At 34.5% G+C, this 72,089-nt stretch overlaps 2 protein-coding genes and 1 long non-coding RNA gene across 3 annotated transcripts; all 3 read right to left on the bottom strand.

The window, feature by feature from the left end:
- Positions 1–39,350: 39,350 nt before the first annotated feature.
- On the bottom strand, positions 39,351–45,873 carry LOC143913828 (uncharacterized). The gene is made up of 2 exons (XM_077433843.1): positions 41,014–45,873; positions 39,351–40,911 (listed from the first exon to the last, which is right to left on the bottom strand). Exons 1-2 carry the CDS (start codon positions 45,871–45,873, stop codon positions 40,612–40,614), a joined length of 5,160 nt encoding a protein of 1,719 aa, XP_077289969.1. The 3' UTR covers positions 39,351–40,611.
- A 9,723-nt stretch (positions 45,874–55,596) lies between these two features.
- On the bottom strand, positions 55,597–58,562 carry LOC143913829 (uncharacterized). Its single transcript, XM_077433844.1, has 2 exons — positions 57,365–58,562; positions 55,597–56,100 (listed from the first exon to the last, which is right to left on the bottom strand). Exons 1-2 carry the CDS (start codon positions 57,713–57,715, stop codon positions 55,741–55,743), a joined length of 711 nt encoding a protein of 236 aa, XP_077289970.1. The 5' UTR covers positions 57,716–58,562; the 3' UTR covers positions 55,597–55,740.
- Positions 58,563–70,229: 11,667 nt separating this feature from the next.
- On the bottom strand, positions 70,230–71,382 carry LOC143913750 (uncharacterized). Its single transcript, XR_013260764.1, has 3 exons — positions 71,306–71,382; positions 70,795–71,118; positions 70,230–70,709 (listed from the first exon to the last, which is right to left on the bottom strand). It is a non-coding gene; the product is annotated as an uncharacterized LOC143913750 (long non-coding RNA).
- Positions 71,383–72,089: the final 707 nt, after the last annotated feature.

Below are 72,089 nucleotides of genomic sequence, written 5' to 3'. Positions count from 1 at the left end.
GTGTATGTTTAGCACTGAGTGATTAGTGGGTTCGATCCGTTATACTGCTGGTTAGATTTGGGCGTATTTGTGACTCCAAATCAATCGTTTCTTATCAGAGTTTGCCCATTTTATCTGATCATTGTTTAAACTGTTCCTCAAAATTTGCAAAAAATCATCTTTCCTGTTGTCACAAATCTTCTGTATTTATTGTGTGTATAATTTGTAAAAATTATGTACAAAATCGAAATCCATAGATGTCTCAATGGATTAATTATTTAATTAATTAATTAATTAATTGTTATTTCGTGTTCTTCAGCTTGTGGAAATACAGTGATTTATGTAATAATAACATGCTGCATTGTTTGTAATTAATTGTCCAGGAAGGCGCATTGGGGTCTTCCTGTCAAACCTTCCTGGTATATATCTATGTAAAAATAAAATTTGCTGTTTCTTTCCAAAATCCTCACCCACATTTTTTTTATTAATTTACATTCACCACTCTGTTTATGGTGTAATACGCACAAAAAATTATATAATATATATGTATGTACATTTGCAAAATAATCTGCTGGGACTATACGATATTTTTTGAGTATTAAAAATCATAGTTTGAGAGGCAATGGCAATATGTTTACTACTGCAGCTAGGTTTCTCACGAACACCTTATGTATTCGGGTGCTCCTTAAGGTTCCAATTTAGGTCCGCCTGCTCTTCGATAAACATATTTGTAAATTATGTTTTTAAGATCAAAAAGCACTCGAAATTCTTATTGTTTGTTCAAATTATTCAAAGCTATTGATGCCCTTTGTGATTCGATTGACCTTCAATCTGATTTGGACCCACCAGTTTTATTTATTAATTTATTTATACAGATACACACCCATTTATTTTTATTTTATCCACGACATCTATGGTCAAACTTTGTACATAAATATTATTCAAGGCCAATTACAGACATCGAATAACAATTATAGAAAAATCTGTCAACAAATTTTCAGCATTAAATAAATCAGAAAATTCGAGATGATGTAATTCCAAATTTCGCGGGAAATATAGGAGAGTGTTGCACAGTTTGTAAGAAGCGTATCAATGAAATCAGATAAATTGGTAAACTCTTATAGGAAACGATCGACTTCCAAGTCACATATCCTAGGTCTGGTCAACTGCACAATGCCAAGGATTTAACCTGTGACTATATAATTGAAAGCGTTATACGCTAACCACTGATCTATGCTGCTATGTGACATTTAAAAAATGAATAAATTGCTTTTGCCTAAAAATTTACTTAATCTCTCCTAATGGACAGAGTGTGGTTGCCCTAATGTACACGCTATTCACGTGGATATCGGATGTATTAGATAAGCCGGAAATAAAATTTGCGGACCGGAAGTTTTAAATATGTTCGCATATCGATATTAATTTAGCTGGGGGGGAGGGTCGAGGGAAGGGATCGTGCGTGGCGCGAATTAACATTAGTTTACGACGTATCGTAAAGGTTTAGCACCTCTGCTTGAAAACTTATTATGAACAGTTGATATGAAGGCTAATAAACTGTTGTAGCCGGAGCGAGTTTAGAATACGTAAACCTTTAATGTTTCGCAGCTTCTGTTTTATTATGAGAAATTAAGATTTTCAGTATACAGTAAAATTCTCTGTCGTAAAAAGTTTTGTTGCTTTTTTGTAGGTTGAATTGATTTTTGAAGTGTAAACTTCTACGATTTCGGAAGCGTTAATTAAATGGGCTCTGATCCCAGCTCGACCCGCACCGCTACCCCCCCACGCAAAACGTTTTAAATATAATATTCTTTTAATACAACAATTCTTTTGTGATAGTAGGAGGTTATTGCGAGCAAATTTTCAATAATGTACATATATTGTTTATATCGGATGACAAAATGCAAGGGAATGTTAAAAGGAATTGCTCAAATTCAATTGAAAAACCCGCTTTTATGAAAAGGCTTCGTTTTAATTTGAGAAAAAATTGAAGAACGAGTTCTACGAATGCTTTTTCACCAATTTATTTTAAAAAAACGTTCATACTTTTGGACAGTAGTATTTTTAGAATGATGTTAATGTTTGACTACTCAAATTATAAAATCCAAATCTTTTGGAGGCCCTAAGCGCAATTTGATTTTGCACCCCCCTCCTAAATAAATAATTCGATTTTTAAGATATTCAAAAACATTAAATAGTTGCTAAATTTATTATATTTTCAGGGGCTTTTTTATCATAGAGGTCACGAGCCGATGTTTACGACACCAAAAATCATAAAATGTCACCTCCTAGTGCATCTCACTCACGCGCTTGCATTTACAACCACTAAAGAAAGAGAGAGAGAGAGAAAGAGAGCTACCTAACAACCGCTTCAAATGTATTTCAAATAAAATGTAGTTGTTCGGGCTTGTATCAGGATTGTGTTTGGGATTCAGTATGATGACATGAAATGCTTGCTCCTCTCTTTGTCTTACATTTATTTGTAATTTAAAAGTACCTACACTTTCCTTTGTTGCTCCATAAGGTGCGTGCCGAGGACTATTGTGTGTATGAGTGAGTCTTGAGAGACTACTTTCACGTGTCAAGGCTTCCAAACTTATCAGTGATGTGAGCAGTTCGCCTAAAAGGAGTGTCTCGGTTGACCACCTCCACGTGTCTGTCTGACTGTGCGTGAGCATTGCACCTTATAGAGCATTACACTGAATGGAGGGGGAAATAGGTCGTAGCAGTCATGAATTCAAGTCTATCCAGTAGTGTTTCAAATTGAAATACAATGTAGTGGCCATTGAAGTGTTAATAAATGGTTCGGTGATTAATTATTGGTCACAAAGGGCTCGCTCAAAAGTCACTAAAATCTCCGGAACATCCGGCAACAGAAAAGTCCATCATATTAACGATAACTTGTATCATACTAACGAGAACTCGAGTGCCAAATATTCCGTATTCGCGATTTTCATGGCAAGAATTGTCTTTTGGGCGATCGCAATGTGACTAATAATCCAATTACCTAATAAATAATACTTTTACAAATGCATGGTATCTACTACTATTTCGATGATCGATACTGTACCCTCAAACGATTCCTTGATTACCTCGCCGCAATGATTTAGAACGTCGGATTGACCGCGAACGTCGACAAAATGTGTGCCAAAGAGACGTTCTAGCGATAACGACCAAAGATAAAAGCTAAAATAGTCACGAACCATTCAATATCGTATGGTAAACTTCCACCTAGCAAAAGTAGAAAATATGTACATATTATAAAATAAAATAAAAACCCATGCAATTAGCGCGAACACGATCGATCAGGTTCTACTATACATACGTGTAGTATGCAGAGACTGTCGATTCATTGTTCGCGATTAAATAACGCGAATAAAAACGAATTAGTTCGCTTTTTTCGGTAAGGCCGAGTGTGTGCGAACGAGTCAAGACAATCGTGATTGTTGTGTTGTAGCAGTTTACTTTCACTGGCGTTTCTGTTTTAGATCGGCGATTTCATGTGTATCGTTCTATATAAACCCGGTTATGTGATCGTGTGTATGAAAAGTATTAGTTGTGTGTGCATTTTCCACATTCGATCCGGTACAGTTTCAGGAAAATCCGCCATCTCAAAGGAAAACTCTCGGAAATGGAATTATCTGAATTGTACACCGGTTCCTGGAATCCGGTATCGGCGTTTCATGTTGTAAATTCCCAGAATTACTGGACGATTTCAGGAATTGTCGATCAATCATATGTATTATACTTACTATACATATAGCCAGCAGTATGGCTTAATGGTAGCGTGTATGTTTAGCACCAAGTGATCAGTGGGTTCGATCCGCCATACTGCTGGTTAGATTTGGGGGTATTTGTGACTCCAAATCGATCGTTTCTTATCAGAGTTTGCCAATTTTATCTGATTATTGTTGAAACAGTTCCTCAAAATTGCCAAAAAATCATCTTTCCTGTTGTCACAAATCTTCTGTATTTATTGTGTGTATAATTTGTAAAAATTATGTACAAAATCTAAATCCATAGATGTCTCAATGGATTTATTCTGTAATTAATTAATTAATTAATTGTTGTTTCGTGTCCTTCAGCTTGTGGAAATACAGTGATTAATGTAATAATAAAATGCTGCATTGCATTAATTGTCCAGGAAGGCACATTGGGGTCTTCCTGTCAAGCCTTCCTGTATATCTATGTAAAAATAAATAAATATCAGGATGATCTAATTATACATATTATATTTCAGTATCAAAATGATTTGTGCCAAATGAGATGTGAAATGTATTATCTTTGCTGTACTTTTATAAAAACAAGCGATTTCAATTTAAATTTTGATATATAAAAATAAATAATGCCATATTTGGTAATAATCTATATTCTCTGGGTGCGACTGAAGATTTAAAAAATTAGCATAACCACATTTCACGTGCTTTGTACTTTAAAAGGTCTATTCATACTGGCACATCACAGACTGGCAACTGCTCCTAAACAGAAGTAAGAAAAGTTTTCTTCGGTACATTCTGTGTGGACACATTCGGTTCTTGGACATTTCATCGCACGACCATTCCATCGTGGTGACAACCCGCCGTCAGATATCATACGGCAATAAAATTATACTATACGAAAATTAAAGTTTAATATTGTGGATAAAAAATATTTGCATCAAATCTGTCAGTGAATTGTGCTGGCGATAAAGGGCCACCGCGATAAAATGGCCATGCGATGAAATGTCCGGAACATAATTCATATGCTCCGTAATGTGTACGAGGCAAAGACGTAACATGTGCCGACGTAACGGTTTTCTTTGAACAACCGATTTTCTTTGGAAACATTCACGCATGACATATGTCATATTAAAGTGGGTAAACGGATTATTCCGCAAATTGCAAATTCCTTAAAAATCGCGAATACTTACGGAGTTCTCGTTAGTATAATATTTCGCGTGATGGAGGTTTTGGGTGCCAGATGTTCCGTGATCGAGATTATAGTGACGTGTGCGAAATCGCTCTTTGCGGAATAATCACCGAACCAGTAAAGTGCGCATGCGTATATGATTATTTTCGGAAACATTGAATATTGTGTCGTATTGTGATAACTATAGAGTGGACCCAGAGCGCGCTGTTCATTGTTCACATGTTGTAAATGCATTGTTAAAGATTTGCCGAACCTTTTATAGACGGCGCGCTTCCGGTCCTACCTCTAGTGATAACATTGAATCGACGATACGGCGCAAGCAATATTGCGTCGTATCGTCGCGCTCTGTCTTGTAGATGTAAGCCGATTTTGCTTTTCACTCGGATAAAACCTGTCTGGACGTGCGCTTCTGTATATTATGAATAAAGGTAGTCTTTTCCGTGCACCGGGCTGTTGCCTTGCAGTGCTGGATAGTATGAATTTTCCTTAAAACGTACCTTTAATTATGTCCAGAAAGAAGAAGCTATCTTATGTAGCTGCAATCAGAACTTGCCACATCTGAAGTTCCAACCTATCTATCATTCCTTCTGAAGTTTCTCATTAAGTTAATAGTAGTTTTCAGACTATTGAAGAGCAAATTTGTGACTATTGACTTTACTAATGAGTCATGTGTTCACAAATCAGCTAGAAGACTACTGATTATAAGTTGCTATTCTTTTTAAATGAAACTTGAAACTGGTTTACACTGTGAGTCATTAGATGAATAGAACTACATTATAGCATATACGCATTTTAATTTAACTTAGTACAATTCCTTTCAAATAATTTATATATAATATATGTACATACATATGTTTCAAAGGCAATTACATATATTTTACAGTAGCTTCAAATGGAACGAAAGAAGAGTGAATCCATTTCCAATCTTGATCATTTTGTATCTATTATACGCGTGTCTTCACCAGTCGTATTCCTAACCCAAGCCTTCTTCTTTCGACACCTTTCATCTATTCCAAACATCCATTATAGGAAAAACCCTTCTCATGGCTACATTATCATTGACTTACCCTCACACTTGTGCCACTTTTGCTCTCAAATGTGTACATATATCCAAACGTTTTCACCTTGGCTTTTGAGCCGTTTCCAACACCCAAACACCGACGATATTCAAACAGTGTCATAATAGACGATGATGAACCTTTTTTTGTTCCTTGGGAATTTGATATAAACTACGTGCATTTCGACACATCGGCAGGGTCGCATTATTACACGAACAATTGAGTTACACTTTCGAACGTAATTTGTGTGAGCCGCTGACCCAGAATTAGGTATTCTACTACGAACGAACGGACAAAACCAACTAGAGAGAAGGAGAGAGACGTACAACGTATATCTTGCGAAACTCAGCATGATGAGCAGCTCAGAGAACTTGGCCGCTTTGTGAATGGGGAAAAAATATCGAAAAACGATGATATTTGTATGTACCTTAACAATCATTTAAATAGCATATCTTCACGAATATCTGGCGAGGTTCCAAAATTTGCTCGTCGTACTTACGATCAAACATTCATTCTCTCAGCTGTGCTTTGGCAGCACGCGCTAGATCACACCGTGCTCCCGGTATGAAACTCGAGCATCTCTATTACGTGTTTTTTGCTCCCGTCCCAGTAGGTGTCCCTTCCAGTTCGCAATTTCGCAATTACAGGGGATTTTGCGCCTCGGATCGCTTCCTGAACGTTGAAAGGATTGTTTTTTTGTTTTGATTCGACGTGGTTGTTTGTCGGTGTGTGCGTTTTAGTTGCAAGTAGCGATCGTCCTCAGTTATGTGGGCCCAAGGCCTGGCACGCGGAAGCGAGGTCGCGTTGCACCATCATCACCTCAGGTGTTCCAAATCGGATACACTTCAACGCTGGTAACCGACGACTGCTTCTACTGCTTCTTTTTCTGTTCCAATTTCACCATAAACCACAACCGACATTTGACAGAGCGAAGATCCACCGATCAAGTGGGACGGCGCTCTACATTTCAACATGAAACTTTACTCGGAGTCACAAATATTCAAATCTGACCAGCAGAAAGAACTGAAATGGAAGAAATTATACAAAATAACCAGCAGTATGGCTCCGTGGTTGGAATTTTGCTTAGCGCGGAGAGGACGCCGGTTGAGTATTTTCTGTAATGCTGCTGGTCAAACCTGGATATTTGTGACTCCAGGTTAGAGGTAGGACTGGAAGCGCGCCGTCTATTGTTCCATTATTGTAAATGCTCTGTAAAAAAGGTTCGGCAAACCTTTAACAATGCATTTACAACATGTGAACAATGAACAGCGCGCTCTGGGTCCGCTCTTTACTTCTGGTCGATCGTTTCCTATCAGAGTTTGCCAATTTTTCTGTTTTAATTGTTGAAACGGTTCCTGATTAAATTGGCTAAAAACCTTCCTACCTAATATGTCACCACGATATGATTAATGTACAATAAAAATGTTCGTTCAAATTCATAGATGTCTTGTTAATTTCGAGTTTTCAGTGTCTCGTAATTCAACGACGTATGTAATAAAAATGCTGCATTGTTTGTAATTGACCAGGAAGGCGCATTGGGGTTTACCTGTTAGGCTTTCCTGGTATATTTGTATATGCAAAATACGTATGTAAAAAATAAAAAATAAAATAAATGATTCTTTTCAATCGAGTTTATAATCAGGGATCGAACCCGAGACCTCTCAGTCTCTAGAAACTACTACTGTTTTTATTGGTTCTTAAAGTAGCTAGTGAATTTGTATAAATCAAATACTAAATAAGGCACATTCAACAATACTGTTGTAAAACTGTGTATCTTACATTATATATAATTGCTTTATAATCTACACTATTTTCTTAAATGAACGTGTTTATTAATATCAAATGACATTCGTTTATAACTGTGGTTGGAATTGTGTCACAAAATGGATACTAAAAATAATTTCAATTAATTTGAAAATACTAACTGCGATTCACTTTTGAATTTTTCACTGTTTTGAGCGACTTTTATTTTACAACCTAATTTCACCCCCCCCCCCCCTCATATTCTTTTCCTCGCACTTTTTTACATTCTCTAGTATACCATTCAGGCACTTCCTTTGTCTTCTGTCCATTCTTCTACTTACGTGACTCACTCTTTGTAATCTATAAATAAAACTATATACATACATATATGACCCAGAAGTTTCACCCATTATCATGGTTTTAAATGCAATTAGATAAAATTAGTTTCAGAAATACTTTCCATATTCTGTAAGAAAATTATTGAATTACAAATACGACCTTCTATTGTTAAACATGTATGATGTATGTAAAGATAAATGTTTGTTTGCCAGCTATACAAGTCTAACATTTTAATATAAAACCACAACATTTTTTATACTATCTCATAGTACTCTGGTACATAACTTACATAACATGAATGTTCGGCTTAAGTTCTATTTTTGAAGCAAAGCTTATTTGCGAACGGTATAGTGAATTTCTTTGATGTAACGAAAATTTGCAACGCTGAAACATTACACGAAACAAAAGTGGGACGATGAAGAAGGCACAATATTCTTCTTACCTCACCTTCCCCTCTTATTGAGAATTACGTCATAAATCTGACCCGTTTCTTATATATTTTTCTATATCTTTCTTATAGCCAAAGGTATAGCTCGGTGGTTGCGTTAATGCTACCCATCGAGAGGTTCTCGGGTTCAAGCCCTGGCTTGACTTCGATAAAAGGTAATTTATTCGGAAATTTTCTGCAGTGGTCAGACTTAGGGCCGGGCCGCACCGTGCGACTTGCAAGCGACTTGGTTGAGGGCGACCAGACCAATGCATGCAGGTTGATGGGACATGCCACACCCGTCAACTTGTTTGTCGCCGACTAGTTGCGCGACACGTAAAATGTATGGAAATGTGTGCGACAAAAAAGTTGACGGGTGTAGCATGTCCTATCTACCTGCATGCATTGGTCTGGTAGCCCTCAACCAAGTCGCTCGCAAGTCGCACGGTGCGGCGCGGCCTTTAGATATGTTTTCGATTCCGGTCTGGATTTGAACCCACAACCTCTATACTGGTATATATATATATATACGAGTATATATATAATAGCTAAACCAGCTGAATTCAATTGAAAAAGCCGTCGTATTGCAAAAATTAATAAAGCAAATATTTTCATACAATCGAATGTGTTTACCCATCAATCAAACCGGCCAGTTCAATGTTCAAGCTTGAATAATTTTTGACAAATCGGAAACACACACACGTACATAATACGACATGACATAATTCGAAGGGGTCAATGTGGGGTTTGCGGACCCCGACACGAGAACACCTGCCACTATTCCGAGTTGAGACATTATTATTAGCCGGACAAGTTAGTCGCGAGATATGACGCGGTGTGTTTGTGTATGCCAGATTACGCGTCACGCCCATCACGGCCAGTTGAGAACAAAGCCAACGCCGTGACACCACACTATAACCAGCCTATACTTCGCATATTATGAAAAACTATTCAAATTTGCACGTGGTCCGTTCAAAATTTTCCAATTTGCGGGCTCGAATTTCGACGCATCCAGCTCGGTCACACTATGGTGTCACTGTCGACATGTTGACGGCTATGACGGCAACATTGTTGCCACTGTGTGAAAATCAGGAAGGAAGGCCATGTCAACAAAATAATATGTTTTTGAAAAATTTTCACTTGTTGCTTTCGTCAGTGTGGTTTTTTAATTGAATCGAAACAGAATGGGGATATTTGTATGGGAGCTCTTTGACTCCAGAGTAGAGATTGGACCGGAAGCGTGCCGTTCATTGTTAATTGTTGTTGTGCTTTGTAAATAGACCCAAAACGCCCTGATTCCTGGAAAAAGCACGCTTCCTATCCGCCCTTTACTCCAGAGTTCTGGCCCGTTCCAAAAACTTTCTATGATATAAATTGAAATATAATTTTGAAATTTATCTGGTAAGCTCATCATTATTTTCTTAATTTGAATGTGATGTATGAGTGGAATCTTAATCTACTCTCGTCCATTTGGGACTCACTGTGATTTTTTTTCCTTATCTACATTATGTACTATTTTTCTTTTGTTTTATAGTACTTTTCTGCTTTTACATTTTATATTTTTTTAATCTATGAATTATTAAGATTTTTATTTTTCTCTCTTATTTTCTTATGGAGGCCATTGTGGCGCATTTGATTCTTACTGTAATACCACAATGGTGCAAAATAATTTTTAAATAAATATTATACTCTCTTTATATTCAATGTGAAACTAAGAATAGGATGTGAAGATTTTATTTATTCTTTTATTTGATTTTTTTCACCTTATCTTCATTTTTATATGCATTATTTTTTTTGTTTACTATCTTTTTATCATATTTTTCTGCTTTTGCTTTTGCTTTTTTTTATGCATGTTATTGTATTTTATCTTTATGTTCTTCTCTTTTTCAAATGTAGGCCATTAGTAAATCCAAAACTAAAAATGAATAAACGAATAATGGAATTGAATAATCCCCTTAAATTAAAACATATCAATAATTCAATTACAATATGTACATTCAAATCGTTGTCCATATTGACATTGTTCATTTGGATTAGCTAAGTACAGAAATCGGTATCCAGAACCCTACCTGAAGATGTGGTAGTGGTTTGTTATGATTAGACTACGGATTCAGACCGTGCTTTTTCCAGGAATCGGGGCGGTTTGGCTCTATTTACAAAGATAAAACCTTTAACAAAGCATTTACAACAATTGAACAATAAACGGCGCGCTATGGGTCCGGCCACTAGTTAGGATATGGTCCGCCGCGTCGTTCACTTGCACGGACTCGTCGCAATAGTGTTCCCTTCGCGGTATTGGCGATTTGTTATGTATAGGCGTAAATAAAACCGAATATAAAACATATTTTGATTTACTCATCTCTTCAAGTATTTATTACTAAGAACATTCTGATTTGTGTATATAAAACATCATTTTGAACTATTTTTTTTATTAGAATAGTACATATTAATAAATAATTTTTGGGTACAAATATGGCAAGAGACTCGGCTAACGAAACGATTCCCTCATTCAGAAGATTAAGTTTTGGAGACAAACGAGACGTTATTAAAAAAAAGTATAGGATATTTCTATATTTCGATATTAGGATATTTCTGCCAACACAAAAATTAAAAATTATACTTCAAAATAGATTATTATAAAGAAACGCTAGCACGCCTGTTTTCAGTGGTAAATTTTCCTTATATTGACATATATACATACATAGGTTTGACAGTGATGGATAACGTTGTTAGCCATATTTGAAGAAATCTAAGAGCAACTTACGAATCAACAATGACAAAAGACACTCCTATTCTCAGCTGGAGTCAACCTTGGCACGCCGTGCCGTACGATTCTGTGTGTATTACAGGGTAAATTTTTCCTTTTTCCAAAATCACACGACTCTGACTCTGACTCTAATTAAGAACACGAATATTGATTTATTAACTGTCCCATAATACGATCTCAATGAGTATTGACAATGATAAAAATCTCAGATACAGGGCTATGGGGTTGGAGTCGTTTCATAATCGAGTGACTCCGACTCCGATTTTGAAAAATTTCAATTTGCGGAAGCTGACTCCGTTTTGTTTTGTTTTGTTACGTGCTGACACTGTTCTGTTACGTAAGATTAAATTGTGTAATATTATAACTTACAAATGCACACATGTGTTTATGTTCAAATGAGACATAATGACATTAGTACGTAAACAAATAAATTATGCAACTACTTTAACAGTTAGCTTTGTGGTTTGCTACTTTTTGACGGGTTTTTTAAGGTCATTTGTGCTCACACAGGTATTGTACTTTGTAAGCTAGATTATCCAACTTAAAATACATAACTGTATTAGGTATATTATGAATGAAAAAATCCAAATTTGAGTCTGTGCGATCATAAATTTCACCTGGAGATTTCGCGACGAAACCCGGAACTCGTTAATGGCATACTAACGGACAGACGGTAAAATGGCGCATTTCTACATTATATTTATTATTCTTTGTATTTTTTTTTTTGTTGTAGGTTTTCATTCTCCGGTTAGCCGCTGAAACTCGTATAATTATAATAAACATTATCGTAAATCATATACATCGTTGGAAATCGTCTGTATGCGGCTCTTTCTTTATCTCACGAGGAATGTTGAGTGCTATATGAGAACTATACGATCTTGTCAATGTTTATAATCAGTGGTCGGTAACCTTTGACACGAGGTTGAAATTTTCGCCGACCTACTGACCAGTGAAAAGTCTGAAATATTATAGCAAAACTTCATTATGAGAAATATTATAATTTCTGCTTCGTTCGTACAATTTGTTGATTTTTTTCTCATATGTACATACATATATTGACCGTGAGCAAATTGTGAACCGGTTCCAGTAAAATATGATACTACGTCATCGTCTCAACAATTGGAACGTTTACTTTAAACGTCAACCGGTTCATATTCAAATTGTGCTTCTCTTCAATATTGAAAACGTTGCAATTTAATTAAAATGGTTTGAAAGACAAATAAACCGACGTGCTGTAATTTGTTTGTGAATATCATGATAACAGGAACCGGTTCAACGATCGTCGATACAATTTGATCAATTTATCATATTAACAGATTAATCATGAAACGGTAACATAACGCTATGACTGAAAAAAATCTACTGCATGTCATTAAATTTGTCTCGTCATTCTTTGGTAATTAATATCATTAACAGTTTGATAGTCTCACGTATACATATGTATATGTTGACATAACTTATGTTGCCGTTGCTTTAAATTTTATATTAGAATTGTTTTTGTGTCTAAAAATTATAGTAATACATCTCACAAAGTATATAATTACGAATCGGTTCCAACGACTGAACGATTATTGAATCCGTTAAATAAATGATATACCAGCAAATTGTGGGCTTTGCACAGTTTCAATGGTACGCTTAGTGTGATTTTATCTTTACAGGTAAATTATCGTGTGGTACTAATACTACAGAATAGAAATAAATGATTTAATACTCATTGTACATATATATGATTTGTGCAAATTGTAAACTTTGGATTTTAAACGACAGTAAAACAATTATGTTGAATGATTTTGTTTGATTATTATCATCGTTGGTTAATAACATTGTAAATTAATTCGCGTCGGTCAACAACGGCAACCGTTCACTCATTTGACCGGTTCAATCAACTAATAAAGTCTCACCTATTGTTGGATGATCATCCTTTTTTATTCTTTGTTCACACCAATGACGTCTGCGAATCGCGTCATTTGCCGCACCCACGCTTTTTTGCGGTCGCGAACTGGAGCATTTTGCACTCGACAAAATCAAGAACTACGACCAGATCATCTGTTGATTTTGATAAAAGTTTGACTTCTCCATTAGCTCGTTACAATTGAACTTACTTTATATACATATAATCTGGATCCCACTGCTGACAACCATGATTTTAAGTCCTAATGAGTTAATGACTATTGATGTATCGGTCAACCTGTAAAGTCATTGGCACAAATAGATACAAAATACAGCATCGTGGTTTAATGGTTCCACGACAAAATGTCTGCGGACAAAACTTCTAGTGACACAAAGTTTTTACGTGACTCAATGCTTACGGACAAAATGATTACACGACATACATATGTTCACGAAGAATTCAAAAGTTCTTTATATTAATTTTGTCGCGTAATCATTTTGTCCCTATTCATTTAGTCACGTAATTATATTGTCCGTAACCATTTAGTCGCGTAAACATTTTGTCCGTAACCATTTATGTCGCGTAATCACTTGTTGTGTCGTTTGAATTTTTGTCCGTAGACGTTTCGTCGTGACACCCGTTCTACTCCTATCATAATTTATAGCCATTAACCATCCACTGCTGGATAAAGGCCTCTCCAACATGCTTCCATTAGTATCAAGCTAGTTTTAAGCAGCGTTAATCCAACTTTTTTCACCATTTCAATCAACATTTTTCGTCGCCTACTCATCCCACTAGTGACCTTTTATATTCTTTTGGGTACCATTCGAGGCCTTGTTTTTTTCAACTTTTCATTTTTCTAGCTATATGAATCTTCTATTACAAATTTAATCTCTTCACTAGCTAATATATGTATATGAATCTAAACTTTACAAACCATTTTTTACATTAGTATGTATGTATGTAAGTCTTCTTATATTGCAATTATCAATCCATACTGGTTACACAATTTGTCTTCTTCCTATGGATGTTCTTCAAAAATCATCAATATTAAAACTTTTTCTACCATTTTAGGTTAGATAAGGCTCTTTTTCTTCTCTAAAAGTTGGTTAAAAATTGCGTCTGTGTCTTATTTGAACCACCTTTTTCAAAGTTTGGATTAAGCCTAACCACCAGATTTTTTTATATTTTTGGTTGACACAAATTTAATTTATTTTGCTTTGGATCCCACCGCTGCCACCAATTTGATTTTAAATTCGATCTTTAACTATCCCAACAATATCAAACAACCCAGCACTTATTATGTACTCTACAGCTTCCAAGCTCGTCTCCAAACCAAAAAAAAGATAATCTAAGTCAATCTTAAGTTCATTCCGGACATCCGAATGGCCGTGACTAAATTGCTAAAGGCGTTATTGATGATTTCTATTATAGATCGAAATAAGCAATACTAACTTTGATATGCTGAATTTTTCAACATCTATTCACGCGTGTACGACACGACGACTGTTTGACTAGTCGATGAAAGTAAGCGGTGTGCATGTGGCACAATGGGAGAGTTATATAAAGAAAGTTATTGAACACCACTCGGTCGATGGCTGGAGAAGTCTCGGTCCGTGTCTGAGAGACAGAAATAGGAGGTCGGTGATGCAATTCATTTGGTCTCATCAGCACACGACATCAATTGGGACATGACGATATATATGTATAATGTATAAAATAAGCATTGGCCGGTTCGTTCGTCGGGACTCGGGCGAGGGAAACCCGGTTCGGGTTTGCCGGCTAATTCCGGTTCGGTGCTCGGATGCACCTGTACCACTGTCGTTCACCTGTTGACGTGCTCAACAGCTACAAAATTACAAAACTGTGTAAGTCTCTCGAAATACTCCTATGTATCACTAGTTGTACTAATGTACTGTTCACTTTGATATAAGATGCTAAAAATTCACTTCAAATTTGCATAGTGATTAAATTGCACTGAAGAGTCTATTTCAATTACCAGTAGGTGTTTACTATACTGTATACATACAACATACATTGGTTCGTATTGTACGATTGAATTTCGCCAGCAGCATAGCTCGGTTGTTAAACTTCTGCTTAACACCGAGAGGTACCGGGTTCGATCCCATGAGCTGACCTCGTGCTGCTGGTCAGACCTGGATATTTGTGACTCCTGGTCGATCGTTTCCTATCAGAGTTTGCCAATTTTCTCTGATTTCATTGTTGAAACGGTTCCCGATTAAAAATTGGCTAAAAATCTTTCCTACCTACTATGTCACCACTATTTGAGTATGATAAATGTGCAATAAAATTTATGTCCAATTTATAGATGTCTCGTTAAATTGCGAGTTTAAGTCAGTGTCTCGTAATTCAGCGACTTGTATAATAAATAAAAATGCTGTATTGTTTGCAATTGGCCAGGAAGGCGCATTGGGGTTCACCTGTAATAAAATGTATAAATAAAATAAAAAAATATATATATGTTGATTAATACATATTAGCCAGCAGTATGGTTCGGTGGTTGCGTTTATGTTTAGCACCGAGAGGTTGCCGGGTTCGATCCCGTGCTAATATTTAATGGTGATGGTCAGACTTGGATATTTGTGACTCCAAGTTGATCGTTGCCAATTTATCTGATTTCATTGTTGAAACGGTTGCTCCATCAGATTGGCAAAAACCATTATACTCGCTATGTGACAAATATCTGAATTTGATTTATGTACAATATGTCTAAAAGTCTAAATCCATAGATGTCTATCGATTAATTAATTGTTTATTCTTCAGTGTCTTGGTATGCAGTGATTTGTGTAATAAAAAATGTTGCAATGTTTGTAATTAATTGTCTAGGAAGATGCATTGGGGTTTACCTGTTAGGCCTTCCTGGTATATATCTATGTAAAAAAAATGTTAAGGAAAGCCCACACAGGTAGAAATTTGTCGACAGACAAGCTAAATCACTGTCTCAGAAATTTATCCCAGTGAGAGACGCTACGACAAATCTCTCGACTTCGATTTTGAAAATTTGTTGTCACAAGCAATCTTGAGATAATATTGACAGACGTATTGCTGTCTTTTTTTTTTCTTACTCTACCTACAACCTATGCACTACTTTTATCAATAACATTCTCATATTTTAGTTTTGTCTTTGATATCTTTCACATTTTCTTAAAGATTCCTCTTCAATTTTGACCTCTTCTAATGTAGTTCCTTCCAGAGAAGTACAGTTTCAATGATTCAACGTCAAAGCTTTAAAACTTTATCTCTTCAAATACACTACAATTTAGCTTTATACATTTCTAATTTAATAAAATCAAACCATATCCATTTATAATTTCCCTCATCATCCTTTTAAATATAAATCAAAACCTGACCCAACTATTACACTTTCACTAAATCCCTTTCATGAATGATATCGCCTTTCAACAAACACCGCGTATTACTATACAAACAGTCTTCATATCCAATTGATTGAGCTAATTGATTCAATAGTTTCCCTTCTTCAAATTTCATAACACTTAAGTAGATAGCACAGACTTATGCCAGCATCGTCACGAGGGTGATTTTTGATGCCAGTTTATCATTCTAGTGTATTTATTGATTCAATCAAGTGTCAAGTACATACATAAACATATGTATGTATATCTTTAGCCACCATGCGATTTGGTACCTGCTATTTATTTATAGCGGATTTCAATGGAATTATTAGGTAGTTAAATGTCGACGTTTTGTTATACGGCCTTTGTTGAGAAGCGAACAAAGACACCGGTACGCTAGGTACTCCTTTACTTCTCTCTGTACTGTTGTTATTATTATTATCGTATGCAGTTTCTTGCACTTACGAGCCTTTTAAACGCTAAGTGCCTGCCAGGCGTTTCTCGTCTCAAATTAGTGTTGTACATCTCAATTTAAGTTCATTATTCCTTTTATAAGGCACACAGGATAATAAAATGATAATGAAACGCTTTTAATAATTAGTTTTTTAAAGTTTATTTACTGTTTATATATTATGTTTACAATACATCTTATATATATTTTAATAGATAGGTACCAATCCAGTCATTATCTACATACTTTACACATTATTTTTCTTGATAGTTTTGATATCATCAGTATTTTCATAATTTGATCTTCTCTCTTCCATTCGGGCCTCGCAGGGATGTTTTGTACTTGCGTAAAATAATTTATTTATTTTTTTAATTATTTCTTATTAAAGAATATAATATTATTACAATATAATTCAATGCAAGATCTGTAGTAATATTACTGTAAGTTTTGCTGTCCATAACATGACGTTGACAATTATTGTTATCGTCTAAAAAATATAAATTTCCATTAATATAAAATTATAGTGATTTTACCTAGCTTCGATCGGTATTTGTAATATAAACTGCTGAAACATGACTAATCTAATAGTAAACATTTTATTTTTTTTCATTTGTTTTTTTTTTTTTTATTAAATTGACTGCCACCAACAAACAAACATATGTACATATATACTAAGTCTCTTTCGAAATTATATGTATACTAGAATCCCGTGCCCCCCCTGGCTCCTTCGCCCTCGGCGCTTTCGCCCCCAGTGCCCTTCGGGACTTCGCCCCCGGGGACTTCACCTCCTGGGCCTTCGCCCCCGGGGCTTTCGAATACTTTGAATAAAAAAAAATTGAATCGGCGTCTATGAATCGAACCAAACCAACCAACCAATGTTACATACATATATGCATATATACAAAGTCTCTTATGCAATTATATATGTATTAGATATACATATTCCATAAATTAATTAATAATATCAAGAACTTGCGTATTTATATTAAAATTTTATTAATGTAAATATTTCAAAATACAAAACACGAACTCAAAACTAACAAAAAATAAAAGTCAAATTATACGCACGAGCAATGTTGTATTTCTTGACCAAAATACAATGCGAAACTGAAACGAAATGTAATTGGCCATCGCGTGTCGGGTGACAGCATGTACATTTTACGTGTGTAAGTTTCATAGTTCGACTATAGTACCCAAAGTATAGTAGTTTTTTTAAGTGAAAACTTCTTCATGCACAGTGGAATAAATTATATTTTTCAATGGACCTCACAAATTTCTCCCACTTTTACACCTGTGCTTTTGATCAAGAGTGAGTTTTATTATTTAAATTATTTTTTGTCCGGCAAAAGATTCTCAATCCCTAGTTTGGAAAGAAATTTTATCGAAGATTTGTTTATGATAGCCAGATATGTAATTCTTCCGTGAACGCCCACCTTTATGTACATATATATAACAGTAGTGACACACTGAGTAATGACTGAGCTATACTGAAATAGATAATACAATCAAGCTATACAGTGAAATTTCATAATATTTATATCAGACCAACAAGCACACGCCTTTTACGACAACTTCCAATAAACACAATTGAAATATTATAAAAACGTCACAATAAAGAGTGCGACCATCCGATATCACACATCTGACATCAGCACATCTCGAAATCAATGTGTCAACGTGAACAATCATATTAATGTTTTCATTGCGTTTGATTGACCGAGCTAGGATCATTTCATTGCTATGCAGTTTATTCAATCGAAATCGTCTACAAATTCTGAGAAATGTTAATACAATCCGGCAGATTTTAATTCAGTAGGTATTATGATTTGACAGGCGATCTCAAACACTCTACGAATTTATTAGCCAATATATATTTATAAATTCAGAGGCGCGTACTGTTCTATAATTGTCGTTACGTACGTGTGGATAATCTTTAATTGATGCGCGCGGTGTGCTTTTATAACGAACATCGGTTTCAATTTACGAAGAACGGTTTCGTCGTTAACAAAGAAGAACCAGAGTTCAATTACCCTCGCGAGTCTGTTGTATACGAACGTATTCAACTCGCATTATATATTTATGTATGTATGTACATACATATGTACATGTATATAGCTGCATTTAATGTACAATAATATATTATTGTGTGCATTTTTCCGCGAATTATTTTTTTCTGATGAAATTTCGATGCATAAGGTAAAATGCCTCAAAGAATTTATATTGAAAATTGTTACACATTTTTAACAAATTTTATGTATTGAAAATGTATTGTATGTACATATTTATTGCAATATAATGCTTAATATGAACATGGGGCTCTATGATGAAACTGCAAACGAAAAGTTCGAATACGAAAGTTCTGTATAGAAAAACGTGATCAAGAAAAAGTCGCGAAAAAAATTGCGCAAATAAGCAGATATACATATAAAATTATTTCCATTTGGTCCTCGCATTTATTTATTTATGTAATTGTTTTTTTCCTTATGCACATTTTATATACTATTTTTCTTTTGTTCAATGTGAAACTATGAATGGGATTTGAGGATTTTATTTATTCTTTTATTTGATTTTTTTACCTGTGTTAATTTTTTATATATTATTTTTCTTTTGTTTTTTTTATCATGTTGTTCTGCTTTTGCTTTTTATTTTATGTATTTTACTTTATTTTATTTTTTGTTTTTCTTCTCTTTTTCAAATGTAGGCCATTGTGGCGCATTAGGCTCTTCCTGTAATGCCACAATGGTCATAAGCTATAAATAAATAAAATACCAATTTTGCCTATAAAGATATATGTGAGATTTACTTTTATAATCTAGAAGAATTAATGTATGGATGATTAGGTTGGCAGCATATGTAATTTTAAGAAAAGTTGAGTTTTTATTTTATACATGTGACCGTTGTGGCGCTCCGCCGAGTAAAAAAATATTTTAAACCGCTGAAAGATTCTCATTTTATTCTACCATTTATGTTTCCCGTCAACTAAATCTTACATATATATTTAATGTAAAATGTATCTTAGACAGAAAATATGCAAAAATAAATCCAATTTTAGAAAAAAATGGTATCAATGAAAAATATTGAAAGGAAAAGTTTCAGCTATCATTCATAAATATTATTCAACAGTGAGTTCTCCGAATAAAATTTCAAAAAACATATTGATATAATCGTGTCTGCAAAGTTTTACTATGTATGTATAGCTATGTATACTATGTCAATTAGCCATAAAAAATTTTGTGTTTTTATAATAAAAACAATTAAAGACGAACTTTGTCATTGTGAAAATGTTATTAATTAACCTAAAGTTGAATGTATTTATTTTTATGGGTCTGGATCACTTCATCGAAAGTCGATAGATTGAAAAGCAAAGATCGAAATTTGAAAGATCGAAAATAATGTATGCATGGAACTACACGCTCTTCATATGTAAACGGACTATTTCACATATCGTCATAAAAATCACGAAAATATTTCGATCATTTGACAGTTTCGATGCAGTAACGATCACCGCTTTTATACATGTTTATAAGCATAGTCGAGCTCGCTCATTGATCGATGAGCTGAGCTCTCTGATTGGTCGATGAGTCGCGCTCCCTGATTGGACAATGAGTGTCGCGCACTGATCGTCCTATCTTTACGCAACAATACTAATAACAATATTTTTTTGTTTGGGAACGCATTAATAAAAATATTTGTCGGTAGACATGTATTTCGAAAGGTCTTTGGCTACATAATGTGTCGTAGTTAGAGACGCTACGTCAGACGTGTCGAGAGAATTGTCTAGGATTGACAAAACAGACATGTCCACGACAGAAAAATCGCTATAATCGTTTCTGGCGATTTGTCAACATAAATAATATCTTCTACAGTGTGATAAAAGATTTTCAAGTGTTTAAAAAGGTATTTTTTTCATAGTTGGGCAGGTATAAATAAAAAAGAGTTGGCCTCAAAAATGAACGTATGTACATATGTATATGTAGGTAGTCCGATAGGTGCAAATGCTATCTCGATATCTCGATAGTAAATACGTCTCAACAAGTTAACGAACATCAATTAAACGGCCAAAGTTTGCGTGCCACTCTGTAGCGCAAACTTTTCAATTATTCATGTACAAATTACGACCCACCCATTGGCGAGCACTGGCGATGAATATCGCGTTCACAAATTTCATATGCGATGTAATCAGATTAAATATTTCGAATTTATTATAATTTTCAACTTATATGTACATATATGTACATGTGTGTTTTTTTACTTTAAGTAGATTTTGTATTAATTAAGAAATATTTACGTATTACGAGTTTGTCGATACGTTTTGATCGAATGTTTGTTCTCACGCAAGTGCTCATTTTTTTTTTGATTTTGAACTTTATTAAAAAACTTTATATATGTATATATGTATCGATTAACAATAACGATTTTCGACTTATAAATTTGAATGATTCATAAATGATCCAAATTTGTGTAACTGCTTCAAAATGACACTTTAGGTCGAACACTGTTGTCATAACTTAATATTTATGTTTGTATTATTGTTGCTGTGAATTTTTCTGAATTTATCTTTATATTATTTCCTAACCAAATTAAGATAAAAAGCACGCGTGTGTGGATGGAGATACAAGGCGCGCACGGAGACACACGGCACGCATAAAGATACAAGAGTAAAAGACGCCATTCGCATTGAGATTTTTATATATTATCATCATCTGTACCAATTTTGAATACCATCATATAATAATATAGCGAGCATATTTATTACACATTGAAAGCTGTAGATTTTTAAAAGCTCAAAAACACAAAAATAAACAAACATTCACCTTTGTATAGTAGACAAGAAGAAGTGCTTGGCATTTCTAGAGTTGGAAAATAGCACCAAGTATTTCATATTACAAACCACAGAAGTGAAACTTTACTATGCAAAATCTATCAAATCAAAATTAATAATAAACAATATTAATAAGCCCTTATTTTAACCAATAAATACAACCCAATTTGTGAAAAAAATTGAATTGTGTTGATTTTGACTTTTAAATAATATCTTTATTAATGATATATTTAACGATCACTATAGTACGGCGAGCGTTATCTCAGATAGACACACAGACAGACAGACACAAAGAATAGCAATATTATATAGATGGTATACTAAACCCGGCATGCCAGAATAAGGCATGCAATTCTCGTTTCAAGTGATGGTTGGAACTCAACAACATCTCTTCAGCGCCGTGTCGTCATAAACCAACTGGTAACGTGGTTACCAACGAACACATTTCCTTGACTACACAATGGCGCTTCAAACTTTCACGTCACTAAACTTGTAATTACTAGAGATAGGACCGGAAGCGTGCCGTTTATTGTTCAACTGTTGTAAATTTCTTTGTAAAAAAGGTTCGGCAAACCTTTAACAATTCATTTACAACATTTTAACAATAAACGGCCCCCTCAGGGTCCGGGCTTTAGTAATTACGAATATTATTATTAAGAGGTTTTTTACCGTTTTTTTTTTCACAGTAAGCTTCCCGGACATGCATACAACAATCCTGAAAGTTCCATCGTAATTGGTTGAGTGGTTTAGGAGCCTATACGAGACAGGTAGACAGACAGACAAACAGACATTCAATTTTATATACATACATATATCTATAAATAGATTATATTTATTTATTTATATAATTTTAGGTATCTAGCTAATTTTAGTTGTCGTACAATTTGTTTGCAGTGTTTTAATTGTGACGTACATACAAATGTCGAATCGAAACGTCTATTATAGTACGGGCCGGGCCGTACCGCTCAACTAGCGAACAACTTGGTTGAGGGCGACCAGACAAATGCATGCAGGTAGATGGAACATGCCGCACCCGTCAACTTGTTTGTCGCACACATTTCCATACATTTTTTCGTGTCGCGCAACAAGTCGGCCGACAAAGTTGCACGGTGCGGCCCGGCCCTACGGCTTGCGTTTTCGCACACAGGCACACAGAATAGCGCTATTATATATATATGGTATGATGATATGATGATCAAAGGGAACATTAAAAGAAAATCGGAAAATTCAAAGCTTTCTACACCTCGTATTCAAGGGTACATTCTCGCAATATACGAACAGCGTCTGACTCTCAGTTTAGTGACCTTTACCTTGTGTTTATAAATTGTTTGTATACATACTACACATTGATAACACGGCGACTGGTGTAATAAAACACGAATGCGACACCGAGTAGCTATCGCTAGCTACAAAATGGGTCACGTGTATTCGACACACGTACACGCGCTGCACACAATCGACATTAACATACAAACTAAAATACAATACGACACTAATACGATTTTTTCATCATTTTTTTTTTGTTTAATCGCCATCACTTAAGTTCTGTGGCGTAAAATGTACCATCATCACATACTTACACACATACATACATAAATACTTTCCCGTTATGATACAATGACCAGGAACGACCGTACTTGGGAGATTTGAACTTCCATCTGAGCGGAACCGTTGCAAATATGTCAAAACTGAGTTTGCAGCGAAAAAAATAAATAAATACATGACAGTGTGGCAATGTAGCAGACGTGACGGATTCGCCATAAAACGAGCCAGATCGTTTGTGGGTAGGTGGAGGAGGAGGACGCGAAAAAAAAGGTTAACAGTTAAAAAAGTCGAGTCGACGCAAAAAGGGGCATCAAAGATTGCCGCTCGTTATATACCTGCGACGTAATTATCATATGGGATGAGCTTCGCCAAATAGTGGACTAAGTAAGCACTCGGTGGGATTTCAAATGGTAACTAAATTTTTTACAAAAAAATTTTGTACTGTTACCATTTTATACGGCCAAAATGTTGTTTCAACTAATGTAATAGGTAGGGATTTCATTACCGGTTTACCGATTTATTGTCAAATCACCAACGGAAATTACCGGTTAATTGGAAAATTTACCGGTAATTATCTCAAATTATTTTATCGCGCATTAAGTACATTTTATTTTTACATAGATATATACCAGGAAGGCTTGACTGGAAGACCCCAATGCGCCTTCCTAGACAATTAACTACAAAAATGCAGAATTTTGGAGAAGCTGAAGAACATGAAATTAACAATTAATTATGGTAAGTAATTATGAATTAGATGAATGGTTTTTTAATATTTTTTTTCTGTTCATATCCAAGGTCTGGCAAGCAGCACCGGGCAGGGATTGAATCCATGACTACTTGATTGAAAGCATTCCTTGCTAACTACTGATCTATGCTGCTGGATGTAATGGATGAGAGTAAGGAGAGGGGTTGCAATTACTTGAAAGAAGTTTATTCAACCGAAATGTATGTACATATATATGTATATACCTGAGTATATTTGAATTAGATGAATGATTTTTTAATATTTTTTTACTGTTCTTGTTTAACTGTAAGACTGGTGTCACGCATTGGGACAAGCTGTCAGGTCACATTGGTCATTAATTTGATATTTTTATTGTTTTTCTTTAATCATTTGTGTATTAATTATAATAATAAAATAAATAATAAGTACACAAAGAGTGTGAAAGAGACGAAGCCGTAGATTTTGGAAAGAAACAGCACATTTTATTTTTACATAGATATATACCAGGAAGGTTTGACAGGAAGACTCCAATGCGCCTTCCTGGACAATTAATTACAAACAATGCAGCATTTTTATTGCAAAAATCACTGTATTTGGAGAAGTTGAAGAACACGAAATAACAATGAATTAATGAATTAATCAAATAATTAATCCATTGAGATATCTATGGATTTAGATTTTTTACATATTTTTTACAAATTGTACATAAATTAAATACAAAAGATTTGTGACAGCGGGTACGATGATTTTTTTGCCAATTTTACAAGATTTGGCTATTAAATTATATTTACGTTGTATATTTTACTATTTATACATAAGTATAAATAGTAAAAAAAAGGGTTTCCATTACAATTTTTTTAATGTTATCGTTGTATAGGATCTATTTTGTATCTCCACACGTGCTTAAAACTGTCAGTTTTCCATTTATTATCTTAATTATTTTTTTCCATCAATATTTTATGATATTTAAGTTTCAATTTTCCGTTTGTTACATACATACATATAGGCTACAAATAATTTGTTTATTTTTTTATCAACGTTATTATCATTTTCTACGACCTTAATATATACTAGGATTGTGTTTTTTTATGTAAAGCAATTTTTCGATTTTGAAATGGGTGCTAATTTTGAAGTAAATAAAGACAAATACCAGTATGCAATTAGTCACTTACAGCTCGCCACTTGTGTGCGAACTTAATTTATATTTTCTCATCGCCAACCAGCAATTAATCGCTCGCCTGTAAATTAGATAGTCAATAAGCAATTTATATTATGATTTTAAATCGTTTGCACGTTATCATTATTCGAACGCAATTCCAACACTTGCGTACGAACGCGTTATACATATAAATATTATAACAAAAACATCACAAGCGACCTGCTATCGAAAATTAAAATCGCCACAGTCGACTTTATAATATAATAATGTTTAAACGTTTGTTGATTTTATTTTACATAAAAAAAATATATACATATATTGGACTTAAACTCAATTACGGTTAAATATATGTATGCTGTATGCATAATGGACATTTCATATACATACATAGAGTCACAAGCTCGAATGAAATTCAATTGATTTTTAACACGAATGCAAGCTATTTTCGGAAGGCATTTTTAAAAATTTATTTTAAGACCTATTGATGATGAATTTCTATAATTAGATTTTAGTTTTAGCGGTTTCCTCCATATTTTTGAGGCACGAAACTTTTCCTCTAATATATACTGCTTTAGAAAATTTGTAAAATTTTAATAAAACCCTTAAAACATTCATCGATTTCTTACGCGGTCTTAAAATAGATGCCTTAAGTAATAACTTCTCATATCCGATATAAATCAATTTGATATTATCTTTAGCAATCTATTTTTTTAAAAGTACCTACACATAATTCGAACAATTTTTATTTATTTTTTTGCCTAAATTCATTTACCGGCATTTAGTACTTTGTCATTATTTTGAATTTTAAATGCTTTCTATTATTTATTTATTTATTGAAAAATCAACAGACAGGATGTACAAAGATATGTATAAAAAAAACAAATAGTAAATAAATAATATATGTAACATCCGAGTCCAATAAAAGATTTTTACAATGAAAAATTAAAAAGAAAAGAATAAAGGCATGACAAAATATGTAGAACATTGCATAATTAAACTATAGTATTAAAATATTGGGAAAAGGTTATAAAATAGAATATAAGAAGAAATTGAAATTTACAAATATAAAACAAATGAAAAAGGTAAATACAAAATAAACAAATGAAAAGGAAAAGAATGAAAGCTATAATATGATTAAATAGCACATTACATAACTAAAATAAAGTATAAAAATATTGGAAATATTGGAAAAATAGAATAGGAGAAGAAATTAATCAATCGGTCAAGATTCTCTTGATGTTAGACCTGAATTGATGTAGGGAAATACCAAATAGATAATTTTTTCAAAGATTATTACGAAATCATGTTCACAATACATCTTATATCTATTTAAAAGCTACGGATCTACTGATCATTTTCTATTTTACAATTTTAATTTAATTTTGTTATTAATCATAGTATTATATTATTCTAATGTTAATGTACAGCTTAGTAGGAAAAAGAGATCAAAAACCTATTTACAATACTTTGTCATTATAATATAATACAGTATTTTGGTCTAACAATGAATTATTTTCTCTTTTGGGTAAATAAACTAATAATATGTTGTTAGACCAATGAGCGAAGTGAAATATAGAAGAGCCTTGTAATATAAACCATGTGTAAAAATAGTCTTCATTATTGTACCCAGTATGTAGTACATACATATATACAGAGCCGTATCAATGATTTTGGCGTCCTTGGCAAATATCAAATAAGCGCCCCTTTATGTCTTTTTTTAATAGCTAAATGACAAAAACGGAATTATAGAAATAATTTTATTACGAAAATTATTTATCGTATTAAAATTACGTTAAAATTAAGCTTTTTTTAAAAAAACAAAAATGTCAAAGACCAATTTATAATAAAACATTATAGTTATTCGTAGTACTAATTTAACTATTCATACTTAAAATTTAAATAAAAAAACGCATCTATAATTTTATTTTTCTCGCTTTTAAATTAGCAATCTCATTAATTAATGAGATTAATTTATATTCTATTGACAAAATGCTTAAATTAAAACAGCGATCTTGACTACTTACATATCTCAAATAATTTTTGATTATTCTTAATTTGATGAAACTTCTTTCAGCCATAGTATTGTCAGAATTTTTTGTATAGCTTGTATAATACTTGAATAAGATTCCTGTAAATCTCACTCGCTCAGTACATTTAAAATATCCATGTGATACATAGTGATCAGGATCTTTATTTTTCAATAAAAAAAATAATGGGAACCCACTAATTAACGGCCTTTTAATAAGCCTCTAATTAGCTTTTTTTTTTACCAACTTCTACTTACTTTAGAAACCGATTTGGTCGTGATCGTTTTCAGACTTTGCAATTTTGCTCGGTTTGGTCATCAATATAATTAAGTCATTGAAATACATTGTTCATATTGTTGCGTACGGGTGAGTGGAGGATCCAAATAAAAGGCGAAAGTCGCTTCACAGCATTTATTTGGGTGATTAAGGAGATCCACGCACTGCCCGTGCTCCGTCCAGAATGTCTTGATATGGCCTAAGTATCTGCCTATAAAGGGCAGGTCGCTCACTGCATCTTCGACGTCCGGTTACTTCCCCATTGTTTAGGCACGTACCCGGATATGCAGTCCCACGGTCCAAGGCACTCAGTCCCACGCTATCGCACTGTCAGTTACTATACTATACCGGGAAGCCGTGCCGCCCACTCAGTTCATTCGGGAGTTTTCATTGCTAGCCGAATGCACTTAAGCCTGGAGATAATCCTCGAAACCAATTATCTCAAACGGTCACACAGTCTCAGGGATGCGCCATCTCACGCTCGTACGGATTCTGGGAAATGGGACTGCTACTTGGCCTAATCCGATTGCACTTAACCGGTGGCGTATGTTACAATATTGTATTTTTCGTCGTAAGAAAGTTATACTTCTCGCTTCGAGCGCCCTTCAGATTTTTTTCAGACTTGGAAAATGTCCCGTTTCCAATGCCTCAGCACGGCTCAGCATACATACATATAAGATTTTAGCGATTACTGGTAGCTAATTCAATTATAATGCATATGTACTTGTTTTCTATACGTTTATAACCTGCCTTAAATACGCTTTCGTGAGATAAAACCAATGTACATACTTTGAAATATTGAAAAAAAAAGACCAGTGTTTTGATTTTGATTTTTAAATGCTTTTTATTATCACGAAATTATGGTCACAATACATCTTATATCTATTTTAATAGCTACTGATCTACTGATCATTTTCTATTTTACAATTTAATTTAATTTGGTTAGTAATCACAGTATTATATTGTTCTAATGTTAATCTAAAGCATAATAGGAAAAAGAGCTCAAAAACCTATTTACAATCCTTATAAATGTTCATAATACATCTAATACATAATATTAATTAAAGACTCTCTAAAGTCGATGACCTAAAGCAGCTTGTGTTTAGGTAATCTGTGTTTATACCTGAAGGGTATAGATATTTTGTTGTAATCACCGAGACTCTTCACAAGTGTGTTAGTATGGTTATTAGTGATTCTGTCATAGAATCTACTGGTTAGTTTGTTAGTAATGTCTGTAACAAACAAAAACAGACCTGTGTAAATTTGTACACAAAAAAGAGATGGTTACGATAAATTACATGTGGTTGACAGATTGGATAGTGAAATTTTAGTAAATTTCCAGTAAACGAATAATATAACGATGGCAAACAATCCAAGCATACCTAAACGATAATTTTTATAAAACAAACAGTAAAATAAAGATTGTGACTAATGTAACGAAACAAACGCCTTTGTCCTGGTTTTTTTGTTCTTATCTCGTCCGGCTAATAACGCGACCAGTCGTTCTGCTCAAAATTCCAACTCTTGTCCTGACTTCTTTATAAATATATTTTAATCTTATCGCACACATTTTTCATTTACTTAACGATATTATTTTAAAATTCACCAAATGCGTCCGCTATCGAATGTAAATTATTCAAATAACACCATGTATGTATGCGTGTACGCGTTTTATCATCTCGATTAGATAAGGAGTGAGTGTTTACCGGATTTGTGATCTACAATACACGAATATGTAATTTCAAATATTGAAAAATGAACTCTGACTTTGCTAAAAGTATATTCGATGCATATGTATAATACATACTTATTAACTTCCATCTGGAACAACTTGGCCAGACGACACACAACCGACCGTTTTACATTACAAACGTAACACTTTCTAGCTTGGTCTCTTGCTTTTTCTTTTCCAATTTTTTCTCTCTCTCATTTTGTTCTTTCAGTGCAAAAACAAAACATTTCAAAGTTTCATAATACATTTGTGTTAATACACTATAATTATTAACATTTGTTTTAAATTAGAATTATACCCAGTAAGTTGTACATATCTATACCCTATATTATAAATATATCACTCACCCTATATTGTAAATAATATATATTATGAAAAGTACAATCTATTTTGTTTAACTTTTAATCTTTATTTTTACATCACTTACAAGTATAATATCTTATTCTGTGTCCGCTATTCGCTTTCGAATACTAAGCGTTTTAGAATTGTATACCGAATCTAGTCTAATTCAATTTTAATATTTGTCATTAGATTCAGAATGTAGAATAAATCTTCACATCACTTTAGTTCGCTATCATATTTATTCTTTAGCGTACTTTTAATATTGTATCAAGTTTAATTTAAGTATATTAAAGAAGATAATGCCGTAAAGCATAAAACTATAGATAAGAATACTTACATAGACACATTTCCCAAATTCTGATTAACCGGTCTCTTCATAAGGATAAAAAAAAAAATTGTTAACATCAACTTGTTAACATAACTTGTAACAAACAGTTAAGTCCAACCATCACTTGAAACGGGAATTGCACGCGTTATTGTGGCATTGCAACGTAAAACATAAAAAATATAGAGTGAAAAAAGATAAAATTAAAGGCTTTTAAACAATTAAAATCTGACATAGCGAGATGGCGGCGAAAGGGGATATAAAGTAAGAAGAGGCTAAAACGAACAAACTGGACGAACAGTCTGAACGATCAATTCGGACGATAGACGTCAAGAAGAAATAATAATAATAACTTTTTATTCCAGGCGATAATCATAACAGTGTGGACAAATGTGACAGTGTGGACGATAGACGTCACTAGAGGTAGGACCGGAATCGTGCTTTTTTCAGGAATCAGGGCGTTTTGGGTCTATTTTCCAGGAAAGAGGGCAAACTACAAAGCTAGAGGGCATAAAAAAAAGGTTCATCATAAAAATGAACAAAGCACGGTGAACAATGAACAATGAACGGCGCAAAGTTGGTTCGCTCTTTAGACGTCACCGTGAAGGAAGATGCAGTATTTTCAAACGTGTCTATTACGATTATTTTTCACCATGGTAATTGCGGACGTCATTTCCACTTATATTGATGACCAAACCAAGCAAAATGGCAAAGTTTGAAAACGATCGGATAAGAACCCAAATTTCGTCAGACGAAAAAATCTAAGAAGAGGTAAGTAATCACTAAACTGTGGATAGAGACCGTGCTTTTTCCAGGAATCGGGGCGGTTTGGCTCTATTTACGAAGCTAGAGTACAAAAAAAATGTTGGGCGAACCTTTAACAAAGCATTTACAACCTTTGAACAATACACGGCCCCCTCAGGCTCCAGTGACTAGTAATCACTAGAGGTATAACCGGAAGCGTGCCGTTCTTTGTTTATTGTTCACCGTGCAATGTTAATTTTTATGATGAAACTTTTTTTTTTGCACTATAGCTTTCTTCTAGCTAGAAAACGGGTCTACGTGACGAGACAGAATGTAAAATGACAGAAAACGCAAATATCGGAAGGCAAAGATCGAAAATCGAAAGATCTTAAGTCGAAAGATCAAAAAAAAATGGTGCATGGTAAACGGTACATACTCACTTAATTTGCGCGAGCAGGATACAACAGGAACAAGAGGAACATGCTTTTCCTCCCGTATTCTGCGCGCGCACATTAATACGGGAGGAAAAGCCTGTTCCTCTTATTCCTGTTGTATCCTGCTCGCGCAAATTAAGTGAGTATGTACCGTTTACCATGCACCATTTTTTTTTTTTTTGATCTTTCGATTTTAGATCTTTGCCTTCCGATATTTGCGTTTTCTGTAATTTAACATTCTGTCTCGTCACGGAGACCGATTTATTACACCCATATATACTAACCTGAAAAAACTACATGCCATATATAATATTCCGTTTGTTACAGACATTACTAACCAACTAACCAGTAGATTCTATGACAGAATCACAGATACTTGCGTTTTCTGTCATTTAACATTCTGTCTCGTCACGGAGACCGCTAGAAAGCAGACCCAAATTGCCCTATTTCCTGGAAAAAGCACGCTTCCGGTCCTACTTCTAGTAATCACACGACCAAATCGTTTGCAAGCTAAGAAGAGGTAAGTAATAAGTAGAAAGCACAAAAGGCGCACCGAACTCAAAATTCATACAAAATGCAACACACCTAGTAAATCAATTTACCACAACACACACTTGCAGAATTTAATTCATGAAATATTTAGTTGGCAGCGTCTGGTTTGTGCAAATAAATTATTTGATACGAACGCGCGTATAAACTTACACGCGCGCGTACGCTTTATTCTAATTTTCAAAATTTCCATTAACCGAAAAGGCCATATTTTATAGGCTTAATGCGAAGTTCGGCGGTAACGCGACCAATTTTCCGATGTAGGTGATTTATTTTTGTTTGAGTGACACGCGCACCTTTTAGCCAGCCCGCTTTTCCCCTAATCGGCGCACTCCATCTCTCTCGCACGCGCCTGAGCCCAATCGAGAGTGAAGAGAGCGGATGTATTCGTTCGCCGTCAATTTGTATAGCGGGCCATCGTGCGCCGATCGTAATAACGCTTGCATCGCTTTATCAGTGTTTCCGTCTCGCTCTTTCGTCACGGCTCTCTCGTCTCTCGTCTCGCTCGCTCTCCATAAAATTCTCCAAACTAAATATTTCTGTCTTTTTTTCCACTGTTTTATTATTATTCCAAGAGGGAACATCTTTTGCTTCACTTCTATTTATATGTCCGCGCACAGTCAGCTGATGTTATTCGTTACATGCCTGCGTTTATATCGCACGTTTCATTTTTTTTCCCCTTTACATACATACGTACTACTTCTCTTTCGTTTCGATACAACAATGCCCTGTGCGTATTCTCAATCTGCAGTAATTACAAAAAAAAAAAATCGATATTGAACCGTACAGACGCATTCACATATACCGGCAGCATTATGAAATATTAATAGCTATGACAGCATTTTCGATACAAATTGAGCACAAATTTATGGAAACTTGCACAAGACAAAAGTTCTACTTCCGGTTGTCAGCTTTTGTTCAAATTTTTACTTTATCTATGTACGTAGTAACAATAGATGAAGTTTTGTGATCATGCGAAAATTCGAACTCGAGATTTTGACTGATTCGAACTCAGAATCGATCACTGATCACGTTTTCATGATCTAGAAAAAATGTGTGTGTGTGTGTGTGTGTGTGTGTGTGTGTCTGTGTGTGTGTGTATTTTGGGGATATTTTTAACACCGTTAGTCCTATCGAACTGAAACTTAGTATCGGTTACTGAAATTCTTATCGACACGACGTAAATTTTTTTCAATTTTTTTTTATTACTGCAAGGATACAATTTTACCAAAAATGGTCCAATGGGTCGTTTTGGTATAGATCACTGCCAAGCAAGGATAAATACTACCATACAATGTCAAGGACATATGCAGGTCGAATGTATCGTTTTGACTATCCCATGTACGCGTCACATGAACGCTACATTTTTTCTATATATTTAAAATTATCTAAAAAAAAAACCACTTCCCACATTCAAAGCTGTCTGATTTGTAAAGATCATTTTGAAGAGGTATTTAAGCAGATATATAATATAAAAATTGTGGATTTCTGGTCAAACCATGAGAATTGAATAAACCTTTGAAGGACGGAGCGTTGAGATTGAACGAGTGTCCCGAACCGGGGTCGAGTAAGACCCCAGTATTTTTTAATCAAAATACAAATGGGTTCAATATATATCTTATTAATCATTTTATACATCAACATAAAAAAGTTTTAGTCCTATAGCATGTTTTTGACTATTTTTGTATTGAAAAATAACGACAAGCATCAACACGCAAACGCACATAGGTAAGGCCAACAGGCGACTGCATGACTCAATAGCCACGCGCCAAAAGCGACGAAAACAATAGCTTACGAAAATATAGCTGTCTCTTACTCTCGGATTGATTCATCGATCAATAAGAATATGCTAGCGAACAGTCAAAAACATGACTTATCGCTACCGCCTTTAAATCATACTTTGGATCGTAGAAATGGATAAATGTATTTATTTACGATATACCCCTTTTCTAAATCATACAAAATCTATTAAAATAAATTTCTTGTAGTTAATTCTAGGAATACAAGAAATATAGGGTGTATAGCTTTGAAAACCACATAGTTATTACGAAAAACGTAAAAATTGGGGCACTTGCATACTTCACTTCGGTGAGGGAAGGTTGAAATCACTATCAGTATTATACACAATCAATATCAAGAAGATTTAAATAATATAAAAGGTCAAAATAAAATAATGAAGTATTGTTTTAAAAAAAATAATATTTCTGGTTTACAAATTCTGACCAAAACTTTACCAGCTCTAAGTTAGTACATAAAGAATACAAATATAAATTTTCAGCTTGATACATTCAGGGGTACGGACAGAATAGTGGCCACAACATTTTTGACCTTTCTAAGAATAAAATATCCTACTTCCGGTTTATTAAATTTAGTGATTTTTTTTTATTTCCATCACATTGATACAAGAATTATACTTGAATATTTTCGTGAAGAGCACAAATGTTTAAGGGGTCGAAAAAACTAGTGGAAGAAAAATCGAAAAACATCCACGCAAAATCGAAGGGGTTTTATGGATGAAAATGAAAAAAAATAAAACTAGTACATATGTAAATGCACATTTCTCGCCCATTGCCATTTCAATCTCTTAACTCACTCCACTATGTCAGCTACTCTAGTTATGTATGGTATATATGGTAAGTATCAATTGAGTCTTTTTAGCTGATCAACTAAAATATACAAAGTTAGCCAAGGTGAGTCAAGTTATGAGAAATAATATCTGTTGGAATATCTAACATGGAATGGGACTACGTTTATCATTCTACATTTTTTACAAGGTTTTTTTTAGTCTCACTTCGTTCGTTAGTCTAACAAACTTTCTACACTCTTCCGATCGCTTTGAAACTTTGCCATTTTGCGAGGTTTGGCCGCCGATAGAGATTTACATTGCTTTGATACTTTACCGAAATATGTACGGCTAGTTAACATTGAAGATTACAAATTTGATCAGTGGTCAATGCTACTTTTTTTCATTTCCATTTACTCTCATCTCATATAAACTTTGCAGTACAAGCTTTTATATTTGGATATATACATAAGTGTGGGATTTTATGTGTGAGTGAATTATGTAATGACTAATGAGTAATGTTGAGGAGTGGTGTACAGGCAGTGGTACACATGAGTAGAGGTAGGATAGTCACAGTGCTATCCATTGTTCGGCAAACCTTTAACAATGCATTTACAACCTTTGAACAATACACGGCCCCCTCAGGCTCCGGTGACTACACATGAGTGTTATAGTGTTAACAGTTGGTACCCCAGAGACCGGTTGACAGAAGTGGAGTGGGGTCGCGGGTCGGGCCGTATACTGGATGTACGTTATATTATAATAAACGTGCATTGATTGACTTTGAAGATCGCCTTTGATTATCTCTCCTGCAATCCTCCCTATATCTCGAACTCTACACAAATAAATATTTTTAAGCAATTATTAGATTAAATACATACATATATACCACCCTTTAGCGAAGTTTAAAAAGCCGCCCTTTTTAAAAATACGATACATTTTTTTCATATTTATTATAATCCGACTTAAGCTGTGGATCGGTGCATTTGCAAATAACAGCAGACAATTCCATTAGTGTTCGAAGAAATAGAGCAAAAAAGCATTGTTTTTCTAAGAAGTTAACAACAGTGCATCAATCCCTATCCAAAGTCTAATTATAATACAGTAGTATCGTGCCCGTTGATATTTCAACAAGTGGTTTTAGAAAGGAATTGATAATTGCATCAAACCCGAGGATATTGTCGCTAGTGGTTTCAGCATGCACAGCCCTTGCCATCAATTCGCATCACCTCTTCACTCCACACTGCCCCAAGCTGTCTTCTTATTCCATCCCCGCACTCTCGCCCGGCCATCCACATACAAATGAACATGTACATATATGAATGTTCCTTAATGTAGGTATGCATGTTCTTTTCAGTGTTTGCGGCGATATCTATTGCATTCTTATGAATAAAGCCCGGATAACCAGCGTGCCGTTCATTGTTCAAATGTTAAAGGTTTGTCGAACCTTTTTTACAAAGCATTTTCAACAATTGAACAATGAGCGGCGCGTTTTGGGTCCTTACTCTACTTATGAACATCTGATAATTGTAATATTTATTTTCTGATATCTCCATACTTTTCCGTACAAAATACGATTTAATCAATCATACATTATGGATGAAATATGAATTCTTTTGCTTCTATTTTAAACAGATTACAAATTTATAAGATATGATGTAAAAATATATGTATAATTTTACAAATTATCGACGGAATAAATTAGCATTTGAGAAATTCATTATCGGTTTTCATTCAAATGATTTTTTTTATAATATAACCGTTGATGATTTTGACACGATTCTACACAAGATGAGAGATATTTTACACATGACACAATTTTAATGAGTGTTGCATCTTATTATTTTGATTTTTTAATGTCAAATGTAATGACGGTGTTTAATAATACAAATGAGCTTAGTACTTTTTGTTTTAGTATTATATATACATATATGTATGTACGTGAATTAATTTTTTGGAACCTTGATATGAAACAAAAAATTTAATACACTTGGAATTATAAAATGCACAACAGTTTCAAAACTGGTAGTTTGTGTGTCAGGAATCCATTAAATTGATTGATATTAAAGATTGGTTTGCAATAATAGCTATTATGATTCCTAATATACTGGTTTTGTAATTCACTTTTAAACTACGTATCTATAAGATGATGATTTTTACGTATAAAAAATTAGCGGAACTGTCATTAGACTTTGCAAACTTTAAACGATTCACCAAGGTTGGTATTTTTTTAAACAAACTTACAAAAAATTCCAAATAACATTAAGGTCACCGTGCATCAGATTCTCAGTAGGTGTTAATTTAAATAAAAATTTATACAATCATGATTTTTTTAAAATATGTTTATGCAAGTTCGCAATAAGATTCAAAGAATCGTGGGTAATATTTCTGAAAATTTTGGTTGTGATTGATTTAAAGGTGTAGTAATTAAAGAGAAAATATTATTATGTAAGCATTTTTTTGTATTTTAGAGTAATATTTTTTATTCATTTAGGGAAAATAGTTATTTTTATACGGCTTTTACCCCTGAGCGTAATTCAAATTCAAAATTTATAATTTATAAATTTATAGATTATGAATAGAGATCGGTGGTCGAGTTGCAGCCATAAAATAACAATAGACACCTTTACATTGTCCCAGAAAGCAGGAGAAAAAAAATGGTTGACAATAGTAAAACCATTTTTTTAGCCGTCGAGCATCTTTTCCGCCGGTCCTTAATTATAAATTAGAAATCATATTCAAATAGTGGTGACAAATAGTAGGTAGGATGGTTTTGCCAATTTGATGAGGAACACTTACAACAATAACATCAGATAAATTGGCAATCTCTAGTAGGAAACGATCGACTTGGAGTCAATATTATTTAAGTCTGACCAGTAGCACTGCAGAAATACTCCGAATAAATTCTCTTCAATCGAGGTCAACCCACAGCTTGAGCCCGGGTACCTTTCAGTGGTTAGCATTAATGCAACCACCAAGATACATATGTACATATATATTGCTGGATATAAGAAAGATAAATAAAAATAATATATGAGACGGGTCAGGTTTATGAAGTTATCTAATATATAATTTCGAAAGAGACTTTGTATGTAAAGTCAAAATTTCTATGACGAGTCGATTTTTTTTTCGATTCCAATAAATTTAATAAAAAAACAAATGAATACTTACTATTAGATTCGCCATGTTTACGCTGTTTATATTACAAATACTGAGCGAAGCCGGGTAAAACAACTAGTCCTCAATAAGAAGAGAAAGCTTTAATGCAACCTGACCTATACTGCTATTGGTAAAGGGACTATTTCGCACAATCATTGCACGAAAATCGCAAATAAGGAATATCTGGTATTCGAGTTCTAGTTAGTATGATAGAGTTCTAGTTAGTATCGCGTGGTTAACTCCCGATGGATGGAATTTTCGGGTGCCAGATGTTCCGTGGTCGAGATTTTAGTGACGTGTGCGAGATCGCTTTGAACTACTACTGCTACCATGCATAGAAATGATTCTAAATATAATATTTAGATTGATAATGAGTAAATCGCAAGACTGGCAGGATCCCAATGAGCAATTCCGCAAAAATTGGCCAGAATTAATCAAACTGTATGGCACTGAACACAGAACAAACAAACATAAATTAAATTAACCACGCATTTTAATGAGGCACTTTGAACGGATATTCACGCACAACTTACGGACAAAAAAAAATCAAAAAAATATATACTAAATCTACGATATAATTGAAAATAAACTACCACAGTTTGAGAGCCGTTTGTTTCGGATTCGTTCACCTTTCGCTTCGCGGGAGACGCTCCGAACGGAGAAAGACCAAGTGGCCGAACAGAGCGGTCTTTCGGAAGTGCATAATTTCCAGGAAACGATTGTTTTTTTCCGAAATTGTTTTCAAACGCCAAGATCATCATGATTTCTGTGTGTTTTCCGCATTTTTTTTCCCATCTGACACTAGTCGTGATCGGTAAGTGCGTCTTTTCCCAGATGATAAGCGGCGTCGAGTCGCACAACCCGAAAATACCCGTGACTCAACAATGTCGTCCGGCGATGATAATGTATGCGATCATTAATTATCATCGTCCAATTCCGATTCCAGTCATGCTCTAAACACAAATTATAATACATACACACATACATATTGACAATGTGACCTCACCTCATGACTTTTCTGTTCGAAAACGTGTGTAATTTCCGTCGTCGGTTTTTTTTTCGATAGCGTTTATGCAAATTATACGATTTTCGCGTATTAAATTTTTAACGATTATATTATAACGTGCGGTGGTTGATAGTCTACGGCATTTTATTAATTCAATTTTAATTTTTATATACGGTGTGTGGGCTTTTATTTTTTTACCTGTCCGTTTTCAAGGATATTTGGGTCACAGTGCACTAGCACTATAAATTTCACGGGCCGTTCATGTTCAACGTCAAAACGTATTTCTTTTATGTTGTTATTTAACTCGGATCCAGTGGATAAAATATCAAATAAAATCGTGGATATTATAATCAACTCCTGCATTTTTATATGCGATATTTTATATCAATGGATTCTTTATTGAAAATACATATACATCGCCAGTTTTAAACTATGTACGATAATAGGTTTTTGAGCTATTTTTCCTATTATTCTGTACATTAACATTAGAATAATATAAAATTGTAAATAGGTTTTTCCAATTACGCTGTACATATAAACATTAGAATAATATAATACTGTGATTACTAACAAAATTAAATTAAAATTGTAAAATAGAAAATGATCAGTAGATCAGTAGCTATTAAAATATATATAAGATGTATTGTGAACATAATTTAGTAACAATAAAAAGCATTTAAAAATATTGTACGATAAGTCCGTAAGATAAGTTATCTGCTATAAACGCATTTTTTGTGGCTTTTTATAACTAATATTTTAATGGCAATTTCTGGAAGGTTATTAAATACGTTCTCCATTAAGAGTTTGCCAATTTATCTAATCTATTGTTGTAATGATTTTAATAAAATCATTTCCCCTGCCTCTTTCGCAAATTCGGCCAGTACGAGTTTGTTGATTTTTGATTGATTGATTTTTTTAGGTTTCGTGACATTTCTTTCATTTTGAACAAGGAAATATGAAACTGAAGTTTATCTTATTTACACATTGTTGCATTTTGATTGGCTTGGAAAAGACTTCGATAATGGTTTGATGTAGTTTATTGAAATGTAAAATTTGCACGTGGTGGTTCAGCGGAGCGTACGGAACACAAGTTGTCCGTACGCCGTCTGCTCGAACTCTGTCGACCGTCGCGTATTTCCGCTTGGGCCGACACTAATGCCAACTCGTCAATAATGCCAATCGACAATCAGTTAATAAGACTGTTTGCCACACGTCATTACAAAAGTCGGAACATAGTCCCACATAGGAAAACTGTTGAACAATACAGTTATTCTACAGAGTTACAGCATTACTGACGAGTCGTTTACAATAAATCATAGCTCTTAAAATAATTAAATAGAGGGTGAATAATGAAACCTTTGCCTCATCCAGTGTGAGGATAAAATCAATTTATTGGTTCAGTAATATTTCAACTTATAGGTATACCTCTGGTGAATGTTGTTTCTATTTACATTAAAATTTTTGAAATCTCCTTTGAAGCTGTGAATAAGCATTACAAGATAAGTTTACTTTAAAGAAGAGAGAGTGGACTGTATATGGTTTAAAACTTAAGCATTCCTCATCTTGATGTTAACTTAGACAATACAATGTTGACACTGTTACAGTTGTCAAGACAGATCAGCTATTACCGATCAACTAAACTTGATTAGTGAGTGTAATGCTCCTAAGTTAACTTGATTTCATCAACAAGTAGCACAAACATTGCTAAATTAAAAGTAAATTGGAAAGTCATTCATTCATTCCTACAAGCAGGAAATGAAGGCGAACTATGATTATAGATGTCTCTACGTTAAACATCGAAATGTTCAGTATTATAATATTTACTTATTCTATGATTCACATAAATACTATAAACAGTAAGAGTTAACTTATGGTTTCATAACAAGAAACATAAGACCTGCGGATGACTCCCGGCAGGTTATAATTAAGTAGACATGAAATAATTTAAGATGCTCCATTAAGTGTGGCTTGGAGACTAACATTAACAAATCATGAATCTAATTTTAACTGTCAAATTTGAACAGTTTATTTTAAACTCGGATATAATCCTTCCGAGTGATGACATGAGACAAGTCTTATATTATAAAGACAAAATGATTAGATTAAATTCGGAGATATATACTGCCGAATGTTAAAATGAAAATAGCTTAAATTATACACACAACACAATTAAAGTGAATTACGGAGTACTACTATTAACATTGAATGATTTAAACTCATGATTACATCTAATAAGTAATATGAGTTGGGGGTAGTGTCTTCGGGTTAAACTAAGCTACCGAAGTTGACGGAATTGAAGCTGCTGTTTCTCCTCCCTCTTGCTGATCTTCCTTCCTGTCAAGTGGTCCTTGTGGTAGAATCGGCAATGGCGCCACTAGATGACTGGACCGACGAAACTCTCCGCTGGCAGTAAAGACGTCGACGACTCGAACTCTGCCATCTGGTCCGGGATACAATTTAGTGACTCGACCCAAGACCCATCGGGTTGGCAGCATGTGTTCCTCCTTTAACAGGACCATTTGACCCACACTCAGATTGTTGCTCGAGTCCTTCTTCCATTTGTGTCGTAACTGCAAAGAATGTAAATATTCCGCCGACCAACGTTTCCAAAATGCTGCTGTGGTCAATTGTATCTGAAGCAGATTGGCATGGACATTAGTGTTATATTTAACCTCCATTGGAAGAGCGAGTAAGGATCTGCCAATTAAGAAATGTCCAGGTGTGAGGGGTAAAAGGTCTAGTGGATCCGAAGACAAGGGACTAAGAGGACGGGAATTCATGCAAGCTTCTATTTGAGTCAATACCGTACAAAATGATTCGAAATTTAAGGTGGTGGCCTTTAACACCTTGTTTAAATGAATCTTCATGGATTTAACCGCTGCTTCCCACAGCCCTCCCATGTGAGGCGCCCTTGGCGGGTTAAACTTCCAACGAATCCCTTCGGAGGCTACATACCGTAGTAGCTTCTCCTCATGAGGACGTTCGTAAATTAATTTTACTAAATTAACGAGTTCACGACTTGCACCGACAAAATTAGTAGCATTGTCGGAATATATCGTATTGGGCCTGCCACGTCTGGCTACGAATCTTCTTAAACAATTTAAGAAATTTGAACTCGTTAAGTCTCCGACAAGTTCCAAGTGAACTGCCTTACTGGAAAAACACACAAAGACACAAACGTAACCCTTAATTATCTTAGAATTCTTATTGCAACCACTCTTCACAGGAAAAGGTCCTGCGAAATCTATCCCCACATGACTGAAAGGAAAATTCGCAGTGGTACGTTCAAGCGGGAGTAATCCCATTAATCTATTGTGTGACAGTGGTTTATTTCTGAAACAAATGACACATGAACGCACCACTCCTTTGACAGTATTATGTCCGGCCAATGGCCAATAGGTCTGCCGCAATAACGACAGTAAGGCTTGAGTACCCAAGTGAATATATTTCAAGTGCGCATCTCGGACAATCATGTGTGTAAGTTTATGCTTATTTGACAAGATAATGGGTGACGTTGATAGAGTTGTTCCCAGAGGAAGTCTACTTCCAACACAAATTAAATTCTCGTGGAATAGAGGGGACAATTTAGCTAATTTACTGCTACTGGGAATTGGATGTCCCTTGCTCAGCAAACGATATTCCAATGGAAATGATTCCATTTGCGATAACCTTATCAAATTATTTAAAGCATCTTTTAATTCTAAAGCGGACGGTTCGTTATTTTCTTTAACGTTTAATTGTTTATTCCTTAGTGGCCGACGAACATATGATAAAACTCGAAGGAGTCTTGGAAGATGAGAATATTTATCTATCCAATTATTTTCCCTCACAAGGGTAGCGTTAGTGACTACCCTTCTCTCTGGAAGATCTATTGTGATCTCAGGAGGTCTTCGAGGCCATCGTGATTCGTCTAATTTCAACCAACTAGGGCCGTCCCACCATAACGAATTATGATTTAATTCTGATGGTTGAGTCCCTCGAGAAATTAAATCTGCTGGATTGTCTGTAGAGGAGACATGGTACCACTCAATGGGTTGAGATATTGATTGGATTTCGGCCACTCGATTGGCAACGAAGGTGGTCCATTTACATGACTCTCCTCTAATCCAATGCAATGCGACGGTTGAATCCGTCCAATAATATTTTTCATTAATATGAATTGTTAATTGGTCTATTGTTGACTTCATTAACTTTGATAATAACATAGCGGAGCACAGCTCTAAACGCGGAATAGTTACAAAACTGAGCGGAGCGACTCTCGAACGAGAACACACAAGATGACATTTGGAATTTCCCAATTGATCAGTACATTTTACATAAATACAAGCACCATAAGCTTTCTCGGATGCGTCACAAAATCCGTGTGCCTGTATATTAATGGCATTATTTAGTATTATCAATCTAGGAATTTTATAAAGTTTCATGACTGTATTGGATAATTGGCAATCTTTCCATTTTTTGAAGATTGTCTGAGGAATGAATTCATCCCAACCAATGGTTTGTTGCCAGACAGATTGCATTAATATCTTATAATTAATTAACAATGGAGATAATAGTCCTAATGGGTCGAAGATCTGACTAATTACTGATAAAAAGTTTCTTTTTGTTATATTTTCAGTCTCGACTTCGGTTTGAACCTTAAATACAAAAACGTCTTCCCGCGGTTTCCAAAATAAACCTAAAGTTTTGTGTGATTCGTTAGAGAAGTTAAAATCTGAACAATCGTCAGCTTTAACATCCGTGATTATATCGGAGTTGTTCGATGTCCATTTGCTTAAGGGCATACCGGCTGATAATAATATGGTTTCCAGTTGAACCTTTAATAATTTACCAGCTTCAATAGTATTAGTTCCCGTGAGCAAATCATCAACATAAAAATCACGTTCGATCACTTTACTAGCGATGGGATATTTGTTTCTATTCTCCTCTGCTAACTGATTTAGACATCTAGTAGCTAAAAATGGGGCTGAAGCAGTTCCGAATGTTACTGTATTAAGCTTGTAATGCTTGAATTTACTCTGGGGATCTGTTCGCCAAATGATTCGTTGTACATTTTTATTTTTCTCTGCTATTTGAATCTGTCGGTACATCTGCTTAATATCCGCAGTAATCACGTATTTATGGAGTCGAAAGTTGAGTAGTAAACTTAACAAATCTGATTGGACATTAGGTCCCACCATCAAAATATTATTTAGTGAGATATTAGACGTTGTCTTTGCGGACGCATCAAAAACTACACGATATTTAGTGGTAAGGCTAGACTCCTTAACCACGACGTGATGAGGTAAATAACAATGAACCTCATGTGCCTCCGGAGGTTCACACTCTGACATATGTCCTAAATTTATGTACTCTTCTAAAACTTTATTGTATTCCATTTTTAAATTATTATTGGCTAAAAAACGTCTTTCCAAAGTTTTGTGTCTTTTCTCCGCAATGTGTAATGAACTTCCTAATACTACCGGGGAATTTTTATATGGTAAAGCTACACAAAATCTACCGTTTTTATCTCGTGATGTGTGTGCTTGGAAATGTTCCTCACATCTTTTCTCCTCAAGAGATTGATGTTTTACCATAGGAACCTGGTCGATCATCCAAAAGTTTTGAATGTGACTGTCTAATTGACTTAAGCCTATGTGGCTCTTCCCTGGAGCATTATTTACTTCGGGATATGGACCAACTATTGTCCATCCGAATTCGGTATCCTTTAAGATAGGCATACCTTTTCCTAACTGGATGGTTCCTGCTTTCATAGCATGAACGCAAATCTCGGCGCCGAGCAAGAAATCGATTGGCGTCGGTTTATTCCAAAGGGGATCTGATAACTTGATTCCCGCTGGTATTGAAATTAACTGTTGATCCAGTTTCACAGTTGGAATTTCGCCAGTAATTTCTGGTAATACCAAACACAACACTTTGGTTGAGTAATTAGTGGTTGAAGACCTTATGGTCACCTTGGTGATGTGACGAATGCTACTTTCTTGATTAGCGATACCTACAATTTTTTGAGAGATTTTCTCTAACTTGAAGTTATTCTTCTTAGCGAAAGATGTGGTAACATAGTTGACTTGTGAGCCGGAATCTAATAATGTGCGACCCTTAACGACCGTTCCATTGGACGTTATAATGTCTACTTGTACCGTCGGTAAAATTATCTCCCTTTGAGAGAAATGAGTAGAATGAGCATTAATTGACTTCCTTCCCGTATTATTGGAACTAAATGTATCGTCCTGATGCAACAAAGTGTGATGGTTTTGTTTGCACCTTAAGCAATTATAGTTAGACTTGCAATTTGTTATCTTATGCGATGAATTTAAACATTTAAAACACATGTTATTAGATTTAACGAATTCATTTCTTTCCATACTGGATTTTGCTTTGAATTTATCACATTTGCCTATGAAATGATTATTTCGACAGAATGCGCATGCGTTTACCTTACTTGATGGGTTTTTGTTCGCGACATGAGTTCTCATGATTCTTTGACGACTATGAGGGAATTCCTTCACCGTAGTTACAGATGCAGTAGATTGTAATACATTACATCTATTCTGCAAGAATGTCTCTAAACTTTCATATGGTGGCATTTCTCTGCTAACCAGCGATATTTCCCAGTCTCTTACTATATTAAAAGGTAATTTCCTTAGAACTAAACATGTTACCCATGGATCTAAAATTTCTCTCGCGTAACCCAACGATTCAATGTTTTTAATACACACTGTTACCTGATTCAATAGATTTCTCAATTCGATATGTGATTCTCTTGTGATTAATTTTAAGTCACAAAGTGAATTAATCCTAGTTTTGAGATTAAGTCTTGGTAAATTATATTGCTTGTCTAAAATACTCCAAGCTATTTCGTAATTGTCTGAGCTAATATCTAAACCTGATACAGCTGCCAAAGCGGGACCGATTAAGGATTGATGCAAATATTGCAATTTCGTGACATTCGAATATTCCGTTTTGTTTCCTATTATATTCTTAAAAGCTTGTTGAAACGATTGCCATTCAGATGGATCTCCCTGAAATGTGGGAATGGTTAACGTCGGTAACTTATCTCTAGCAAATTTAATTGTTGCTTGCTCTACCTTTAGTTTACTATCTTGAAAGGATTGGCAATCTAATGCTGCTTTAAGATTTTTAACTGTTATTGTAATTGCATCGTACTCTTCGTCTATTTTGGCCGCTTTCGGTATGTCTGTAAGGTTATCTAAATATTCGTAATGGAGTTTTCGGACATAATCGTATGCTTCTTTAATGGTTTGATACTGTCCTTCATCTAATTCGGAGGATTTATCTATTTTTCCTTTTAGTCTTTGTACCGCGCCTGAATACCTTAATTCTATTGACGTCATTATAACTTCTACTTTATTTTCCTTCGCTAATATTTCTATCGATTGAGTCTGACTTCGAGTCTGATGTATTCTAGAGCTTGACCTGTCTCTAATAGGTTCTACGTCCCTAGTTGGATTTCGACCTTTATGCGACTTGGAAGTCGAAGCTTCTATTTCCTCGTTTTCAGCACTTGACATTTGTTTCAGAAAGTTGCACTATTTCGTCTCATAAATACAGTTGTTCTCTACTATAGCTGTCAATTGAACTATTCGTAGAGATAAGGTAATAATATTCAATGATTAACCGTGAATCTTAATATTCTACTTTAACTATTATCACCAGAATCTATCCAACATATTTTGGAAGAAATTACAACCCTAAATTGGTGGGTGCTTGATTTAAACCACTTTGGGGCTACAAGTCTTGTGATTTATTTTAAATCACCACTGTTTCATCACACATTATGAAACAAAGAGATCTACCGATGTATGAATATGCCGGTATGTACTTGATTTAATCCACTTTGGGGCTACAAGTGTAATTCCACATTTATCGTGGAAGGGGGGGGGGGGAGGGTGTTTCTACACACATTAAGAAACAAAGATCTACCGATGTATGAATATGCCGGTATGTACTTGATTTAATCCACTTTGGGGCTACAAGTGTAATTCCACATTTATCGTGGAAGGGGGGGGGGGGGAGGGTGTTTCTACACACATTAAGAAACAAAGATCTACCGATATGAATATACCGGTATGTACTTGGTTTAAGCCACTTTGGGGCTACAAGTATAATTCCACATTTATCGTGGAAGGGGGGGGGGGGAGGGTGTTTCTACACACATTAAGAAACAAAGATCTACCGATATGAATATACCGGTATGTACTTGATTTAATCCACTTTGGGGCTACAAGTATAATTCTCCACGTGCTTTGCTAATTTTACACTACATCTGATTTTACACTTTTAATACGAAATTCGATGCGACCGATGAAACATTCCTTCGTAGCGCGATATTATTTTATACAATCGCGTTAATTAATTGTTATACTTTAAAACATATTTTAAAACTGACCTACCCACATGATTGCCTTTTGAACAGATTGCCTGAGATTGAATACATTCACTTACTTGAATATCCTTTACGATGTTTATGTGATCGTTCCGATAATTTTGGATTACCTCTGTGTCCCATGCGTCTTTGTAGGTTATGTTTTTATTTATATATTTTCTGCGTCAATCACGCGGTCATGTACCTCTGTACATCAATCAATATATTGCTGAAATAGAAGCAAACATGTTATTAGTATTGGAAAGGTATGGATAGTAACAAAGGAACGATACCGATTTCTTAATTGACATCCATTTTTTCTCGACCACGTTTTTTCCTATTGGTTTGTCCGTTTGGTGTTGTGGCCTAGGTTACTGGTGTCCGGTTCGAAGTGACCATCATGGAAAAGACTTCGATAATGGTTTGATGTAGTTTATTGAAATGTAAAATTTGCACGTGGTGGTTCAGCGGAGCGTACGGAACACAAGTTGTCCGTACGCCGTCTGCTCGAACTCTGTCGACCGTCGCGTATTTCCGCTTGGGCCGACACTAATGCCAACTCGTCAATAATGCCAATCGACAATCAGTTAATAAGACTGTTTGCCACACGTCATTACAAAAGTCGGAACATGGCTGTTGTTGATTTGGCGTTCTTTGGAACAATATACATATGTACATAGATACACATTCCGCACAAGAAGAATGTTAAATATTTTTTACTCCGTATCTGACAGTTTCGAACTAGGCGGCGGCTTATATTTTGGACAATGATATAGTTTAAAAAGCCCTGGCCTAGACAATACCCGTCCACAGGTAGCCAGGTAGTCACTAGTCCTTGTCAGTGGATCGTCATTCTCGAAAAGTCCCGGACCTCCGGCCTAGGGGCCAAAATATGTATCCCTTTTGGGCGAGCCGACCCGCCATTACGTGGCCATTAGTTGGAGTCCAACACAGCTCGGACCCATAATTTCATTTTATTCATTGCATTAGTAGTCATTTAAATAATGATCATTATTACTACTAGCGCCTGTTAAGTGTCTTGGGAACGAATCCATTGTGTTTCCGATACGAAACGCCGATGAAAGAGAGAAAGACGCTATCGATTCCGTGAATGGGTTGACACCGTTCAAAACAAACAAACGCAAATGTTGTATATATGTATGTATGTACAACGTAAAGTGATCGATTTTCAAACGGTCGTATCTCTCAAATGAATGTTCTTGCAGTAATTAAATATTATCGCAATAATGTTCGTTCAATTACATTTGTAATGGAATGATGACACAAATTTCTGTTGAACTCACATTTATTTATTGGCGTTTTTGTGTTTACGTTAAAAAAAGTTTTTTTTAGCAAAATTTACGTTAAAAAAAGAAAAAGCAATTTTATCGGAAATATATAATTCTATTTTAGATTAAAACCGCACGCGAGTCTCATTATCATGGAATAGAAAAAGTCATTAGGTTTAATGAACTTTTTTTGAAAGGAAAAATTAAGCTAATATTCAAATACTAAATCAGTATTTAAATATCGAATTGAACATCGGTTAATACATATTAATTATGTTATATTAAAATACATTATTGGTTAATAACACTGAGCAACAAAAATCACGTTTTTACTAACCGGTGGCGAGAATAATCAATCTTTAAATATAATATTTTTTATTGGTTCACTGTTATTTAAGAGAATATAATTGAAAACCAACTCATAAATGAGTGATGAAGTGAAAAATTAGCGAAATTATCTCATAATATTACGGAAAAAACAGCATATTTCTGATTTAAAATTCGCTAAAAACTTAATTATTAGTATTTCAAAGCAATTAACAATCACAATAAATACAAAAAACATCTGGTAATTGATTCCAATACTCATTTTTTGCACAGCATTACTAGATTTTGAATTAAATACTGCAAAAGCCAAATCTGTAAAAATTCCTCATTTTTTTATGTATGTAAATGCTCATGGCTGAGCGAAAACCATCGAAAATCATTGTTATATTCGAACTTAGTAAATATTGATAAGTTTCCGCTCCTGTAATTTTTGTTTGTTGCTCAATGTAATTGATTACATTTTTATTTTTTATTTTCAGATGCTTTTTATAAATATAAATTATTACGTATCATAAAATAGTCTAATGCTAGACGGAATAATTTTAATTTTGATTGCAATTCATTAATATTGATGACAATGTTAGTTTAGGAGCTGCTACATAAGTACTTTTTCATATTTCATTTCATTTTGTACATAGTTAATATGTACAAAATGTTTAGTTTAGTTTCATTAAGTACATAATATGTTTAGTGTTAGCATCAATATTCAATTCTAAAGCAATTTCAATAGTTTGTAACACAATTTATGAAATGCATACATAAGAGCATCTATTGAAAATGCTAAAAATAAATTATTACGTATTCAGATGTTGTCTAGTATTATTACAAACAGAATGAATCAATCTAATATTTGTTATGGGCATGTATAAGAATTGTTTTCAGGTGTAAATTAATTAAATAAAATATTAAATATTCAAAAATAAATTAATATCATTTCAAAAAGAAAGAATTGTTATAAATTTTGCCATATAATTCACTGTTGTATCTTTCTTAATTTGGGAGCTACAATCCGTCGAAAACAGCTATCTTTTTTTTTAAACCGGCAATCAATAAATACCGTGTAAGGTTGAAGGCGCTCACTTATGAATACCAAATACAGCAACGAGATAAGGTCCGAAAATTTTGTCACACGCTGATTGTTATCAGCAAACTTCTGTACAATTTGGAAATGTTATCTGTCCAAGTCATTGGAGACAATCGTCGTAGCCGGTCTTTATCTGACCGCTAAAAACAATCTTCGCGTGTATCAGCGGAAACGTTTTCTTTTTCATTCTTTTCCGTCGACAAACGCGCATTGCTTGTAACAGATAAGGACAACGTGTTCGTTTCCGAATAGGGGACTTAATTGTGTTGATTTTGAGAGCCGAAGTGAGTCTTAAACTTACCAATCTTTTGGGGCTTCGTTCTTAGGACTACACTCGAATGGGCGAGCAGGTGTGAACTATGTATGAGAAGTCTGGGTCCATCATTGTTGATCGTGGAAATCTGCTCGAACAGGGACTTTCAACCTTTGCCTTCAGCTCAGTGTTTATTTGATTAATATTTGATAATATCTGTTAATATTTGAGTAATTGCTGTTGTTGAAATTTGGCATTGAATCAATTAGTTATAGGAAATTCAATTTGTTTTTGTTATTAGTAACAATGAGTCATTCAAATTTGCCAGTTATAATAATAGTGTATGTATAATTATATTTTTTATACTCGCTTCGTAGTTAACCTATTGAAATATCTCAGTTTTATCATGTAATTTCCTCGTTAAAGCAAAACGAAGGAAAGGATAAGGTTAATTTGTGAAATCTTTCAAATTAGCCATACGAAATGAATTTGTATATATGTAAGTAATTCAGGAAGTTTCAAAGCTATGAAGCGGATATAGATACATATGTAGGCTAATTTTAGATTATTTCTGCCTGAAGTTGTCCTGTAATTATTATAAATCGATAACTAAATTACAACATGCTCGAGAGCATGCGTTCATAAAATGCTCAGTTTGAAATTTACATTTATGTATATGACTTTTTATTTGATTTTTTTCACCTTATCTTCATTTTTATGTATTATTTTTTCTTTTGTCTTTTTTTTTACTATTTTTTTATCATGTTTTTCTGTTTTTGCTTCTGTTAATGTTATTGAATTTTATTTTTGTTTTCTTCTTTTTTTCAAATGTAGGCCATTGTGACGCATTAGGTTCTTCCTGTAATGCCACAATGGCCCAAAACTATAAATGAATAAATTAATAAATGACTAGTCTTCGGCTTTGGCTGGCTGCTCATCAAATAACAATAGACCGCTACAAAGCAAGAGAGCAAAAATACAAGGTTGACAATAGTATAGTATAGTAGTAATTGACATTTTGAACCATGAGAACCATTTTTTGTGCCAAAAACATCGTCCCAACATCGATCTTTGTACATATATGGATGAAAATGGACTAAGGTGCAGGGCTGTGGGGTTGTTAAAAAACACGACTCCGATTTTGACTTTCAAATGTCTTTGGAGTATTAATACAGGGTGCCTTCGACTCCACAATCCTGGTATTTAATATTTTAGGGTGAAAACATCCCGAATGTACACGGAACTTTCTTAATAGTCATTGATCCATCCAAAAACATCCTGAATATTACTTGGCTCCACGCTGTGACAGTAGGTGCTCCCTAAACCAAATTCAGGTGTAGTTGCACGTGCAGAGTACATATGTTTCTCCTACATTTCTTCAAATGTGTGATTCACCGTTATCGATACAAGGATAAAATATCACCGAAAGCACTGCAGGGGGTGATTTTTGGGACTGTGTACCGTGTATATGGTCTAGGTGTGCTGCGTTTTTTTTAAGTGTCTAAAAAAACACGAACCACATACCACTCAGTGTGTTTTCGTCCTTAGGAATGCTAACGGATCTATGGGATGATGTCAGGTTGCAAAAAATCAAAGCAGACTCTAGAAGATGCAGTACAGAGATGGATGTCACTGTAAATTAAAAATTGACAGCTTCCCGCTGCGTTTATCTCTATTTGTTTACAGGGAAATATCAGTGATGAATGCATGTGAGGCATTGGTTACATATGCACTCATCATTGTTTTCTTGATTGATTGTGATTTATGAGTGGAGTTTTTATTTACTCTCTTCCATTTGGGCCTCACAGGGATGTTTTGTATTTGCAGTTAGTTCTTATTTATTGAAACTGGATGAAGGTGCAACACATTCTTTATGGTATATTTTATTGTTTGATATTTTACGTTATCTGCTATTATTATTATTGTTTTTTTTTTATGATTATGTATAAATGTATTTTTGTCTGTGTATATATGTATGTATATATTTAATTTTCTTTCTCTATTTTTTTTTATAAGACATTCCCTTTTTTGTTTTTTATAATTTATAATTATTATTATCCGCTATTTTATAGTTTATCATTTTTTATGAGTATGTTAAATGTGTCGTTTGTGTTATATTTTTGACCATTGCAGCGCATTAGGAATTCCTGTAATGCTACAATGGTCCAAACTTTAAATAAATAAATATTTGCAATGAACACATTTAGCCAGGAGCATAGCTCGGTCGTTAAGCTTCTGATTAACGTCGAGAGGCACCGGGTTCGATCCCATGAGCTGACCCCAATTGAAAATAATTTTTCTGAGTATATCTGTAGTGCTGCTGGTCAGACCTGGATATTTGTGACTCCAGGTCGATCGTTTCCTATCAGAGTTTGCCAATTTCCTCTGATTTAATTGTTGAAACGGTTCCCGGTTAAATTGGCTAAAATCCTTCCTACCTACTACGTCACCACTATTTGAGATTGATTAATGTACAATTCATAGATGTCTCGTTAATTTGCGAGTTTTTCAGTGTCTCGTAATTCAGCGACTTGTATAATAAAAAAAATGCTGCAAAGTTTGTAATTGGCCAGGAAGGCGCATTGGGGCTACCTGTAAGGCCTTCCTGGTATATATGTACAAAAAAAAAATAAAAAAAAAAATGTACTCTGAACTCAGATGGAGTCCTCAATGTGCACACCCGGTCGACCCCCTACGGTTCCTTTACAGCGGAAATTCTCGATGTCATCGAAGCCTCGACCTTGGTTAGTTTGTTCCTTGACTCGACTGAAGTTTTCGCACATACTTTTACACCTATGTACATATACTTCAAATGGATTGTGATTTTTTAGTATATTTCTCTGTAGTGAATATTACTCTTACATACACAATATGGAGTTTTTATTGGAAGTAATTAAAAAAAAGTAATGGTTGAAGTCCCCTGTGTAGATAGGGTGAGCCTCTGTCCTGAGACGCGTGTCCCGTTTTTTTTTTAATATGTGGCAAGAGGAGCACATGTGCGTCTCCGCCATTTATAAACAAACACATGTGAAGTGAAGTGCGCCTGCGCATAACCGACCACTTCGAGATGGGGCGTTGTGTACGAAAAAAAAGGAGCAAACTACACACATGTGCTAACAGACAATCAGCACTGACATAATTAAATCAATAAAAACTGTATTATCACCATTTGCAGCTGTTCAACATCCACGTGCTGGATGAAATGGCCTTTAGCACAACCATTATTCTCTATTCCGAGCAACATTCAACGTTTCCTTGCATTATCTACTCAACGATACTACTCGTCGAGCACTTTTCTTGCTCATCTTACTACTATTCTTTAAATTCCATTGTCATTTTAAACTATTTACTCTGTGAGCTACTCAAATTATACCTCTCATGTACGTATTTGGTTATCTGTCTTTCTCCGTTACACCGAGCAATATCTACATATATATGTAACAGCATTCGCTTATATGTGCATATGTGCATAGAAGCTAATGCAGTTACATATGTACGTAAGGACTCTCATTTAAAACGCCAGGGCAAAGCTAATACACAATCAGCACTGACATAATTAAATCAATAAAAACTGTATTATCACCATTTGCAGCCGTTCAACATCCACGTGCTGGATGAAATGGCCTTTAGCACAACCATTATTCTCTATTCTGAGCAACATTCAATGTTTCCTTGCATTGTCTACTCATCATCCTCATCGTTATACACTATTTTACGTAACTGTCGAGCACATACTTCTACTATTCTTTAAATTCCATTGTCATTTTAAACTATTTACTCTGTGAGCTACTCAAATCATACTTCTCATGTACGTATTTTGTTATCTATCTCTCCCCGTTACACCGAGCAACATCTACATACATATATAACTGCATTCGCTTCTATGTGCATATGTACTAGAAGCGAATGCAGTTACATATGTATGTACTTAAGGAACGTAAGGACTCTCATTTAAAACGCCAGAGCAAAGCTAATACATAATCAGCACTGACATAATTAAATCAATAAAAACTGTATTATCACCATTTGCAACCGTTCAATATCCACGTGCTTGATGAAATGACCTTTAGCACAACCATTATTCTCTATTCCGAGCAACATTCAATGTTTTCTTGCATTGTCTACTCATCATCCTCATCGTTTTACACTATTTTAGGTAACTGTCGAGCACATCTTTCTACTATTCTTTTAATTCCATTGTCATTTTAAACTATTTACTCTGTGAGCTACTCAAATCATACTTCTCATGTATGTATTTGTTTATCTATCTCTCCCCGTTACACTGAGCAACATCTACATATGTAAAACAGCATTCGCTTCTATGTGCATTTGTACTAGAAGCGAATGCAGTTACATATGTATGTACTTAAGGAACGTAAGGACTCTCATTTAAAACGCCAGAGCAATGCTAATACATAATCAGCACTGACATAATTAAATCAATAAAAACTGTATTATCACCATTTGCAACCGTTCAACATCCACGTGCTTGATGAAATGGCCTTTAGCACAACCATTATTCTCTATTCCGAGCAACATTCAATGTTTCCTTGCATTGTCTACTCATCATCCTCATCGTTTTACACTATTTTAGGTAACTATCGAGCACAACTTTCTACTATTCTTGCTCATCTTTCTACTATTCTTTTGATTATATTGTCATTTTAAACTATTTACTCTGTGAGCTACTCAAATCATACTTCTCATGTACATATTTGCTTCTATGTGCATATGTACTAGAAGCAAATGCAGTTACATATGTATGTACTTAAAGAACGAAAGGACTCTCATTTAAAAACGCCAGGGCTAAGCTGATGAACTTAACAAAGTTTTCTATGCAATTTGAAAATTTTAAATAAAAAAGTTAAGCTCCATTAATTTCTTTTTAAATCTAAAATAACGAAACTAACGCTTAATATTACTGTATATGTTACAGTCGAAGAGTATTTTCAATTGTAAAATATTCCAACCGGCGTTCTAGGTCATTCATATTCGAATACAATTCAACTAGTAATTTATATCTCTACAAGCGCAAATACACTTTCAACAATATGCGCCAATTGTAATATAACAGTGGAGTTTTAACAGCTCTGATGGTTTTACGAATGCTTAAAAATTCAATAATTCATTAATATTTGCTAGGTATTACGAATAAAGGTAATGAGTACCGTAAAAAGACAGCTCTAAGAATGTATTCAAAACAAAAATGTGACTTTCCAACTCAATTTACTAGTTGAGTGATGTTTTTACGAAAACCTCACCTCTCCATCTAATCTAGTACGAACTTATAGTTGAACTGTATTTTAAGATGCAATATATTTTGACCAGTTGGAGTGTAATTCCCCATATGAATCAACTTACGTAGGTTAAACGGAATATACTCCAACTAGTTAAAATATATTACAACTGAAAATACACTTCAACTATAACGGTAGCTGGCACCAAGTTAGATGGAATATACTTCCACTAGTCAAATATATTACAACTGGAAGATACACTTCAACTGTAATATATGTACATATATCCTTTTTTATTATTTCTAAGCATGTTACTTATCGACTTGCTTTGTATGTATGTATGTAACTATTATATTAACTATACTTGGAAATAGAATAAGTGGGTGAGAAGTATGACGAGGACAATATATGTATGTATATCGTGGGGAGAGTGAAGATATTGAAATGGCAATGGATGGGTCACGTAGCAAGAGGAATGGATTAAATAAGTACTCGAATAGTACACTAGAGAATTTAAAAGGGTGTAAGGAAGGCCGCAAGGCAGATGAGTGGATGAAATTAGAAAAATGTGTGGGGTAAGATGGACTAGATTCGCTCAAAAAATACATTAATGGAATCATAGTGATTGGCTTTGAATACATGATGATATATTATACATATGTATAAATGAAAAATATGTGCATTATAAATTATTTTATTATTCATTTTTAAATTATTTTATTACTCATTTTTATTAATCCCAATTTTTACAAAAAACTGTCTTAAAATTGTTCGTATTATTAACTTATATATATGTAGTATATACATACATATATGTAAGTACCTATTGGTTTTCCGCTGATGGAGCAGAATTGGAAGTTCCACCGTGAACAATTTTCGCGTCCACTGTCAACTTACCCAATTGAGCCATAAACAATGTGTCATTGATGACTTTTTCACAAAAGATTTTTTGAAAATGAGGCAACATGCGCAGTTTGCATGCTACATGTTGTCCGAAAATATCGAAAGAATCGCTCGCTTTTATATTTCCGAGATGTTTGTTGATTTTGTTCAGTACTGATTCGTCAATTGACATTTTGGTATGTTTCCTTCGTTTTTTAAATACATTAAGGGGTTCGTCGTCACACATTTCAGAAGCTGAGGAACTAGCCATAGAAGCGTCTTGGGTGTAGTCTTGTGTTACCTAAAACAATGTTGATAATATAATGTATAAGCTATTATAAAAATATGAAAATTGAAGCACGCTCGATATTTTGTCAAATGTAAATTGGGCACCTATGAACTTTTTATACTCGGTTCACCGGAACGATAGTATTGTATTGTTAATAAAGCCTTATTTGTTAGCAGAAATAAGCTACTGGTCTTTAAAATACTGCTACGACAGACGAAGTGGACGGAACTTGCCTATAACACATCTTTATGTTCATGGGTATCATAAAATTAAGTTACAGTATAAATCAACACAGTTAGTTCCCATTTTCATACATCCAAAGTCAAAACAAATAGTGGTAAAGTGTCAACTCATTAAGATATGTATGCATGTAGTATAAATTTCACCTTAAAAATCCAAAATGCGACAAAGAAACACTGTAGATGTGTATTAGGTAAACAATTCTAAGAACATGTAAATGTAATATTTTATATGCATATTTACGTTATTTTTTCCATAAACAAAATGGTCTTTTATTTGACTATTCTTGTGGATTAATAGCAAAAATTCTATTGATAACTGGCTTATCGTTGATAAAACAAACGAATTTTTGTTATTAAGCCACAAGAATAGTCGAAATATGATTTTTCTAAGTGGAATTTTATTTAATTCTAATATAAAGACAATTATCCCTATTAATTCAATTCAGATTTGTGTAAATACTAGTACGAGCTTTTGGCTCGCAATTTTACCGATTTAAAATTCTGCACACTTCCAATTAAACTTTTTAATGGAAACAAAAAATAGTGTGGCCAGAATACTATCCCAATAAACATGTTTCAATAGAAAATACTCAATACAAAATAGTATTAATAGTGGGAAAAAATCCTAAGTGAATATTCATACTTTTGACTTTTGATTTGAACTGGACGACTACTTAGAGAGATTTGAAAGCTGAAATGTACTACAAATGAAAGATAAAATACCCGACTATAGATTTCAATATTCATTTTGAACAGAAAATTGACAGATTTTGAGACATCGACCGAGCAACACGAAGATATAGAAAAATCGCGCGATTTATAAAACACATATGTATATCTCCGAATCTCGAGCCAATCAACATTTTTATTACCAGATTCGTGTTCACTGGGCATAGATCTACAAGAAAAGTCATATCTCGTCTCTGAACCATTTTTCGTGTCGAACAGTGTTATTAAAACATTTCTCTGGAGCCGTACGAGTGAAAAGTAGGTATGTAGGCCTGATGTATTAAATATGTAATCAATTTACAAACCTGACTATCTTCTGCATCTTTTTCTATGGAGTCGTCCTGGTCCAATAGGAACTTCAAATTATCGTAATACCACAATTTCGGTTGATACACCTCATTTGTTTCCGATTTCATCGACAGCTTCACCTTCTTGAACTCTTTCCTCATACTAGATCTCAAATTGTTTATTTTTTTGGCGACATCGTCCTTCGTGGCGTCGGGTTTCACTTCCTTGACTTTTGCAACCAAGATCTCGTAACTTTTCTTTTTCTTTAATCTGTTGTAATAGTCTTTGCATTTGACTTTCCAGAGTGGTTCGTTTTCACGCAGCAAGTCAATGAATTCTATCAAAAATTCAGTTTGCCAACTACACATTTTCGATACGTCCTCTACACACGCTCTCTACTCGTAGACTGATTGAACGGCGGGCAGTTGGCCGGAAGGCCACTCACTATGCACACTGGGTCCGAATACACGAAGTCTTGGAATCAATTATTTTATTGAAATTAATAAGGAAATTAGTAAAACAACTAATGGTGATGAAAATTTAGTGGATTTATCAAAATTAATTAATTTATTTTTATTTCTTAATGAGTTCATTTAATGAATATTTTTTTCAGTCAATGATCAATAGTATAATAATCAGGTAAAAGTCAGAATTTTCAACAGGGCGGACCCTCTAAGCTTGGAGCGAGGCTCGGTCGACCCGCTCCTTCCTGTCATTGGTTGCTCTTTGTGAGTAATCTAAGTTTTTCCGTGCCCTGAATTAACTCGACTTTTACCTGTTGAAATACTCCGACATATACTGCCTGGTTCCCATATAATTTCGGACGGTTGGGCAGCGTACGGAAATATTCCGAATTCCGGTAAAAGTGGTTATTTATTTATCAATAGTTTTGGACCATTGTGGCATTACAGGAAGAACCTAATGCGCCAAAATGGCCTACATTTAACAAAGATATAAATATGTACAAGTATAAAACAGAAAAATTAGAAAGCAGAAAACATGGTAAAATAAAATAATAATAAAAAAGTAACAAAAGGAAAATAATAATACAATTAAAATAGTACATAAAAATGTACAAAGGAGAAAGAAACAGTAAAATAAATCAAACAAAATTTGAATAAAAAATAAATTCACATCGAGGCCCAAATGGAAGAGAGTAGATTAAGATTCCACTCATACATCACATTCAAATTAAGAAAGTAATGATGAGCGTAGGTTACCAGATAAATATGTTAAAATAACATCCGATAATCTACGCTCCCCAAGGTGGAAAATATCACATTCAGGGACGGCAGTGACGATTTCATTGATAAGTCGAATAGCTCTAGGTATAGGAGCCATTCGAAAAAGAACTGTGCGAGCAGAAGGTACAACCATTATAATTTCGTGGATCCAAATGATAGTGAAATACACACGTAAAATGAGGAAAATATGTGGATACGTGTGAAAAGAAAGACGAGGCGTCAATTTGGCACAACGCGTGCCCGTTTTGATTCATATTTAGATTAATTTGTATTGAACCACAAACGAATGCGTGTACATATATTCCATTCGCAATATGTGGGATATTTCCGTACGCTGCCCAACCTACCCACATTCACCGCTGTCTGATTTCGCCCTTAAGAGGGCTGTACACCCGAAACCTTAATTTTGTTACCGTTCCTTTCTTCGATATATATATTGAGTGTATGTATATATTGAGTGTATGTATATATTGAGTGAATGCGACAATATATATCAATATATATATATTGAGTGAATGCGACAGTTGCGCTTCGACCAGATAAAACGTATTTTAAATTGACAAAAATCGAGGTTTCGTATTCTCCTATTTTCTCCTCCAAAGCTGGACCAATTTTTAAAAAAATTTCATCATCAGTATGAGAAAGATACTTTCTGTGCATCTATCGGCGTATTTTTTTTTAAATCGACCGTTAAATAAGCACGCTGGACTCGTTTCGTGGGTGTAAAAAAGAGGAGATTTTATAGATGTTGGGCGGCTTCTAGCTCCTATAAAAAATAATTAATCAAAAAAAATAAAACGATAGATGCACCCCAATGGTGGATATCCATAGCATATTAAAAAATAATTTTTCTAGCGCAATAATTGAGGAAGGGAGAAGTATAGTACGTTTGTATGGACAAGGCGCTGCTGTCCAGCCCTCTTAAAGGTCTAAAAATTCGACCCTAAACATGAGGGCCACCTCCCCCCCCCAATGGATACAGTTTGAGAAACCAGCAGATAGTTGTCCAGCAATATTGCACAAGAACAACCACATTGCCCATTCCAACCTAACCACCGATGAAGACATTAATCTTAGAATATTTACGTATGTATTTTAATCTATTTGAGATTTTTTTTTAACCTATTTGTCTGGTAGCCTGCGCTCATCATTATTTCGTAATTGAATGTGATGTATGAGTGGAATTTTGATATTCTCTCTTCCACTTGAGCCTCGCAGGCATGCTTTGTAATTGCGGCTGGTTCTTATATATGTATATTGGTGCTGGTTATTATGTGTATATTGGTGCTGGCTAACCACGTGTCACATTCACCGCTGTCTGATTTCGCCCTAAGTTATATTTGAGCGCCTTTGAAAATTAGGACTTGTCGATACTGCGCTACTATTCAGTGCAATTTAGTGCATCTTTCCGGGAACCGTCTCATTGGTATCCATCACTAGAGGTAGGACCGGAAGGATCAATACGGAAACATACAAATACCTAGGAGCAATGATCAATACGGAAGTCAGTTCCGAAATGGAGATAAGAAGAAGGATCGAAATAGCAAGAAATGCCTTCGGCAGCATGAAAAATGTTTTATGTTGTCGAAGGTTGTCTATGAAATTGCGTTTAAGAGTCCTGCACTCCTATGTTTGGTCGGTGTTGCTGTACGGATGCGAAACGTGGACACTGTTAGTGCCATCCATGAACAGGATAGAGTCCTTTGAAATGTGGTGTTACCGGAGGATGCTAAAGATCTCGTGGAAGGAGCATGTAAGAAACGAAATAGTCCTCCAGCTTCTTCATAAAAAGAGAGAGCTTCTTGACACGGTGAAGCGCCGTAAGATGGAATACTTCGGCCACATTATTCGCGGCCCCAAATATCGCCTTCTACAAACAATCATAGAAGGGAAAATAAAAGGCAAACGGTGGCTTGGGAGAAAGAAGCTCTCTTGGCTCCGGAACATCAGGTCATGGATGGGACTCAGTCTCGAAAAGCTATTTCGGCTTGCCCATGATAGGGAAGAATTCGCACGGGCCATAAACAATGTCTGCCCATGGTAGTCGCCTACGTCTGAATACGGATTCGGCATTAGAAGAAGAAGAAGGACCGGAAGCGTGCTTTTTCCAGGAAACAGGGCGTTTTGGGTCTATTTTTCAGGAAATGGAGCAAACTATAAAGCTAGAGTGCAAAAAAAGGGTTCATCATAAAAATGAACAATGCACGGCGAACAATAAACAAAGAACGGTCCGCTATTTATCCATCACCGTAGAGATAGGGAGAAACCCAGCCATGGAGGTATTTGACGTGGACGACCAGCGTCAGATTTTGTTTTGACATTCACAAACCTATTTAAAAAAAATGCAGTAGCGCCGAAACGTTCTCGTGTCATTGCGATGTGTGAACGATGGTGATGAGCTGAGGACGATGATGATGATGATGATGGTGTGGTGTTACGTCAGGTCAGGCCTTTGGCCTTGGCTGGTGTTGGCGGCTAACGGTAGCACGAGCCGCCCGTGCAATAACCCTCACACGACCAGTCGCCGTTGACCCCAAGCCGACACGCTCCGGTTCACGGAACGGACACTAACTTGGAGGTATGGCCACTGTACCCATAAAATCGACTGTTCGTACGAAAAGGACCAACTGGTGGAGACGCACTCATTTCTGCACAATTGGTCACGTTAAATGAACAACCTGTTACTTAGTAACTGTTTTTAAATTTTTTCCAATTCTGTGTTCAACTACCAGAAAAAATATAGATGTTATTATAATTAAAGAACGGACCAACTTTGCACCCTTCATTGTTCATTGTTCGTCGTACTTTGTTCATTTTTATGATGGACCTTTTTTTATGCTCTCTAGCTTTGTAGTTTGCCCTGTTTCCTGGAAAATAGATCCAAAACGTCGTTTAGGTAGGTAAACAGGTAGGACCGGAAGCGCGCTTTTTCCAGGAATCAGGTCGTTTTGGGTCTATTTACAAAGCTAGAGTGCGAAAAAAAAAGGTTCATCATAAAAATGAATAATGCACGACGAACAATAAACAAAGAACGCCACGCTTCCGGTCCTACCTCTAATCATCACATGGGTGTTGGCATATTTAGTTATTAAATAAAAATAAAATAAAAGAAATGTGTCGGTCCTGTATTTAATCCGTATGCTGTCGAATTTTTTTCAAATAGCTTTTAAATATATTTAATTCAATGTTTATATTTAATTGATTAATATGGAAAAATGGCAAAAACTACCTACCTACCTACATATGTATAAACAATATAAAACACTAATAGAAAATCTTATTAATTAATTAAATAAATTTCCAATAGAAGACGCTAGGTGCACAGATACTTGCCTAGAGGAAACATTGGTAGCAAACAGTATATATAGAATATATTTTTTACTTTCGTTATTATATTCGTACTAGTGTTGTACTCGTTGACATATGTATCATCATTCATCAAATGGGTGTTGGCATATTAAGTTATTAAATAAAATAAAAAAAATAAAAGAACTGTGTCATCGGTCTTGTGTTCGATCCCCACGTGGTCGAATTTATTTTCAAATACCTTTTAAATAAATTTATATTTAATTGTTTAATATGAAAAAAAACCTTCATGTCAACAATTATATATTAAATTAATTAAATACATTTTAAATAGATGGCGGTAAATTCTCTGCCAAGAGAAAATATTATTAGCGATTAGTATATATAGAAGTTTTTTCTATTGTTATTATATCTTTGTATACGTTTTGGCAGTATCGTACATACATACATATGTATGTATGTCGAATCTAAGCGACTATTATTGTACGGCGAGCGTTATCTCAGACAGACATACACACAGATAAAATAGTGATATTATACATATATATGATATGATGATGATCAGTCGAAACTACCTACATATTAGTACATACATATTCTACTTATTTGTGTTGTATGCAGAATAAGTAATAATTTTTTTTTCAGATTACCCCATGGTGATATTACAGGTTGGCTCAATGAATAACCATGGTCAGATGAATATAAAACGTACTCTAAATAATGCAAATTTGAAATTTAAAATGCGCTATAACCGAATTTTTTCTTAAGAGGTGGTTTTTTTATAAACCTGTCTCTATATATTGCCATTAATCTTATCAACATATTGGATACCTTTCAGGTATAAACACAGATAATATAAAAACAGTTTTCCTTAAATCGTTGACTTTTTTAATAAAAAATGATAGTATTTATGTATAAAATGTATTATTTTGAATTAAAGTTTGGACCTACATATATGGCATTTACAGGAGTTCCTAATGCGCCACAATGGTTGAACACATACAGAGTACACAATAGAACGATGAATTTGATAAAAGTAGAACAATATTCGATTTCAATGACCATATATTTTATTTTTAAGTGCACCAATGTGGCATTACAGGAGTCACAATAGTCGAAAAAATACAGAGATATGAGAAAACTAAAATATATACGCAGACAAAAAATACATTTATACATAATAATAAAAAAAAAAATCAAATAATAAAATACAAAGTAGGGAATGTCTTGCAGCTACATATTATATCCAGCACCAATATATAAGAACCAGTTGCAAATGCAAAACATCCCCGCGAGGCCCAAATGGAAAAGAGAATTATACTTTGTACACTAACATTGAAATAAGATATTATTATAAAAACTAAAAAGAAAAATAATATATAATATAGACAATGATTACTGGATCAGTATCTATTATAATAGGTCTAAAATGTATCGTGAGCATAATTTATGGTCAATAAAAAGCAACCAAAAATATTTTAAATAAACATATGACAGTTTATATCTTTACTGTCAATTATGTACATATTGAAAAATTTATTTGACTTTTTGTATTTTCATTGTTTTTATTTTAATTTATTAATTGTCTATATTTCTGTAAATATGTATATTCATATGTATGTATGGTTGGTCTAAGTCTAGGTAGTAGGTCCAAATAATGTGAGTAAGACAAGGAGACATTATCCCGCACCAAGTTATTTAATTCTGTACTTGAGTGAGTTTCCAGGAACTTGGAATAGGACATAGTAGGAGTAATAACTTATTACTCCAACTATGTCCTATTCCAAGTTCCTGGAAACTCCTGGTTACTAATTAGTAGACTGCGGATACAGACGGTGCTTTTTCCAGGAATCGGGGCGGTTTGGCTCTATTTACAAAGCTATAGTGCAAAAAAAAAAGGTCGGTGAACCTTTAACAAAGCATTTACAACAATTGAATAATGAACGGCGTGCTGTGGGTCCGGCCAGTCGTTAAGTTGCTACACAAAGTCTAATGTACTCAAAGAAGTGTGGAACCTTGTATGCTTGGCATAACAAGGAAAGACAGGAAACGGAACACGTGGGTGAGAAGTATGACAAGGGTAGTGGATTTAGTGGATAGAGCATAGATATATAATACACATAGATGGGCCCTGACGTGTTATTTTGGTCGGAGATCTTGTCTTCACTAACTGAGGGGTGCGGGGGGTTTAACTAGCGGGGAAGTTGGGAAGTTTGTTTCCTTACGACGCAGCGGTAACTACCTACCTACTGAGAGAAACTGTGCATGCGCCATATATTTTGCATGCGCCAAAAGGGAGACCAGTATAAAGCGTGAGGGCGGATCTAGTGTATTATACATCAATGGGATAGAGTAAAGAGATTGAAATGGCAATGGGAGGGCCTCGTGGCTAGAAGAATAGACGAAATATGGACATAATATGTGTAAGAATGGTACCCGAGAGGATGCAAAAGGGTAAACTGGCGTCGATTTGTAGTAATACCTTATTAGTTTATTACCACCTATCTGTTATTAACTGCGACAAATCATCGTGATCGTCGCTGCGACAAATTGCCCGACTGCTTGCACGAGCCCGTCTATATTTGAAACGCGCAAGCATAAACATGTCAAAAAGGTACAAAAGGGTTGATCGAAACTTCACCTGTTGCGATTTTCAGCATATATACGTATGTAATCGCAATCGAGCACGTTCTGTCAGTTAGTATTACGTTGGGTAGGTATACTGGTTGTGGATTTAAGTTGCAGCTTACGTTTAGTATGGGTCCCCCGTTCAGTCGGTCAGTGGCTTACTTCGAAAAGGAAGCCAGTTTCCTGTCGCTGACAAACCGCGCAGCTGCCATTGTGATCCCACCGAGTATTGCTTTGGCAATTAACCTCTAGCCTGAGCACATGTCTGCCTATTTTACCTGCCCTGTTGGGGTACACGACCTGGATAAGAATGTACGACAGCGCAACCGCACTTCCGAGCAGACCAACTTACCCCCCTAACGAAAACCCACCATAACCATTATGAATCCGAATGATGTATGTATCTCGATATTGTTAGACTTTTGTTGAAAGTGCCAAATTCGAAGAATGAAACCAGTTTGTTCCCGTGTGTGTGTGAGTTCTTACCTGAGATCGTACATATGTACTATGTGGTTCGATTCTGACCAGTGGACATGTGCTCGTTTTGTTGCTATTGTATTGTGTGAAGATTTGCCGCTTTTGTTATTTGTAGAGAACTTTGAAGTCGTACTTTCATTTTGGGCTACATTCATCTACAATTCCAGCTGAACCAACTTGATGTCCAATCTGCTTTCATTTACATAAACATCTTAGATATTTTTGAGTAGCTTTTTCATACCAATCCTATACATTTGTATCTGCTGGCTTCATCATACTTTCCATATGTTGTACTTTATGCTGCTGTTTGGTATAGTAGAAATACCTAGTTCCAAAAAGGAATTTTTGGCTTTCAAAGTACATAAGCCAGCAGCATAGCTCGGACGTTAAGCTTCTGCTTACCGTCAAGAAGGTGCCGGGTTCTATCCCTGAATGAAAATGAATTTTTCAGAGTATGCTGTTGGTCAGACCTGGATTTGTGACTCCAGGTTGATCGTTTCCTATCAGAGTTTGCCAATTTTCTCTGATTTCATTGTTGAAACGGTTCCCGGAAAAAAAAATTGGCTAAAAATCCTTCCTACCTACTATGTCACCACTATTTGAAATTTGATGGATGTACAATAAGAATTTATGTACAATTCATAGATGTCTCGTTAATTTGCGAGTTTTTTCAGTGTCTCGCAATTCAACGAATTATAATAAAAAATGCTGCATTTGTATTTGTAATTGGCCAGGAAGGCGCATTGGGATTTTCCTGTAAGGCCTTCCTGGTATATATGTAAAAATAAAAATAAATATACCGAACTCTTCTTTATCCAATTATAGTCCTTACCCAAATGTTTATTTTGCCTACACATCAAGCTTAATATATGAACATCATTCTGAATGCTTTAAGTATTAAATACAGCATTCATTCATCCAAAATCATTTTCTCCAAATATGATTCATCTCTTGATTTCTCGACTACTTACATGCTTATTTTTATCAATTTGATTTTGCCTGTTTTTTTTACTTTTTTAAACTTTAAACTAGAATGAACATAAATATGTATAAAATCAATTAAACGTCTTCTTGAAAACAGTTCGTGGAATTCGATGTCTATTTCAGAAAAAAATGTTTACTTCATTGAAATATCAACATATGTTTTCATCACGATTTTTCTAATAAGATTAAAAAAAAAATTCTCTCAATAATTCTAATTAAATCTTTGATCGTATTAGCAACTTATTCGCCTGAATTTTTAATAAAATTAAATAAGAAAAAGATTCTGAAAATATGAACCGCTATACATATTTGAAAGTGGCCAAAGTCCACTTTTCTTCATTTCGAGAATTATATCGCAAAATATTAAGTATTTATAAGGTTTTAAGTTGAACACTATTTAAAAATACTGGTGGCCTGTTATACGTTTATTCTGCTTTTCCAAGATTTTGGACAAATCGAATTAAAATAAGTGATAACAATTTGTGAATTAAGTCAAACAGAAATAGTGATTTTGGAACTGAAAATTGGACTCCCGCTATTTTTAAATACAATAACGGCTCATATATCATCATACAAATTTAATTACTCCACTTCGAAATGATGCAAGTTTCAGTACAAAAAGTAGCACATTAACAGACTTAAAAATAAATCAAGGTGAACCAGGAGGTTGAAAGAGTAAAGGCATGAAGTTTTATTACGCAAAACATATCATTGTTAGCTCAAATGCAATAATAGCATTAAAATATTGAGTACGTGCACTTAAATTAACAAATGACATCATGCATTGATAAGCTTTACCTTGAAACGAGAGTCATATCAATATCACATTATGTTTAGTATTGAAAATAGTATATTTTGAGTGTGCATTCAGAATGATTAGGAGACGTTTATAGCCTTGAGGTGTCTCGTCGACCTGAAGTCACGTTCCTAACGCATCAAAAACATCACATACATATTTGCTTATGAATCATCAGATGCCAAAAATGCTCTCTATGTACATACATATGTATGTATATGTACTTGACATGCGAAATTATCGAACTAAATTTTTCGCAGTGATCGGTTGGCAGGTGGGTGGGTGTGGTTCGAAAGCAAACGCTTAAAATAATTACACTTTGACCGAAACGAGGCTTAACAGTAATTTCTCGACAATACAGTAATACTGTAAGTATATAGGTACATGTTGTAAGTATTATACGCTTTGTTTTGCTGTGGCAATCTGGCCAAACACACGCGAGTACGAAACAGGAAATGAAGTCAGGAACGGGAAAGAGAACGGGGCGTAATCTTGTTCCGACGAAATCATCTTGTTGATGTAAGGATAATAGTGGAGAGATCCACTAAATCGTACCGAGTGTTCTAGTTGAAAATGTTCACGAAAAACAAGTGTAAAATTAGTTCTGAAACGAGCTACATTCATACATATAAGTATGGCTTAATGGTACCGTGTATGTTTAGCACCAAGTGATCAGTGGGTTCGATCCGCCATACTGCTGGTTAGATTTGGGGGTATTTGTGACTCCAAATCGATCGTTTCTTATCAGAGTTTGCCAATTTTATCTGATCATTGTTCAAATGGTTCCTCAAAATTGGCAAAAAAATCATCTTTGCTGTTGTCACAAATCTTCTGTATTTATTGTGTGTATAATTTGTAAAAAGTATGTACAAAATCGAAATCCATAGATGTATCAATGAATTAATTAATTAATTAATTGTTAATTCAGCTTCTGGAAAAACAGTGATATATGTAATAATAAAATGCTGAATTCTTTGTAATTAAATGTCCAGGAAGGCGCATTGGCGTCTTCCTGTCAAGCCTTCTCGAAATACAGTGATTAGTGATTAGTTAAATAAGAAATAATTTAAAACGAATAAAGAAATGATTTTACGTCCATAAACATTAAAAAACCGCTAACACGTCTGATCTATACTTTAACGATTCAGGTCAAAACACACCTCCTAGAGTGTTTTCGGTGATATTTTAGTCTCGTATTGTAACGGTGATTCCCATATTTGAAGAAATGTAGGAAAAACTTGACGAAATAATCTTAAGAATTCACAATGACCTGAAGAAAAGCCCCTCCCAGCTGGAAACCAAGAGTACGTGAATAGCACACGATTCAGTGTGTGTTCATACCTTTATCATCATACGACTTTTTTTTCAACGAGCCATTATTATTATAACATACATATGTATAACCATTGGGTCAGTTTTATATTTTACTACGTTTGTAAGGATTGAAATCTCAATTTTTTTTATCTGAACGTGGATATTTCGAGCACTAAATTAGTATATATTTTTGAATATATGTACTTATTCTTTTTGATAAAAAAGTATATTTTTGACTTCTAAAATTTGCTAGATATTTTATTTTTTATAAGTATTTGCTAGATATTTTATTTTTTATAAGATATTTTATTTTTTATAAATATTTTTATAAGTATAAGTATTATTTATATAAGTATTTTAAAGAAATAAATGACAATATTTCTTTAAAAAATCTTGTTTACTCTCATTTAAGAGAACTTAATCGAAAACTAACTTTTATATACGTGAAAAAATGAAAAATTGGCGAAATTAGCTAATAATATTACGGAATAAAATGTGTTAAAAAGGATATTTTTGACTTTTGAAATTCGATAGATATTTAATTATGAGTATTTTAAAGCAATAAAATAAATAGAAAAAAAACTTACTATTGGTTACAATATTTACTTTTGGCAAAGCAATACTAGATTTTGAGTTCCTAGTTCCATTTATAAAGATGCGCAAAAGCAAATGTCAGTACATAATTTTAACTTAGGTGGGCCTTCTTAATTGAACCAACCTCTACCTAGATATGTATGTATGCACTTGTAACGCAATAAGTATACCAAAAAAAAAAATAGTGTTGAATGATGACCCATTTATGACGGTGCATGTGTATCCCATATTCGTTATCGATCACTGTCAAGCAAGGATACAATTTTACCAAAAATGGTCCAAGGGGTCGTTTTGGTATAGATCACTGCCAAGCAAGGATAAATATTACCATACAATGTCAAGGACAAATGCAAGTCGAATGAATCGTTTTGAAAGGACTATCCCATGTACGCGTCCCATGAACCCCACATTTTTTCTATATATTTAAAACTATCTAAAAAAAAACCACTTTCCACATTCAAAGCTGTCTGATTTCGCCCTATGATGTAAAGATCATTTTGAAGAGGTATTTAAGCAGATATATAATATAAAAATTGTGGATTTCTGGTCAAACCATGAGAATTGAATAAACCTTTGAAGGACGGAGCGTTGAGATTGGACGAGTGTGCCGAACCGGGGACGAGTAAGACCACCAGTATTTTTTAATCAAAATACAGCTTTTCTCAATACAAATGGGTTCAATATATATCTTATTAACCACTTTATACATCAACATGAAAAAGTTTTAGTCGTATAGCATGTTTTTGACTATTTTTGTATTAATTATCTCGCAGATAAAACTCCGTGAAGAGATATACTTTTAGCCGTGAAATGTCAGATTTGACATATTTCGCCAAAAATCAATATATATCGTGTACATGAAGCTAGATCAATATACATGAAGCTAGACGCCAAATTTGAAATTTATATATACATATGAGAGTTAAAACTATAAATATTTAAATATTAGAGATAACGAGAACCTATAGAGCAAATTTTATAAAATATAGAGTGAATTATAGGCGTTTAAACAATTAAAATCTGAAATGGGCATATCAAGGCGAAAAGGTTGAAGATAGATCATGGTAGCCTTACGTACCGTCATAGACGTCACCGTATCCGAGATTCTGGATATTTCATACGCATTGTATACGATATTTTATCTCCAACGTAATGGCAGACGATACATTAACGTATATTGACGACCAAAATGAGCAATATGGCAAAGTATGAAAACGATCGGATAAGAGATAAAAATGACCACTAACACGAAAGCCATGTGAAACGTAAAGGAGGTAAGTAAAAATAACGACGAGCATCGACATGTGAGCGCACATGTGTAAGGCCAACAGGCGAATGCATGACCCAATGCGCCACGCACCTAAAGCGACGAAAGCAATAGCTTACGAAAATATAGCCTTCTTTTTCTCTCGCATTGATTCATCGATCAACAAGAATGTGCAAACGAACAGTCAAAAACATGACTTATCGCTACCATCTTTAAATCACACTTTGGAACGTAGAAATGTATGTATTTTGTATTTGTATTTGTATTTTTTTACGATGTACTTCTTTTCTAAATCATACAAAATCTATTAAAATTAATTTCTTGTAGTTCATTCTAGGAATACAATAAATATAGGATGTATAGCTTTAAAAACCACATAGTTATGAGGAAAAACGTAAAAATTGGGGCACTTGCATACCCCAATACGGTGAGGGAAGGTTAACAATCATTATATAACGTACCAGTGAAGTAGAAATATATAAGAGAGATAAAGTGAGCCTATAATGCAAATTTTATAAAATATAGAGTGAAAAAAGAAAAAGTTATAGGCGTTTAAACAATTAACATCTGACATAGCGAGAGGGTGGCGAAACGGGAAAAAACGATCGGCACTTGTATACCCCACTTCGGTGAGAGAGAGTTAAAGATACACTTATGTTTCTTAATTTATTGGTCTGAACAGTCAGTGCCTTCAACCATGACGCAACTGGCAAATGCAGCAACCAAGAGGAAAGAATCCGTCCAATATATCTCTGTAAACATTGGTCCCAATTATTATAAATTAGTTAAACGCTATAGAGGCGAGTAAGCAGCACGCTTACTTATGTACATACATACATCTAAACATCATGATTCATGACAGTTATTGTATTCGAGATTTTTACACTCGTAATGATGACTTCTGGTCTTCTGCGTTGCTCCAGATCTATCTGCGAGTCTGAACAATAACCATGTGTAAATGTTTTGAACACTCAAAAGTTTATTACGCGTCATTTGAGCTGGCGTGTTTGCGTGTGGTGATTCGGTTGAAAAAGACGAACCATGTGTTGTTTCATCCGCCCATTACGTTCGTAACACCTATTTTTCCCCTCGGAAAGTTGGTTGGTCCATCGAACGCCGATTCTCAAATGATACGATCGTGAATAAATTGGCGATTGTGCCCTGCAAATGGACCGAAAAATGTGCGCTCTTCAAATAATTGAGTAAGATATGTGTTTTGTGTAGGACCTTGTTCTAACAGGTGCCTTTCATATTATATTATAACTAAAAATAAACCGTACTGCTCAAAAAGACCATCGTATTTGATGATATGTAATTTAGTATAACTAATTAATAATTATATGTAAACCTGTATGTAGTAACCTGATTAGTATCTGTTATTTCGGCAGATCTGTCGGCACGCGAAATGACAGATATAAACGTCATTCGGCTTTTGGCCGAAACACCACGATATTCGACTTAACACAACGCTATTTACCATTCATTTTAATCTTTGAATGACGAGCGTCAAGACCGATTGAGTGTCCCGAACCGGGGTCGAGTAAGACCCCAGTATTTTTTTAATCAAATACAGCTTTTCTTAATACAAATTGGTTCAATATATATATATTATTAATAATAATATACATCAACATAAAAAAGTTTTAGTCCTATAGCATGTTTTTGACTATTTTTGTACTAAAAAATAACGACAAGTATCGACATGCAAACGTACATAGGTAAGGCCAACAGGTGACTGCATGAATCAATAGCCACGCGCCAAAAGCGACGAAAACAATAGCTTACGAAAATATAGCTGTCTCTTTCTCTCGCATTCATTAATCGATCAACATGAATATGCAAGCGAACAGTCAAAAATATGACTTATCGCTACCGCCTTTAAATCATACTTTGGAACGTAGAAATGTATAATTTTTTTTTACGATGTACCCCTTTTCTAAATCATACAAAATCAATTAAAATAAATTTCTTGTAGTTCATTCTAGGAATACAAGAAATATAGGGTGTAGCTTTGAAAACCACATAGTTATTACAAAAAACGGAAAAATTGGGGCACTTGCATACCCCACTACGGTGAGGGAGGGTTAACAATCATTATATAACCTACGAGTGAAGTAGAAATATATAAGAGA

This window comes from Arctopsyche grandis, chromosome 6 (genome assembly GCF_051622035.1).
Source record: "Arctopsyche grandis isolate Sample6627 chromosome 6, ASM5162203v2, whole genome shotgun sequence".
Taxonomy (NCBI): Eukaryota; Metazoa; Arthropoda; class Insecta; order Trichoptera; family Hydropsychidae; genus Arctopsyche; species Arctopsyche grandis.
The sequence above is the reverse complement of the archived record's forward strand: the minus strand, read 5'-3'. Positions and strand labels throughout refer to the sequence as shown.

Excerpts from the sequence above, each read along its gene's own strand:
- LOC143913828 (XM_077433843.1), bottom strand. The coding sequence starts at position 45,873 with ATGTCAAGTGCTGAAAACGAGGAAATAGAAGCTTCGACTTCCAAGTCG. Across the intron at positions 40,912-41,013 it reads TACTCGCTCTTCCAATGGAG|TTACGACACAAATGGAAGAA; the intron begins GTTAAATATAAC and ends CATTCTTTGCAG.
- LOC143913829 (XM_077433844.1), bottom strand. The coding sequence starts at position 57,715 with ATGTGTAGTTGGCAAACTGAATTTTTGATAGAATTCATTGACTTGCTG. Across the intron at positions 56,101-57,364 it reads AAGATGCAGAAGATAGTCAG|GTAACACAAGACTACACCCA; the intron begins GTTTGTAAATTG and ends ACATTGTTTTAG.